The sequence below is a fragment of the Emydura macquarii genome, unplaced genomic scaffold, assembly GCF_026122565.2.
Source record: "Emydura macquarii macquarii isolate MOO-44397 ecotype Brisbane River unplaced genomic scaffold, CSIRO-AGI_Emac_v2 contig_2768, whole genome shotgun sequence".
Lineage (NCBI taxonomy): Eukaryota > Metazoa > Chordata > Testudines > Chelidae > Emydura > Emydura macquarii.
The window spans coordinates 39,566,511-39,638,599 of record NW_027132905.1 but is presented as its reverse complement, the minus strand read 5'-3'; the positions used below and the strand labels follow the sequence as shown (position 1 = coordinate 39,638,599).

At 42.6% G+C, this 72,089-nt stretch overlaps 1 long non-coding RNA gene across 1 annotated transcript; it reads left to right on the top strand.

Moving 5' to 3' along the window:
• Nucleotides 1–24,176: 24,176 nt before the first annotated feature.
• On the top strand, nucleotides 24,177–69,310 carry LOC137165453 (uncharacterized). Its single transcript, XR_010923371.1, has 3 exons — nucleotides 24,177–24,266; nucleotides 59,876–60,082; nucleotides 68,934–69,310. It is a non-coding gene; the product is annotated as an uncharacterized lncRNA (long non-coding RNA).
• The last annotated feature ends 2,779 nt before the right edge of the window (nucleotides 69,311–72,089 follow it).

Sequence of the window (72,089 nt, the reverse complement as noted above, 5' to 3'; positions counted from 1 at the left end):
ACAAAAAACTTTTTGTCAAAATTGTCGTTTCATTTTTGACAAATTGGCATTTTCCAATGGCAATGGAAATGCTGGAGAAACTCCAATGAGCTTCTTTTGGAAGCTTTGGGATAGGGATGGAGGAAGGCAGGCAGCTTGGCTCAGGACATTAAAGTCACATGCTATTGAACTTCCAATCTCTAAGCCGGTAGTTTGGGTCTATTGAGGTCAACAGCTACTAAATGTCCTTACCGTTTGGTGGCCTACATGAGAAGGCTTCCATCACCGTTTAATAGGGTCCTATAGAAATTGCACTAAATCTCTAGAATTTAATGAATAGAAAGTGATTTATTTATTTTATTTTTCTTAACTAGATATCAGTCTTTGCTACAGAATTGTATAGGGTTGTCTGAAAAAAATCTATAGAAAGTTTATAATTTTGGATTAAAATTATAAGGTTTTTCCAGGTGGAGAATGACTGAACATGGTGTCAGGAAATGGGAATTCCTAAGAGACATTGGTGAGGTTTCCAGCCCTGTATGTCAAATCCAAGAGTTTTTCACTATCTTCTGAGTTCAACCAAATTGAATTAAAATCTCCAGACTTTTGGAGAATTGCCAGGCGTCAGTTTGATATCTCCATGATGATTATTACAGTAGCACCAATGGAAGTGCGGGCCCATTGTGCCTGGTGCTATACGTACACATAGTAAGTCCCTTCCTCAAGCTGGGGTCTATCCACATAAGGTTTATCCAAATAGACGAGCTGGACAAAAGATGGGAGAAAGGAAACTATTACCTTTTTACCTGTTACCATTAACAATCCTACTGACCCATTTCCTGAGTGTCCAATCTGAAAATTCTCAGATGAATAGCAATAATCTTTGCATACCTGATAAATGCCCCTTTCAACATAAGGATTTCTTCCAAACTCTTTAATACCTCTTTAATGTGAAGTGCCATTTTTCTCCTCTGTAATCACTGTATTAAAGTTTAATATAAAATATTAATAAAACATACCATACCTAATGGCAGCTGGCAGAATACTCAGAACATGGCTGCCTTGCAAAAGATATTTGTGTGACCAAATCATAGTGTGTTTAACTGTTTCTGTGCAATCCACGGGTAGGGGATTCCTTGATGCCAAATAATGAGCTCTGCAATGCCGGTAACCTCTGCATTAAACCATGAGTGCACAAGCCGGTAACATATTGCCCATTTGTCTGTAGGGATTGTTCTTGTCTTAAAAAAAATGTTCCTCTTATTCCACTTAGTGAAACTCAGGTAAAGGAGATGACCAAAAAAATGACTGAAGTGAAGGTGTTGCTATTTTCTGCCCGGTGGATTTTTAAAATCTCCGTTTAAGGCCAAAGACAGAGTGGAATGAAGGGTGACTTGTGTCTCCCTGACCATTTGAAGAAAGATTGTGGGGAAGGCAGACTAAAGCACTATTTTCCTGGGTGGTTAATGTGACTAATTGCTGGCAAGTTTTGCCTTCCTGGAACGGACGGGGTGTCTGTGTGCCTGCTCACATGCATACATGTGTGTGCATCTCGCCTATTACAGGCCCAATGGGTGACATTAATGGACAGGACACCGGCAATACAAAACTTGTAGGAGGGAGGGAGTGGTGGACATCCCCTACCTTACCTGTGATTAGCACCGTCGTAATGTTAAGAAAGCCAAAAGCATTTTAAATATATAGGGCTGGGTTTCTGGAGCGGCCAGGCTGTGTTTGATGCAAGACCGACGAGGAGCAGGGGCAAAGCTGTCTTTAAGCTCCCTGCTTCTGGGGACTGCCCCCAAGGAAAGTTAGAGCAGCCGGCTGTCTGCCACAGCCCAGAGGGGCCTCCCCAACGGCTGGTGATTAATGGGTATTGTAGGGCATAGGGTCACCTGGCTACGTGCCCTTCTCCTTAGCCAGTTCTGCATAGGATATTCGTATGTCAGCCAGCTGTGGATTCTTCTGCCACAAGGAGAATACTTGTTAGGCTGAAGGCTGGCTTTATTTTCGAGTTCGTGCCACGAAACAGCAAAGAGAAGAGAGGAAGGATGGCCTTCTTGTGCTGTTGGGCACCCCACACCTCCTCTGTGACCTGAGGCATAACACTTAAACTCTCTGTGCTTCGGTTCTCCACTCTTCTGTCTCCACAGTGCTTCTCTTTCTCTCTCCATTTGTGTGTCTCACCTGGTTAGGTTTTAAGCTCTGAGGGGCGGGAATTGTCTCTTACCTTGTGTAGGCGCAGCATCAAGCACATAAGGGCCCTAATCTCATCTGAGGACTATACGTTCTGCAGGAAGATAAAATGCCCCAAAACCAAGAGAATAGCTTAAAAAAATCAAAAGATCCCCCCATGCTCATTTTGATTTACCTTCTGGACTTTGAATCTTTAAAATTCCAGTTTTCAAGCTTTGCTTTGCAACCATGAGGGTTGCAAAAACGTTTTTTTTAAAGGAAAGCTGAAAATCTCATGTAATCCCAGAACTCCTGCAACCGGAGCTTCTAGGGAAACCCCAAAGATTGTGAGGCTCTTAATAAAACCAGCAGAGCTGGCAACTAAAGTCCCAGTTCCACTGGAGGAAAAGGACATGGAAACCAAACATTTCTGTCCGGATTAGTTTTCTGTAGGCACCCTAGCGCCTTTGCTTCACTTCGTGTTAGTTTATTCTGAGGCTATAAAAAGAGCAGAAGGAGAGGCCCGCACAATCGACTATTTTATAGACTCGCTGGGGAAAATATTGTCACAGGGAAAGAAATCTGGGCAAGGAGGAGGGCAGGGAGAAGAGAGAGGAAAATAAAAACCCAGGCCTGGGACTGCATGAGGGAGAGGTGCCGTGGTGAGTGTAAAGGGTGACTTAGATACTAGAGGGATGGCATTGAGGAGCAGCAGGAGGAAGGAAAAAGGGGAGGGGGGCTGAGGGGAAAAGCAGGAGACATGGTAAGTTAAGTAAATTCACATTTATTTCTCCAAGAATTTGCTTCAAACGCTCTTCCTGCCCTCACTGAACATTCGCTATTTGGATGCCGTCCACTCAGGGGTGGAACAAAACCGCTCTGTGTTAAAGCACCAGTGGCCAAGGTGAACACCAGGTCACCAGCAGGCTGCTGCGTTCGGTGCCTGTGTGCTCTACCTGAGGCGCACTGTGTGGGGAGAGGGGTGAATCTATGGGCATTCAGCCCCCTCAAGCACTGCCTGACGCTCCACACTGGGCCTACAATTCAGTCCTGTAAACTAAACCCCAGTGCTAATTACTATCCATCTCTCAATCCGTCTCCAGTTCCAGGGAATCTGTTACTAGCAGCTACGTATGGCAGAGACTAGTCACCCTGGAATTATTGTGCTTTAAGATCCCTCCACAAGGTTTAATGCAAAATGGACAAGCTAACCCATTGCTCTGTAATTCTATATCCTCAAGGCCAGTCCGATGCAATCAGAAAGAGGATAATGCTGCAAGATAGGCCTCCATTTAAATTAGGCCTTAAATATCAGCACCAATGAAAGGGTTTTCAGCACCAGGGAAGACTAAATTATTTTTACCCTTAGCCTAACCTCTCCTTCCCTGCACGGCAGATAGCAGATATGCTCCAGCTTATTGAAATGACAACAAACCTATTGTCTGGAGGCAGTCTAAGTTAAAATGAACAATGAGAGACATTGTTGGAGATCTGTTACTGGAAGTTTTAAAATGTATGTTATGTTGTTATAGCAAAGAAATATGGCATCTGCAGTGTAACTGTGGCGATCTTAATGCAGTGTCTCTAGGAGCACCCTTTCCTCCCCACAAACACTACTCTACTATGTGTAGGCCTCTGTCCTCATTTACATGAATTCAATCTCTCTTTACTTGTAAAGGAATTGCACCTGTGACACAGGGCACAACAATCTCTGTCATATGTATCCATTAACAAGCAACACATAACTCAGTTTCCTATCCACACCATCCACCATTTTCAACGAAGTTGAGACAATCTGTAATCTCAACCTGGCTGAATATTTTTTGTGTAAATGTTTTATTCATCGTTTGGTAACACATTTCTGGTTTTCACAAAAAATGTTGATTCTGCATTTTTGAAAATTGAATGACTTTTTTACCAAAAAGGTTTACAAAAACTGAAATTCTGTCACTTCACAGTTGTGTTTTTTGTTGAAAAAGTGATACATTTTCATGAGCAATTTAGAACTAAATTAAATTTTCTGCATAAAATAATGGGCATTTTTCAATCACAGACATAAAGAGACGTGACTGCTAAATGCAACACAAGTATTTGAGATGGGAACGGAAGATACGATCTTTCCCTTCAAAAAGCACAAGTCTCCACTGCGTGAGCTAGAGGAGAATAGTTTGTAGATTAGCCATTATAGGGTATCAAAGTCAAACAACTGAGCAAACCTGGCCTTCCATCCAGTAGAAGGCAATAGTGCACATACCCAGCAATCAGTGTCTTATGGGCTTCCCAAATAGGCACTGCATCCCCTTAGGGATTTAGGTTTAACTGGCTTTCAGACCAATAGCAATAACAGTTGCTGCTGGATCAGTGGCTGTTAGCCCCTACAATATAACTGATGGATTAACTTTTTATTTTCTGGTAGTGTGCCATCCCTTTGTGCTCCCACTGGAAGCAGGGCCTGGAAATAAAATCTGGGGCCAAGTTTTGCCAACGTGACTAGTAATTTTTTTAGTAAAGAGGACTGATTTGCAGAAAATTCCTCACAGAAAATCAGGCCTCTTTATGTTGTCTGAAGTTGAGTACCCAAAAAGTCATCTTTGAAAACCTTTGCCCAGTATCTTACCAAATTCCAGTCTCTAAAGGTGAGGAAGTGTTTACATGGTGGGACACAGGAGTCGTTCCTCTCCCTCGGTCACTCTGTACTCTCTGCAAAGCTTTTGATGAGCCAGCCAGTTCTGACAAGTAACACAGTTCCCAACCAGGAGCAAAGCAGAGCTTACAGCTGGATGACGTTTTACACAGGTTTAGAAAGTCTTGCAAAGATGTTCTCCAATTCGTCGTCATTGCTCATAATATGTTCTACATATTACTGCACCGTTTTACAGTCAGTCAGACTAGTACAATTGCAGTGCAGCTGCTCACAGCAAGACCAAAGGTTATGGCACTGTGTACATAAGCAAGCTGTGAAAGTTACAGCCATCCAGCTCCTTTACCCTCTAGTGCTTTTAAAAGCCAACAGAAGCAGAAACAAATAGCGAGCATGCCTCTCGTTTCAGTCCTGGAAAAACACTGGAAAGCATGGAGCGAAAGGAGGGATTTTGTTTTTATAATTTGATTCCCATTGCTGAAGCTGCCGCCAAAGCCTTTGGATTCTGGAAAAAGTTCAGAAGTGCTGCTTTTTGGAAGTGAGGGTGTTTATTGGAAAATTACATCTTGCCCAATAAAAGCTGACAGTAGAAATACTCGGGTCTATTAAAAGTCACAGAAGACACTGGGGAGAGTTTATTTAATGATTGCTCCACTTTGAGTTTGGGAGCTCGATGCCTGACGTTGGCGGGTTGCATTGGGGCCTCCATCAAAGCGAGTGTCAGTGTTTGACTGGTGACCTCTCACATCCACTTGCATCATTAAACTAGAATGAGCTGTCACAATGGTCTCTGCCTCGTAACCAAGCACCAGAGGCCAAGAGAGCCCCATAGTCAGAAGAGCTGCCAGCTAGAGACCAGAATTCTAAACTGCAGTGGGGCTTGGAATCAAGAAGCACAAAGCTTGTGACAGTCTCTTTGTTTGGTGTTTGTACAGTGCCTAGCACCGTGGGGTCTTAGTCCATGACTGGTGCTCTTATGCCCTACGACAATACAAATAGGAAATAATGAACCTTGGGTACAGCAGACTAGCTTAAAAGGAGATTCCAGTTCATTCAGATCAGCTGTTGACCCTCTGAACTTTCCTAAAGCTCTTTGGAGTACGGAGAGAAAGTAAAATTGAGGGTGAGGAAGGGGGAAATCCTCCATCAAACAATAAAGGGCCTGATCCAAACCCATTGCCATTAATGGAAAGACTCCCAGTAGCGTCAACAAATTCTAAATCAGGCCCTTAATGTGCACACGTGGCTCTATATTTGTTAGGGAAGGTTGATCAAAGCACTGGGCCTTGCACTCAGAGGAGAAGGCGTGGGAGATTTGTGATGGACCTTGGTTCCTGGGTGAGTTTGTTCCACAATCCAAGGCCGGTCCCAGAGAAAGCTCTGACTCCTGAGGTGGTTTGGTTTATTGATTTTAATTACATACTGGAGGATAAAAGCTCCCCAGCAGCAGAAACTCCCATTTTTCAGGGCACAAGCCAACCACACACTGATGGGGTTAGAAAGGTATGTCCCACTGTGGGCTGGTAATTCTAGGGCCACCCTTTAGCAGGGTATCTGCACAGTAGGGAGCATGCTGTCATCTGGTAAATTTTCTAGCAGCAGAGAATGCCCCTAGCACACGAGGGCTGACTTCCTGCTCCTCAGTTTGTGCTCTGCACCACCCCTTATCATGGGCGGCTTGCACAGAGAAGCCCCCCAGAAGGGCTGTGTAAATCTCAAGGGTCATTACTGCAGTGTAGGTGTCGCCAGGCCAGTCCCAGGATATCAGAGACAAGGTAGGTGAGGCAATAGCTCTGACTGGTCTGAAGCAGAGCTGTGTGTGGCTCGAACGCTCGTCTCTCTCACCAACAGAAATTGGTCCAATAAAAGATATTACCTCTTCCACCTTGTTTCTCTAAGCGGACATGAGATTGGCTTCTCCCCTTCTTTCCCACAACGTGTATACCCATAAGCTGGGCAAAACAGTGATCCAGACCCTTTTAAAATCCATCACTGTATTTGCCTCCGTGGCTGGTATGAAAATCAGCTTAGCTTCACCGACTTACACCAGCTGAGATTCTGGCCCCGCGTGTGACAAATGGTCTGGTGGTGACGTCCCATGCTGCCCGAGGAGCACCAAATGGCCAGTTTACTGTAGTCAGCCATGCATAAGCCCATGTCTATGCTACAAGTGCCATGCTTGTTACGGAGCCGTAAGGGGTTGTTCTGTCACTGTGGTAAATCCACCCCCGCCAGAGGTGGTAGCTAGGTCATTGGAAGAAACCTTCCGTTCACCTCCCTGCATCTTCACTGGGAGCTAAGTCAAGCTAGCTGTGGCGCTCAGGGAGCGACATTTTGCACAGACCTTGAGCGATGTAGCTAGGTCAACCTAAGTTTTAGTGTAGATCAGGCCTCCATATTTAAAAAAAAAAAAAAAATCACACTGTCACAGCTGATTAGAGCAGTCCTGGTGTAAATCAGTTTTGGATTTAGCCTAACACAGTTTATAAAACACCCTTTCTTTCAATAAAATAAAGTTACACTGCTCTTGGCCTGGCAGTGCAGTGTGCGTTGCCATATTTGTCTTTGCAAAACAAAATAAACGTGACATTTACTGACAGCCTGTTGCAAATGTAGAAGGGCCTGATCCTAATCTTGCTTCCACAGCTGTCAATCTAGAGTCACTTCACTGACTGCTGCGGAGTTACGCGTCTTACACCTGACACAACTGAAATAAGAATCTAGCCCTATGGAAAGAGAGAAACCAGTATAAAAGGGCTGACCTGACATGTCTCTTAATTAGAAAACTTGAGCTGCTGGACCATATTTCTTTATGGGACAATATTTTGTCCCTTAAGCTCATCTCATGTCAATTGTTTCAGCAATTCATCTGCAAGAACTTCCGAGGGCAGATGTCAACTTTACGAGGGCTTCGGTGTTTAGTGCAGTTAATTTAGGGGTAGAATTACCAAGAGTTTTTACATGTGCAGAGTGGGCTCAGGTTGTGAGATTTATGCTACACTCAATCTCTAAATCTTTTGCTAAATCTCAAGCAAAATTCACTTAAAAAGCAGATAATTTTGGGGGGAGTTTGCCACCCAAATTAGGAGACACTTCTGTTCTCCAGCCAGTTCCAAAATGTGCCAAACTGCATCCTGGAACATCCAAAGAGACCTTGGCCTTTCTGGGTTCCCACCCACTGAAGAACAAATAAAATTCAAGTCAGGATCTCTGTTTTCCTCTTTGTAGCAGATTGTTCTGATACTGATCACATCCCTGGCTATTCTTGCCCCAGACGGGATAATGGGGATAATTACATCTGCACATAGTAGCTTGCACATACTCACCACCACAGGGTGATATTCCTTTGTCCATAAACAAGGCTGCAGTCTCACATACACACACACACCATCACATCGCAACATTTCCCTCCCCATGCACAAATCTTCCTATCCCTACACAAACATGTGTGCATGCTTCCTATCTCTTGATAGTGTTCCCCTTCCCATGAACAAGCCTGCGCATTCACACACATCGTCCTACTATAACTTGTCCCTTCTCATCCCCCTCCAACAATTTGCCCCTCCACACGGACATTCACAAGCAGACATCCCATCACTGGGCCCCTGGGTTTTCGGGGAAACTCTCAGCTGAGACAATGCTGGCTGCTTTCTCAGCATTATTCTGAAAACCCTTCAGATCTTGTGTTACTTTGGTGATAAACTGTCATAATAAACTCTTCAATAGTATGAAGATAGGTCATTCCTCATCATTGCAAGGCTCTGAAAAGATCATAAATCTGGAATAAAAGCCATTTGTTTGGTTTGGAGAATTCAAACCTTCACTGTTTGGAAGGATTCATTCCCCCATCCCCTTCCGTTAATCATTCTTCAAGTCCTCATAAATATCACAGACGGAGGGGGAAAAAGTTACCCATTCTTGTGCTGTAAAAAGTACAATGCCATGCTATGAGTTTTTACTTCTCAGCTAGCAGGTAAAAAGCTCCGCAACAAAAGTAGGATATATGATGCTAATGTTTTTGCCTTGGACATTTTCAAGGTGGAAGTGAATGTGATATGAATAGTTTAGTCAGATCAGTAAGAAAAGAGTTTCAAGCATGTATATATGGTAAGAAGCATGCATGTGTGTGTTCACATATCCAGGGAAAAAGAAACTAAGAGGTATTCCTTTTCTATAGCATAAAAATTAGTATTGCTAACACGATGTGTTCTAAAATCATAAATCAGCCCCCCCAAAATCATGAGACTGGCTTAACAATCTTGAGATTTAAAACAAAAACAATAAATGTTCAGTGCTTTTCATTGGCCTTCTGGTTATTGGCATATGGGGTTCAGATTTTCAAGCTTTTCTCTGCAACCATGAGGACTAGAACCTTTTTTTTTAAAATGAAGGCTGAGATTTATATGCAAATCTAGTGGTTCCAGGAGCAGGGATTTAAGAAAAGCACCAAATATTGGGAGCTAAAGATTGGTAATGCTGAAAAATGAATGCGTTGAAACATGTATGAAAGAAAGAGACATGCAGCATAAATATTATAAATATTATTTATTTAAAAATCACAGTGACAGAAGCATTCATTAGAGCAAAGAACCAGTAGCACTTAGCAGAGCCAGGCACCACACACGTGTAAGCCCTAGTGAGTGTGTAGGAGACCTGTACTACACAGTCACCAGAGGAGGCTGGATGTGATCCTCAGAGGGTACTAATCAGCTACAGACCCACTTACGGAATGGTCCTCAATCTTGCTGGATATATGAGGTATTGAACCAGGAACCTCCAGATCTGAAAACATAAGCAGCTACAGAACAAACTCTTCATAGCTCATGCTATAACAGACTGAAAACCTTTGCAGCCTTGGCACAGAGCAGGGCCTATAACATAAACTCACCAGTAGGTTACTCAAATTTACCACATACAGCTCTGCCAACGCACTGCAGTGCTGATCGGGTCAGACTCCTGCCTGTGCAATCACTTCCAGATAATCCTTGCGACCTAACCTGGAATTTGAACTTGACTCTCCAGGGGCTTACAACTCTGGGCGGTCATTCTATCCACATTCTAAGCTAGAATAGGGCAGATGCATTGTTATGAGAAAGTTTTGTGCTCAAGTCAAAATATCTGGGAGTTTTCAAGAGACTGGGTTAGAGATTCAATTGCATCATTATTTTGATTTGTTTTGATTTCCCAGCAGAATTCAAGAATTTTTACAAAATGCTTGTGGCGGGGGCAGAAGGGGGCAACTCGTATTATCTCAAATGTTGCAACCCATCCTATCCGGCAGGTTGGAAAGAAATGTGAATATCTGGACAGAGCTTTAGTTATGTCTCTCTCTGGAGGAAGACCCGCCTGCTCTTTACCTGACCCTGATCTCTGTTATCCCAATGCAAATTTGGAGTAGCTCCATTAAACTCAGCGCAATTACTTGGGGTTTACCTCCGGGGAACTGAGATCACACTCTGGCCTGGTGTGCTTGCTGTTATTTAATTGTGGCATCTTCTCTTCTGCCATGTCATAACAACCTTCCCTCATGTGAGATGTGGGGGGACTGCTTTGGGAACCCTTTCAGTGTTCCTGGTGCATATGGCCACCAGGGTTTGCTGATGAAGGAGGTAAGGGCACTCTCCTTCCTGCATCTTTTTATTCCATCCTCTTCTATTCAAGTTCTATCTGGCCCTCCTTACTGTGTATTAATTATGCGACTAGCATCTGTTTTTTCCTTTCTCTTTCCCTCCCTCTCCAGAGGGAGAAATTGTGTAGGGTGAGGATGATTAACAATTAGATATATTAGCTGGACACGATGCTGCATGTTTCTATTAGCAAAAAAATCCACTTGAGTGCCTGTGATTACAGACGTAGATCTTTGTGACGTAGACACCTGCTCACCCAAACCTGCTAGTCCCTTTTATACAGGTCACCAAACAGCCCTCGGCACATTTTGGCCACGCCTAGCCTGAGCTGCATGGGTTAGGTTGGTGATGACTATCTGTAGCTGTGGAGACCCAATGATCTCTATTGCGATTGCACCTGCCCTCCCCACATTTGTCTATTGTTATCAGCTAGCCCAATGTTCGTGAATACGGAATGTGATCTGCAGTGTGGCAAATGGAGGAAGAACCTCTTCTCCTTGGGTTTCTGCTGCCCTGTTTAAAATGGGGAAGGTGCTGCTGGTGGTGGAGGAAGTGCCATTTAGGAGAGTGGATTTAAGGGGAAATGAAATTTAGAGTGAATTCTGCTCCGCGGGGTTTTTTTGTTGTGGAGGTGCTGAATGGCCTTTCTCATGGCTGCGAGAGAGAAGTTCAAGTGAATGTATTCTGGGGAGCAGCCACTGTGATTGATTTATGCGCCTAGCTTTAAACCAGAAACTACATAAGCAAGCAATAAATCATGGTCTTGAAGGAACGCAGAGCTATTGCCTGGGACTCGGCAAGTGATGAGGAGGAAGTTTTAGGGGGAAAAAAAAAAGAAACCGAGAGAAAATTGTCTATTTTTTAATAAATTGCCTGGGCTTTGGAATTAGTGGGTTAGGGTTTGATTTGGGATTAGGAGCCGGCTTGGGAACCGGGGAGCGCTATCTTTGCCTTCATATAACCTCATTAACTCTGTAATGTTAAACACATTCTTCAGCAGGACTCCCCGGTTCTGTCTCTCTGTGGTCTGCCTTCCTCCCAGGGTAGCAGCACATCTCACAGGCATCTCTGTGAAACCTTCCCAGTAAACGTTAGCGATCCCTTCTTAGCTGTTATTGTCTCTGCCTGCAGATATCTACGCAGGTATACACTTAAGTCCAAGACAAACACTTCCTTGGCCCTCATTTATTGCTGATATAAACTCCTATAAAGCTCACCACTCTGCTAGCTATCATGCCCTCTATCGCCTTTTTGCAAAATGTAATCCATAAAATGCTTTCATGGTAACCTTATACATCGGCAACCAGTGATAACATCTCAAGGCCCCCGTGACAGACAGGAACTCGCAAGCATGGAGTTAATAATGCAAACTTTCAAAAAATGAAACTGGCAGAAAGAGACGAGAAGGAGAATAAAAGGGGCCGGTGTGGCTGTAATTGGGACCATGTGAGCTTCCTTAGAGAGGGATTAGGGGAAAGAGACAGGCCTCGCCCGCGAAGATTAGTTTCAATTAGACGGGCTGGAGGCGAAAGTCAGGACTTGGTGAAAGATTAAAACAAGAAGGGAGAAAGTTTCCATTGCTTTTGCTCCGGGCCTGCACAAGAGGTTTCAGTGAGATCATGCTAATTGAAGGCAAAGCTTGCTTGGAAGTTAGGAAGAACTCACATTAATTGATTCGATGCTGCAAGATATTTTTATTTTTTTTACCCACAGTGGTTTTATTTTATTTTCATCATTTTTTTTCCCAAAGAGGGGGAATCGTATCCAAAGCTCTGGAAGACTAAAATGAAGTAGAAGGGAGAACTCTGGTCAGCCATCCTTAGGCCAGTCAGTTGCTGACGCACTCCTTTCCATGGTCTCCTTTCAGCTTAGCATCAACTGTTTGAACTAAATTGATGGTGTCGTCGTTACTACCATACAGCTAAACTCCTTGTTTCACACATTAAAAAGTCTGTTCCCTTGACAGATTTGTTTTTCCCACAAGAAGATCTAATTTAAAGCTTTATTCAAAAGTGCTCTATAAAACTAGAGTAAGGGAGTCAACCAGGCTTGCATTTTCCAGCTGCAGGATGGGGGAAAGGAAGCTTATCCACATGCTCAGGATGGTAGGCATGGGGAGACAGATCTTCATTAAAGGGCTAAATGAAGAGACACATTAGTCTGTCCCGAATGGAACCTCTAGATGCTATTGTAATGACAAGAACAGTGAGAAAATTCCATTTCCCCTGTTTCAGTGATAAAGGAAGTAACGGCATCCTAAAAATTAGAGATGGAAAAGATGCATTAATTCATCGTGTCCGCACCCAGTGCAGGATTCATAGTCATAGGTTCCAAGGTCAGAAGAAACCACTGTGATCATCTAGTCTGACCTCCCATACAACACAGGTCAGAGAACTTCCTCAGGATAATTCCGAGGGCAGATCTTTTAGAAAAACATCCAATTTTGATTTTAAAATTGTCAGTGATGGAGAATGGTTAATTACACTCATTGTTAAAAATATATGCTTTATTTTCAGTCTGAATTTATCTAGCTTCAAACTTCCAGGTAGTGGATCGTATTACACCGTTGTCTGTTAGACCGAAGAGCCCATTATTAAAAAAGTGTTTCCCATGTAGGTACTTAGATTGTAATCACATCACACCTCAACTGTCTCTTCGTTAAAACTTGGGTCTATCACTATAAGGGATGTTTTCTAAACTTTTAATCATTCCTCTGGTTGTTCTCTGAATCCTTTCCAATTTTTCAACGTCCTTCTTGAACTGTGGGCACCAGAACTGGACACAGTATTCCAGCAGCGGTCGCACCAGTGCCAAATACAGAGGTAAAATAATTCCTCTGGTCTGACTTGAGAGTGCCCTGTTTATTCATCCAAGGATCTCATTAGACCGTTAAGCTACAGCTTCACACTAGGAGCCCCCAAATTTCCTTCAGAGTAACTTTTTCCCAGGGTACAGTCCCCATCCTGAAAGTATGGCCGACATTCTTTGTTCCTAGATGTATAGATTTCCATTTAGCTATATTATATTGCACCCAGTGTACCAAATGATTCAGGTCGCTCTGTATTAGTGGTCTGTCCTCTTTCATTATTTACCACTTTCCCAATTTTTGTGCCATCTGCAAACTCTATCAGTGATTATTTGTTTTCTTCCAGGTCATTGATAAAAATGTTAAATAGCATGGGGCCAAGAACCAATACCTGCAGGAGTCCACTAGAAACACATCCACTCAATGATTGTTCTTGAGTTAAAATTACAGTTAACCAGCTTTTAATTCATTTAATGTGTGTTAAGTTTATATCATTCTAGTTTTCTTGTGCTAAAACTCCTTGCAGAAGTCTAATTATATTACGTCAACACTATTACCTTTATCAACCATACTTGTAATCTCAAAAAAAAAGAAAAAAAGATTCCAAAGTATTTTGAATCAAGTTAGGATCTATTTTCGTAAATCTATGTTAATTGGCATTAATTATATTATCTTCCTTTATTTTTTTGTTAATAGAGACCCATAAAAATGGCTCTATTATCTTACCCGGGATTTTATGTTAGACTGTTGGCCTATAATTACCAGGTCATCCCATTTACCTTTTTTAAATATTGGTACAACATTAGCTTTCTTCCAGTCTTCTGGAACATCCCTACTGCTCCAAGGTTTATTAAAAATCAACATTAATAATCCAGCAAGCTCCTCAGCCAGCTTTTTTAAAACTCTTTGATGCAGGTTATCTGGACCTGCTGATTTATAATGTCTAACTTTAGCAGCTGCTGTTTGACATCCTCCTGAGGGACTAGTGGAATGGAAAGAGTGTTATCATATAATGAAACTACATCATCTGTTTCTTCCCACAAATACAGAACAGAAATATTTATTGAACATTTCTGCCTTTTCTGCATTATTATTGAATAATTCTACCATTTCCATCTATTAGTGGAATAATACCATTGTTAGGATTCTTTTTGTTCCTAATATACTTAAACTCCTTATTGTTCTTATTGTATTTAACTCTGCTGGCCGTAGATGTCACCTTGTGTCACTTTGCTTCCCTTATCAATTTTCTACAATTCTTAGCTTCTGATTTATATTCTTTACTATCAACGTTCTTTTTCTTCCATTTATTATATATCATTATTTTTATTTTTTATAGCTGCCTTCTCTTCCTCTCTAAACCAGGTGTTTGTTTTTTGTTTTTTGTTTGTTTCTTTTTTGAGCCAATACAGCCTTTTCCCTCAATTGTGGGATTGTGGGCATCTAAGTAAAGTGTTCTTAAACAATTTTTAATTATCATCCACATTTTTCTTATTAAATTCTTCCTCCCTGACCATTTGGCTCATAATTGTTTTCAGCTTTGTGAAATTGGCCCTTCTAAAGCACCAAATATATATATATTACTAGTTTGGTCTTTTTTCTGTTTGCACATTATAAATGTGATCAAGTCATGAATATTTGTATCTAAGCTGCCATTAATTTTTGGTTCTGTGATCAGTTCCTCTTTATCTGCCAAGACTAGGTCTAAAACAGAATTCCCCCATGTTGATTGCGGCACTCTTTGAGTTAGGAAATTGTCGCCTGTTATGTTAAGAAATTTCAAGGACGTCTTAGTACTGATAGCATGAGACTTCCAGCATTTCTCACTCAAACTGAAGTCCCTTGTAATTACACAGAATTTTTCCTACACATTATAGACGAGGTGCAAGGAGCTGGTCATCCTGATGCCTGGTGTGATCTGATGGTCTGCAGTAGACACTAACTAATATCCTGTCTTGTGCTTTATCTATTAGGACATTGATCTATAAGCATTAAAGATCATTTTCTTCTGAGTTACCAGTGACTCGGAAACAGGTAATGCCTTTTTTGACATATCGTGCCAGTTCCTCTCCCTTTTGGTGGATCTATGCAGTCTATTCTTCAGGGCTTTGTCCAGTTTTAAATTAAATGAACAATGAGGATTCCACTACTTCCTACTAGATCTCCATTTAGAATTTCTTGCGTCCTCCCCCCTCCAGATAATAATGCAAAATTATAGGGAAATTTACATCCAGTCTTTCTATATTAGATCAATATTTTTATTTTATTAAGTTTGCCTCATAGGGGCAAGGTATATCATCTTCTGCCAGATTTCTGTATCAGATTGTCGCTCTGTGGATTTTTATTTGATAAAGCTTCAGAATTACAATGCCTACTCAATTACAGTTAAATGCATTTTCACAGCCAACCAGAAAAACATTTGCACTAATCAAAAACATCACAGCAATAGGGATTCCCAAAGAGATTTTTGTTTTATAAGAATGATCTCTCCGTAGGAACATCAGAAAGGTGTTTACTGAACAGCCGTGAATATGATCTATTAAAATATGATAAAAATAATTCATTTTCTAACTACAGTGAATTCAGTCTCTTTTACAGATTAAAGTTGATCCAAAATTTAAACTAATATTGATAATTGGGAGCTCACTCCTGTCTACTTTAATGGTGTAATACTGGCTTTGCCGCCATCATATATCAGCATATATGCAGATTTTGTCTTTTCATTTTCTTGTTGCTGTTGTCTCTTTTCAAATACAATGGAATTAGATATTAGGGACCAATAACCTGCTATATAAAATCAAAATGCTTACTTATGCTATATCATTCAGCCACTAGATGTCTCTGGGTGCTGTACTGAGTTCCAGGTATGGTGTGATTCCTGGTAAATAAGGGAGATAAAGCTGGAACTCAAGCTGCTGGAAGACTGTTTGTTTGTTTCTATAGCTGGTAGCTGTTTACATTAATAAATTCCTCCTGTTTAAGGCAGACTATGATTCCACATGTCATGATATCCAGATGCTGCAATGACCCCTTTCAGCACAGGATCCGGAATGGTGCTAAGGTAGCTTAAAACCACCTTTCCAGTCCCCATCCTCGGCCATACCAAGTGCTCCCCAGCTGTAGCTGAGGATCCGGCCTTCATTTTTAGCATATTTCTCCAAATATGGAAATAACCTGTATAGGCATTTCTGTAACAAACATTTATAAACACTGGGCTGTGGGAGTCTGTAGCTCACTGCAAAAAAATAAAAATGAAATAAAATAACATCTACAAAGTTCTATATAAAAGTGGATTACTGTTTAAATTTAAATCCACCGAGCAGAACAAATTGACCTCATCTCTTACCTCTGTGTGGTACCTAGCTAAACATTTTTTTGTAATTACCATATTTCTTTAGCTGTAAAGTTTGATAGCATTCCAATTTCCCCTAGTTTTTCCCATCCCTGGTTTTCTTTTTTACCCCTTTCCTCTTTTTTTAATTTTATTTTGCTTTTTTCCATTTTTTTTTTTTTAAAATTGAGGCTTTTCTTGCCTGAAGTTGTTGCCCAGAGACCTGATAAATGGATGTTAGGAATGAATGTTTTCCAAAAAGTGAAGGAATAATTAAAAAGGTGGTCCCCTCCTCCCCCACTCCAGCTAATAGCACACAAACAGCAGTGTATGTTATTTTGGCTGGTTTCCACTATTCTAGGCAGGGTTCAGGAAATACATTGATTTATAGCATGGGCATCCAAAGGTAGCATGCTGCCTGTTTCCTTAAGGGTTGCCTATTGGTGACATTTAATAAGTCTGAGGCACGGTATTTCAAATTGGAAATGTTCATATTTTATTCAGCTAACTATGTTTATACTTGTAAATGGATTTAGGAATGAAACAAACTCCTTTCATTGGGCCTGTTGTTGTTATGACAAACTCAGAATATGTTCTTTGAGTTGAGTGAGTTCTTTACTAAGATAGAGCCAAATTCTGCTGTCCATACTCCCATGAGCAGACCCATTACGTTCAATGGGACTATTCACATGAATAGAGTGAGCGGGATTTGGGACCCCATCCTGCAAAGCTATTAAGCATGTACTTAACTCCCACTGATATCTTGGCCCCTCGTGATGTCAATTGTTCTTGTAGGGTCAATGGCTATGCAGTACCATACCAGACCACTGGCCGATGAAGTCTTGCAACCTGTCACCTGCAGATGTTTAGTATTCCAGTAGAACCTAGCCATTCCAGCTGAGATTGGTGCCCCGTTGGGCTAGGTGCAGCACAGACACAGACTGAAACACTCCCTGCCCTAGAGAGCTCACAAGGCAGAAAAAGGGTAGGCGAAAGGAAGTGCTGTTATGCCCATTTTACAGAAGAGGAAGTTAGCACACTGTAGTGGTCAATGCCTGATGTGTCAGGGGAAGGCCAAAACCGTTTCTTAGGTACAAAGTGCTTGCCACATGTCGTGGAACTGGCAAGACATTTGAGATATTTATCTGAAATAGTGGGGCACCAATATTAATTATAAAATTTGTCATGGCTCTTTGAATATGCCAAATACATACAGGTGCAAACCTTTGCTGACTTTATTAGGTATAATCCATCCATCAGTTTTAATAGCATGTTCATAGGAACACATGGAAACTATGGACATTCTCACTATCCGTATGAATGTCTAATCCTTTTTTGAATCCTCCTAAGCTCTTGGCCTTGATACTACATTGTGGCAGTGAGTTCCATAGGTTAATTATGCATTGTGTAAAACATGCACTCCCTTGTATCCATTTTAAATTTGTTGCCCTTTCAACAATGGACAATGACCACGCAGCAGGTGTAGAAGGGGGATGAGGAATTAAAGGGTTAATAAACAAACCATAGCTAAACAGCCCTCTAACAACAATAGATGTCAATGATTGTTAAACCTCAATAAAATATTGTTTAATCAACGTTCAGTGCCTATTTAGGAATCCTCCTTTAAAGTCTTATATTCATATCAGAGAGGCCTGAAACATGCTGGATAGAGTCACAGCATCAGATAGCAACAGAGCTGAATTTTAAAGCAAAGTACCTCATTTCCTGTCAGGATGGAGAACCTAGCAAGCCATGGCCCATTTTTTTAAACTAAAATTGAATGAGTTGAGGGGAATCTTTAAAGTTCTGCAGTGTTCAGATAACTTTTTTTCCCTACTTCTGGGGGTGCTGAAGCATCTCAAGGAAAGCTGTCAGTAGAGCGTTCCACTTCAACTGGTTCCTAGGACCAGCAGATTCCCAAGGAAGCCTTTTCCCATGAGCCAATCCTAGTTCAGCTTTGCAAATTTACAGCTGGAGCTGGTTGAAATTTTTCACCTGAACCTTTTTCCTTTAAAAAAAAAAACAAAAAACTTTTTTTTTTTTTTTTTTGAAAATGGAAATTTTTCATGGAAAAGATTTGTTTTTTTGATGAAAAATTGAAAATAAAAATTGTTTTGGTATTTTGAACCTTGAGTTGTTTTGTTTCTCGGTTGTCTTCCCCAGCGCCCTTTCCATTTTGTCACTGAAAGAAGTGCTGGTGGGGTAGGAGAAGAAAGAGGTGGTGGAAAGAGGAGAAAATTCAATCCCCAAAAGCTAAAAAATATCTGAAATATTTCTGGTTTTCAGTGTTGCAAGTCAAAAATATGTTTGGCTTTTCAGGTTCCTTGTCCAAAAATTGAAAATTTTTAATTTTTTCCCATGAAAAATGTAGAAAAATTGAAATTTTTTCAAAGTCTTTCATGGAACACGCTTATCTCATTTTGACTAGCTTTACTCCAAAGGTTTGTGAAAAGAATGAAAGTTTGTAAATAACTCATGAATTAAGCCTCATAACACGCTACGTAAAGACCTGAAGGAAGAGCTCTGCGTAGCTTGAAAGCTTGTTTCTTTCACCAACAGAATTTGGTCCTATAAAAGATATTACCTCACCCCACTTGTCTCTCTAACCCTCTAACTATTAAGAAAATTATTTCAGAAGACAAGCAAATGGAGGTTGGTTAATACATCTAAAGTCAGACAGGCAGGACCAAGAAGCCATGATTCCCAGTCCTATATTTTAACCATTAAGCCATACTTAGAAGATTATCTTAGTCTATTGTGATATTAGTTCTGTTAGTACGCTGCCTCTCAGCCAGTCTTCTTCCTTTATACTTTATTGATCCAGATGTCATAATCTAATTTGGACCAGTCCAAATGGGTGCCGTTGACAACTGCAGTATTCTGTCCCCTTACCTTAAATTTTTTGTAAGAAGTGTTCCACTGGATTCCAGGGTGCTGCTTACTGGTTTAGGCCCCAGTCCCATAAGTGACTCTGTGCAGGGAGGATCCCAATCAGTTGCACTGAATTAAGCCTGTCCTTAACACCTTACAAATGAACCTTGCAAATGGATATCAACAAATGGGCATTATATAAAGTTCAGATGACTTCCTCTGCTGCTCAGTGCATACCCTAGGCTCAAATCAGAGGTGGCAACTGCTGCTTTGCCGGCCTAAGTACTGCAAGTAGCAACAGATTAAAATATGAAGAAAGTTGTTGACAGCTGCCACTTTGCAATTTTAAATGCTGCATCATTAGGTTCATAAGTTAGCAGCATTTAAAAAAGTGACCCTGCTAGTTTATCATGATGGAACACAGCAGACAGTTGCCAGTTTAGCACTATATTTAATTCAAGCACTTTTCCATTGGGGACCTCTAAAATCTTTCCATAGGAAATGCTAGAATAAGTAGGACTTTAATTTAGACCCTTCTTTATGCGAGACAGGATAGTCTTTGTTGTGCTTGGAGAGAGTTCATCTTGACATCTACTTTTGAGGTGGCTTAATCCTGGCCATATAAAAAGCAGCATTGCAGAGAGGAGACAGATTGTTTAGTAGAGAGAAAAAGAGACACTTGGTTAAAATATAAATCACCCCTTGGTTTTTGGACTAAGACTTTCTGCAGTCTCCTGCAGTTAGCGAAGCCCTAATTCAAAGATACAGTTAGATCTTGGCTGACTCCTCAGACTCAGCCCTAACACATAAGATATTGGGCCTGCTGAGAGAAGGCTTGTGGGTTCATGTCTCAACTGGGGTGAGAAATTATTTACTTCAGTTGTAAACTCTTTGGAGTAAGGACTGTCTTTGTACATCACCTAGCACAATGGGGCCTGACCCTTAGGTTAGCATCTAGGTGCTACTGGAATACAATTTACAACTAATAATAATAACAACCTATCTACCACAATGCTATCATCTCAACTGGCGTTCTATATTGACTGAAAACTTGCTGCCTGTTATGAATGTGCCACAATAGGATAACATAAAGAGGAGTCGTTGTGAGCGGTAGGATGGGAGGTGTTATTGCCTAGTGGGTAGAGCACTAGACTGGCATCAGGATCCCCTGTGTTCTATGCCCAGCTCAGGTGATGCTGGGCACATCATTTCCTCTGCTCTCTGTGCCTCAGTTTCCCCATCTATAAAATTATGTTAATGACCCCATTTTTTGATCTACTGATGAAAATCACTATGTAACAGCAAACATAATTATTACTTATTATACAGGATGTAGCTGCTAGTCAGGACTCCTGGGTTCTATTCTCCATTCTGCCACTGACCTGATTAGTGACATTGGGCCAGACAACCTCTGAGTGTCCCAGTTTCCTGGACTGTAAAATCGGGATAATACTTACCATTGTAAAGTACTTTTAAGCCAATAGATAAAATCATTGAATGGGTTTACTTCTGTGAGCTGCTGAGTGCTTCCTGGGAGGTGCTCAGCACCTTATAGTCAGGTGAAAGTATTATTATTTATTAGGACAAATTACGAGGCCTTTAAGTTCTGACACAGACTCCCACTGAGAGCCAGCAGTAGTTTACCTGGTTCAAGAAATACTAAAGATTTTGGGATTTGGACCATTATTATACTATTTTAGTGTTTGAGACAAGTTTCTTGACTAGGGGACCACAACAGCCCAACCTGAGAGTCCAAATCTGCACACAGACATCGTGAAGTGTTGTTTTAGGAAGATAATTTTAGGCTCCCTCATTTGAAAAACGGGCTCATTAATAGCTTTTTTCCCCTTTGCAATGTTCCTTCTTCTATTGTGTCTTCTTTCCTTTAGCATTTAGTAAAAACGATCCCACAGCTCTAACTGAAACCAATGATTTTATCTCACAACAAACCGTTCTGATTCCTCATATATTTGCTTTGTCTCCAAATGGATTATGGAAACCAATAAAGGAAAATAGGGCCGAAGAATAAAAGAAACTGGGCTTGTATTTTAACATAGTCCTTGGGGAAATCTTACAACTTCTGCACAGTGAGTCCAGTCCTGCAGAACTAACCATTGATCTCTGGATTGAGGTCCAAAGAGGCACCATACTAACATTTTTATTTTCAAAGATTGGTGAAGAGTATAATAGGATAAGGAAAAACAATGAAATGCCAACACTAAGAAGCCTGATCCTGCAATAAGTATACAACTCATTGTAGGACTGGGGTGTTAGTCTATTGCAAAATAACTCAGTAATCCCTTTCCCTCTTCCACTCCCCCAAAGTTGTAGTCCCAGCTCTTGAGGGCAAGTAGGGAACAGCTGCTCACGATCTCTTCACAAGCGCTGGGTAGCTGGTAAACAAACTGTGCCCTCGCCCTGCCAGAAAACTATACAAAAATGTATTCATTTTCCCTGCCGATGAAGGGTAATGAAGAGCACGTGCATGCTGCAGTGAGAGAGAGAGAAAAAATGACAAATTAAATCATGTCTCGTTTGACGACCCTTTAAGTGTAACAGATCTGCACTTGTGCTGTCTGACAGGCGTGATTGATACAGCAGGGCACTCGTCAATTTTTAAACACACAGACCGAACAAAGAGTCACTTCATTCTGGCCCTTGTAGTTTACAGGCAGCCCAGCACTCTGCCTGGTAAGCACCCCTCATGCACTGGTGTTTTAGTTGGCAGTGCACTGAATCTCACTGTTTGGACAACTATATTTATTTTTATGATCCTTAAAATATTGTAACCCAGTCAACTCAACAGTCATTTAAGGTAATTTCTGGTCTGAACAGAATCTATTTTCTAAGCCACTTTACAACAACATATATTTGCAGTGGTTCAGATTTTGTCCAATTTTCTTTATTTCTGGGCTTTTGAAATTATTTTTAGCTATAAACAGACATATTACGTAAGCACGGCTGACATTTTAAAAACTACCTAAGGGGTTTAGATGCACAACTTCCATTACTTTCCATGGGGATTGTGTGTATCTAAATCTCCTAGTCTGTTTTGCCCATGCTAAAGAATGTTGTATGGCTGAGAATTTCAAAGCAATGTATTTTCCCTAATCTTGTTCTCAGAAATACCTGAACTGCTTTAGCTGAAACCTTTTAGAAAAATTCAGCCTGCAGCAGACATCCCAGCTTGCAAAAATTTCAGTCCACATGGTTAAAGTTTAGCAAAGTTATAAGTAACTGAAAACAGTGATTTATAGTGGGTGGTGTGAGGCAACCTTAATAATAGGCATTGCTGCCTGAGCCAACTATAATATAGCTAGGGTGGGGTTGTTAAATGGGCCCAAGGAGTTCACTGATTCCAAGGCCAGAAGGAACCATTGTGATGATCTAGTCTGATCTTCTGTATAACACAGGTTCTAGAACATCCCCAAAATAATTCCTAGACCAGATCTTTCAGAAAAACATCCAAACTTGATTTAAAAATTGTCATTGGTGGAGGATCCACCATGACCCTTGGTAAATTGTTCCAGTGGTTAATTATCCTCCGTGTCAAAAATGTACATATTTCTAGTATGAATTTGTCTAGCTTCAACTTCCAGCCATTGGATTATGTTATACCTTTTTCTGCTAGATTAAAGAGCTCATCTAGTTAGTTGAGGATCTCACACTGAATTTCAGTTGGGTCTGGTTGCCCGATTCCTTAGACTCTTTTGAAAATCCCAGCCATTTGTATTTACACACCTTTCTTCCTAAAGGATTGCACAACATTAAGCAAACTTTTAAACATGGGTGGAATAATCTACAGCTGATATGCAGCCATTTCTTGACAGATACTTAATATCAAAACTTCTTAAGGATTTAGAAGAGGAAGTGAAGAAGACTACTGGATCCAATTAAAACAGCAGGGAGAATGTATGTAGCTAGAAAAGCTTCACTGAAATTTGGCCAGCACAATCCTAGTCTTGTGGAAAGTGCCCAGAATCTTTAATGGTTTTAATCCTCAAGGACTTCCATTGGCTCCTAATGACTGCAGTTCCAGGGCACCGTGTCCCTGAGTCCCATGCTGTGTGATTTGTTCAGTAATGAATCAGAGAAGAACACCCTCCTGAATCACTAGCACCACTATCTATAAGTACCTAGGAGGTTACCCATCCAACTGCAACACTGCTTGCCCCTGCAGAGTTTGTCTGATCATAGCCCAATATGGCATAGCTACATACTATTGTATGTGAAATCCTAAACTTCTTTTCATTGCTTCTATTTCAGTCCAAATGCATGTTCCAAACTGTGCATATTGTACAGGACATTACATAAATTCATTTAAGGGCAGAAAACACTTTTTGCCTACATTGCTAAGATTTGTACTGTTGTTACTTTTATACTTTTCCTTTTATTTTGGCTGAATAGACACTCTCTATAAACCTTAGCACAGTGGAAGAATTGTGCGCCAGATACTGCTCTTCATATTGTGAGACAGCAGGGCCAGATGACAGTAAGAGGGTCTTACTATTTGTGATCTGGGAAGTGCCCGCCCACTGTTAGAGGCCCCTCCCCCAGCCTAAGGGGAGGAGTCACTGGACCCAGGACACAACTGATTTTGTGGAGTCTTAGAAGGGAGATATATAAGCCCTGGAATGGTCGAGGGCCCTGTTCCCTGCAGACTGAGCAGGGGTTACTACTGGTTAATTAGAAGCACTTGAGGCCAATTAAGACCCAGCTAGAGCTCTGATGAAAACCCCTGCTCCAGCCAGATGAAGGGAGAGGAAAGAGAGCTGGCAGTAGTGTGGGAGGAGTGTTGTGGTCAACCCGAGGAACCAGACTGGAGCCACAAGAAAGGTACAAGAGAACAGAGGGGGAAATAGCCCAGGGGAAAGAAGTGCAGCTGCAAGCTGTTTCAGGAGCGCATAGTTGCTATTCATAGGGCCCCTGAGCTGGGGTCTGGAATAGAGGGTGGGTGGGGTCCCTTCCCCCCCCACTGTTTGCTACAGAGGCATTGACTTGCCAGAGACAAGGGTAACAGGTGGTGCCCTGACCTACCACATGAGAGCAAAGCATAGGACCCACTATAGCAGACTGGGCAATTTGCCACAATGTCTAATCTCACTGAACTATCTATCTAGTTCTAAAATCCCCATTGCCATATTTATTAGATTGAAAGAGATTCATCACTCTGGGGCCATTCATAGATTTTAGCACCAGAAGGGAACGATTGATCTTCTAGTATGATCTCTCATACAGGCCAAAGAATTTCATCCAGTTACTTCTGTACTGAGTCAAAAAGCCTTGTTTCTTTTTCTTCTGCTACTTTTTTGGCATGGTTGTAATTTGATTTTTTTTCTATGACTTCTCAAGCAAAAAGGCAAGAACATATGAAAAATTCAGGCTATCACATCCAAGGCCTATTTCTATGGGAGGAAATAATGGCTCAGGACATTAACAAGCTGTTGGGGAGTCCACTACCTCTAATTCATGGGTTTGATGCCACCCCTGGGTTGTTGTAAAAGAAATAAATTATCATCTGATAGGTACCTGCTGGCCTACATGAAGTGAATCAGTGCTTTCTTGAGTTCCTGGTGGTCTACTTTCTATATCAAAGCACCACAAATGAAATCTTTTTTGGCAGTCTCAGAGGAGAGCCCCTATTTTGATTGGGGACATAAGTGGTGCAGGCTCTCTTATGAAATTTGGGGGGAGGGTGAATTTCACCCATTAGGGTTTCCAGCTGTGTTTGTATCCCCAGAACAGTGTCCTAGTCTGTTACCTCTAGAAGGGATAGATGCAGAACTCTATTTCTTTAGCCTTTTTTAACCTGACAGTTCCAATCAAGCTAATTCACCTGAAACAGACCAACCGTCCTTTTATTTATCTTAAACTATTTTACCAAGGTAACCCAATCCAGACCATCCCCATATCTTGTTTACAAGCGCGACCTTGGTGACAACATCTGTCCTGTGTAAAAATGTTCACCCCCCTCCCAAAAGAAACCCCCATAAAGACCTGAAAAATGCTATTCAAACAGCCACAGAGAAATGAGCTTCCAAAGTCATTGCCCACACACCCCAGGGAAGGGAAAAGTCAGAAGAGGTTTAAAAAAGATGCCCTTTGATTCCCTGCATCTGCACTTGAGAAGGGATTCTCAGAGCTGGGAATGAGGCTAAGGATGTGGTGAATGGAAGTTGTTGGCTGTGGTGCCCTTCGTGCTTCTTGGACTCTCAGGCCCTGATGGCATAACTAACGTTGAGATGTAAAAGCAGGCTGGGGGTAACACGCTGAGCTGTGGTGGTTTTTTGTCAGACAGAAGAAACCTGTCTCTTTATTTAATGCCATGTGCTCCTGGGCATAAGATTTTATTTGGTTAAATATTGACTGGAGTTCCATTAATAACTGGGACCGTTTCTCACAAAACCACATAGACTGATAATGGTTTTATTGCCTAGTTGGGTAGTGCTGGCCTCTTGGAATTGCACCCTACACCCATACACGCATTATATTTGACAATGGATGGTACATTCTATGACGTTGGCTTATAAAAGGACCTCAAGTTAGACACCACATTTGCATCCATATACGTTTGTGGATGCAAATAATAGCAGGTGCAGTTTTTGGAACTCAGATATGTAATCCCTTGGTTTGCTTGTGCAAGCAGGTAGTTCAAGAGTGCTCAAATGCCAAAGTGAGGGAGCACAGAATAAATGCCTGTCTATCTGCAAAAATACCTACAATATTTGCCATAGTAAATATACAGGGGTGGAAAATTATAGATGTGGCTATTCAAAACCAGACCCTTTGTTGAAGAAAAGGTAAAGCTGCCTTAAAAGCAAGATATCATGAAAGCTGCACATTACACAATGGGAGATTTATATTGCATGCCTATCACAGGTGCCGTAAAAAGCAGCATTTCAATATTCAGTAGGTCAGTCTTCTCTGCCAGTCAGTACTGAACTGATGCATTGGAGTGAAAGTTGTAAGGGGGAGTGGAGGGTGCAGTGGGTTGGCAGACTGGTGCCTTGGGTACTTATCCAAACAGAGTTTCTCAGTCTCGTGAAACTTAAGAAGAGCCACGCTGCATCAGACCAATGGTCCATCTAGCCCAGTATCCTGTTTTCCAGTAGTGGCCAATGCCTGGTGCTTCAGAGGGAATGAACAGAACAGGTCATCATCAAGTGATCCATCCCATCAACCCTTCCCTGCCTCTGGCAAACAGCAATCCCTGCCTATCCTGGCTAATAGCTATTGATGGACCTATCCTCCATGAACTTATCTAGTTCTTTTTTTAACTCTGTTATAATCTTGGCCTTCACAACATCCTCTGGCAAGGAGTTCCACAGGTTGAGTGTGCATTGTGTGAAGAAATACTTCCTTTAGTTCGTTTTAAATCTGCTGCCTATTAATTTTTATTTGGTGACCCCTAGTTTTTGTGTTATGAGAAGGAGTAAATAGCACTTCCTTATTTACTTTTTACACACCAGTCATGATTTTATAGACCTCTAACATAATCCCTCTTAGTTATCTTTTCTAAGTTCTCCTCATATGGAAGCTTTTCCATATCCTTAATCATTTTAGTTGCCCTTTTCTGTACCTTTTCCAATTCCAATATATCTTTTTTTAGATGTGTACAGATCTGGTCACCCCAGTATTCAAGATGTTAGCTTTTTTGACTGCTGCTGCACATTGAGTGGATGTTTTCAGAGAACTATCCACAGTGACTCCAAGATCTTTTTGAGTGCTAACAGCTAACGTAGACCCCATCATTTTATATGTATAGTTGGATTATGTTTTCCAATGTGCATCACTTTTCATTTATCAATATTCAATTTAATCTGCCATTTTGTTGCCCAGTCACCTAGTTTTGTGAGATGCCTTTGTAACTTCATAGTTTGCTGTTTACTTCATTTTCCAGGTCATTTCTGAATATGCTGAACAGCACTGGTCCCAGTACAGACCCCTGGGATACACCACTAATTACCTCTTTCCATTCTGAAAACTGACCATTTATTCCTAACCATCATTTCCTATCTTTTAACCAGTTACTGATCCAGGAGAAGACCTTCCTCTTTGTTCCATGAGCGCTTACTTTGCTTAATAGCCTTTGGCGAGGGACCTTGTCAAAGATTTTCTGAAAATCTAGAGAATTTGGATTTTTTTTAGTAATCCTTTGGAATAGATTTCACTGTCAGACTGGTGCAAAGCTGGCATGACTCTGCTTCAATGAATTAACTTATTCCATGCTTATGCTGGCGTAAATGTGGGCAGCATACGACTTGCTAGTGACAATACAATTATCCAAAGATCCAGATCACCATGTTACACTCATGAAGTCACTAAAATGACAATAGCAGAAGGAAATTTAGAAATATGGCTGCAATTTATGCTCAATTACTAGATGGAAGTTTGCTGTTACATTGTTGTCCCTAAAAATGGAGGAACGCTGAGCAGCTCTCATTCACATATTTCTGCAGTGGTTGATGGCTCCTCTTGATCCTCATTTATTCCGGAACTTTCTTGTGTTTCAGGAAGAGGTGGGGGCATGGTGAATTTATTTGTCACTTGAGCTAGCGATGACCAACAGAAGCAAAACCTGCGGAGTCCAACGTTATTTGCCGTTGTTTTATTTCACTGCTGTACCGTGTGAGTCCTCAAGTGAATTTCAAGCTGGTGAAATGCGCCTGACTGACAGCCTGCAGAATGAAGTCCTCTGTTTATCATAGAATAAGTTGCACAATGTGGGTAGCAGTAGCGCGTTTCCTCCACCTTTCCTTGCCTCAACTTTGCCCTGGAAAGAAAACCTCCTAGGGATCAAGAAGATGGCAGGCAGTGTGTGAGTTATTTAATCCTTGGCCTCCTTTAATTTTCATAGCCTCATCTTTGTGCTTCCAGGTAGAGCTGGTTGGAAAATGCCAATGACTTTTCCTTGAAAATTTTGGGGAACAAATGGTTATTTTTGACATTTCCAGTGCATATATATATATCTGTTTCTTGGTGGGAAAACTGAAACTCAAAACCAATGAAGACCATCTTTATTTCAATAACCAAAACCGAAAATATTTTTCCAAAATCCCAAAATATTTTGTCTCCTGTTTGTTTTGGTTTTTTTTCATCAAAAGGGCAGAAAATTGAGACCAAAATGAAAATTTTCCTTGTGGACAAAAAACTGCTTTTCATCGCAGAAATGTTTGGCTTAAAAAATGTTGAGCAGCTCAAATTGCAGGCTTTCTGGTTGCTGCTAGGACTGGAAGAGGGATTGCAGAAACACAGATAGAGACTGATCCAGTAATGTTCCCAATCCAGCCAACGTATGCCTGAAATAAAGCTCATGAGAACTATTGTCCACACTTGCCAATGTCCCCAAGAAACTTCTTCAGATGTACTATGCCTAGGTCTTGCTCTGTGCTTAAATGAGGCACATCTGCTCCTGGTGCTGCACTCTCATCTATGTGAAAGCAAAGATCAAAATGAGATACCAAGGTAAAAATAGATGGATATGAGTAGAGTGAGTGGGAACTTCTGAAAGGAGATTCTTAGATACTGGCTGCTTGGAATAAATCCAAACCCAGTTGTAGCAAAGAGAAACTGTGATTACTATAATGCAAACCAGTGTGTGTGTGGTATGTGATTGTCACTATGAAAAGTTTTTGCCAGCACGGTAGCTCAGACACTAGGGAATAATGCATTATACACTGATGTTTTCCAGGACACTGATTCCTAGGGGGTTCCGGTAGGTTGTTTCCATCACATGCTGTGAATTTCTGAACCTCAAAGCAGTAAAGTAAGCCGTAGTTTCCCATAGGGCATTATCTCAGCACTACAAGGTTAAGATCCTTCCATCCCTACTTCAGAGGAAAGCTTCCTCCTTCCTAAAGTCTTCATGTTTCACCTGCCATCATTGCTCTTTGTGTTTAAGGCAGCGGGTTCACATTTCAAACAATGGAAAGTATAATGGGAAAAGCAAACCCCGTTCTCTGTTACAATATAACCTTGACCTAAAAAAAAGGCTCACTCGTTACCTAAACCCTTTGCATGTTAAAAGAAAACACCCCACTAAGATTAAAATGCCTGAGAAAAGGAGGTACCTAAGCTGCAGCTGCCCCCCCCCCCCTTGGCTCAGAACCTGTCAGGTTTCACAAACTAAGCAGAGTGGGGGATGGTTGGAGCTTAGATGGGAAAAACCAGGTGCCATAGGAATTGTGTGGATGATTCAGTGAGTGGTTGTCTGCCCGGTCACCGCTGGGCTATTGATTCAGAGTGTTCTAGAGAAGGGTGCTACAAGTGACATCTATTAGGTATCAAGTAATATTAGAGGTACTGATGGCTTGTGGTCCTGAATGGTACCATGGAAACTTTCTGTGGAGCAGGGATGTTAACAGCTTCCTGCATAATTACCAGGGGGGTTTGGGGTAGGCAGTATGCAGTTTCAAGTTGATACAATAAACTTCCTTGCTTCCAAATCGGTTTGGTATGCGCCATTAAGCAGTTGCCACCTTCCACTCTAGAAGTGGCAGAATTTAAGTGTTGGGTGAATTGATCAACGTATTGATTGTAACACATATTGCTATTAGTGAGGACATAATAAAAGAAGAAGTCAACTAGGAGTCACCAAGTTTCTCCCGATCCTTAAGGCGAGATTACTCAGTTTGCTTTCTGACACTTCTAGAGCTTTCTTTATTTATGTATTCCTATGCTAGCCTTTAGGCAAGAATGCTTTCAGACAGGGTTTATTGTTTGCATAGCACAGGCTTCACTTCCGAAGTATATTATTTTTCAAATACATTTTCCTTGAAAATAATAAAACAACTTAACGGGGGGGGAAACTTCATGAAACTTTTGGAAGTCTTGTGAAACCTGGGGCTCAAAAATGGAAATCCACGTAGAAAGCCAGAACTCATCATGCTTGCCAGAGCCAAACAAAGCTTGAACCTCAAAAGTTTTAAGCTTCTTTTTAAATAGAGCAACCATCATTTCTGTGTGGATCCTAAATTCTGCAAACAAGTTTTTCCCATCCCCACGTTTTTGCCCTACTCCCACCTAAGTCAGATTCACCCTACGGGGACCTCTATGCTTCGAGGGAGGAGAATTTTGTTTCCTGAGCTTTAAGCAGCCTCTTGCCTCTCCTCAAGCACTATAGGTTAATTATTGAAACTAGCAGTTCTCAACCTGGGGTCTGTTGCTGTTCTCCCACTAGGAGATAGACTAGACTAGAACCCGTTGCTGTTCTCCCACTAGGAGATAGCTGGCAGTGGTTCCAGCTCCTCCTTCAGGAATCCTGTAGGTGCAGGTGGAAACAAGGGTGCAGAATCACACTAGCTGTGAATAAACAATTGCTGCTATTGCCATAGGGCTGACCACAAATGGGACTGGGATTCTAGGGGAGGAGGTGGTCTGTATGATTATGAATGCAAGGGGAGGTGGATCCACTAGATGACCTATTAGACTGTGGTCCATGCCATGGAATAGCTTGGGAACCACTGGTCCAAACAAATGCTGTGCACGTGACAAGCAAAATGGTCTCATTCTGCATAGGAAGAAAACGATCAGTTCTGTGTTGCTCAGCACAATGTGCGATAGGCCCCATCCTTGACTCATGATGCTACACGGAAAACCATTCGGAGCAGATTCTACCTGGTTTGTTAGAGACTTTCTGAACTGGATGGCCACTGGGAGAATCCATCAAACCATCAGCATGATTCAGGCTCTTCATTAGGCAAGAGCAAGCAACAGTGAACGTGTTCCTGACATTGAACAATTGCTACTGGCTATCGGGAGACATTCATGCATTAGCTGAGACCTTTCTCCTTCTGCAGATAGCTACACATTGGAAATTGTGTGTTTAATTGCACAGATCCCAAGCAAATTAAAATGAGGTAACCAAATCAGTGATTGGTCTGCCATCTTCCAGTGTCCTGACACTCCAAGAGCCCTGAGCTCGCGGTAGAGACACATCTGCTGCTTTCTATATTTACGGTATCGCCCGTGCTTGAGTTTAAACAGGCAAAAGCAATTCTAAAAAGTAGGTGATCTTCATATAGGCTTATGGGGCCAAACCTGCTCCTACTGGAGTGATCAGCAAAATATTCATTGACTTCAGTGGGGCATGATCAGACAGCTTCCAACAATCCTCCGCTCCCTCCCTTTCTAATCAGCCTTTTTAGGAGAACCATTTATGTTAGACTGGGAACCCCTGGGGGCAGGGATCTTACTTGGTGCCAGTGTGAATAAAGAGCTCTAGCTGCCTTGGTGAATCCGGATAGTATGGTGATGAGGGTCACCTAAGTAGAAGGATAACTAGATAGATGGTTCTGTACGGGAACAGTTAGATGCCATTCACTGTCACCGAAATTTCATTTGAGAAAAAAATGTATTAACTTCAGCAGTGCAAAAAACAAGTGAACAAAATGCCCTAGCTGGCCAGATGTGGCAGGTGGACAAATGGAACCATTTATAACCTTTAATTAGAATATCTATCTGTATTGTCCATCTCATCTACTGCTCCATTCAGTGGTATCAACCTATGATATCTTGAACTTCTCTGGGATAAATTCTCATGGGGAATGGACGTGCATGTAAGTGAGAGAGAGCTGGCTTGTTTATTATTTTGCAAAAGATTGTGATGCTTCTGTTGCCCATGATTTATCTGGGACCCTGGTTTCCAAGAAAAGAGGCCTGTTATCGGTTAGGAATCCTCCCCATTTATCACTGGTTCTCTAAGGAAAGCAAAAATGCGCCGAACGTGCAGGAGCCCCCCAGGTTAATTCAGTTTGGGCCTGTTTCTAAAGTCTCTCTCTCTCTTCTCGTCTCAGGAAAGCAGTCTCTGTGCTAGCACTTCCCCTCGGGAAGAGGTGCCTGGGACTCCAGCCTAGCCATACATCTCTGTCAAAATCTCTATGAATAAATTAACCTTTTAAAAGATTAGTGCACCCTAATACCGCAGGGTTTAAAAAAAAAAAAAAACCAGAACAAATGCTAATAGTGCCTTGACAGACCTCGCCAGGTTTTGTTCTGTGGATCATCAACACAGAGTTATGTTGGGGAATGCTTTAAAGGCATAGCTATGCAAATATGGACCAGTTGGCCTAATTCTTTCTGTGCCCGGGTTGAGGAGGACTTGAATGCAAATTCAAACAAGTCATTGTGGGTGGGTAACCTTCATTACCACTAATAATAATAATAATAATAATAAATAAATAATAATCCTGCCTTCACCTTCTATAGCACATTTAATCCAAGGAGCCACTGGTACTTCACCCATATTATTAATTAACCAAGAGAAATTGACTAACTTCAGGCAACCAACTTTGAAGAATTTGGCCACTATATTTCACAACCAGCAGCTGAAATATTTGCCCCCCCCCTCAATTTATTTCTGAAACAATGGAACACAGTGAAGCTCCAATGTATTTCTTAATCAGCAGTTCAACTGGCCCCTGCCCCACTTCTTTTGCCTCTTTAGCCAAGTCCCTATTTCCGTAGGACAGATCAAGGAGAGGTCAGGCATCTTTTGCACTAGTCTCTTGCTGTTGAATGGCTGGAATTGATCTGATCTTTTCCAGACATTCACTGGGGGCCGTTTCAAAGATGATGGGAAGGGGTGTTTTGATTTTTGATCCTTTTGAGATGAATTATGGGGAGGAAGCTGTCTGCTATTGGAGGAATTAGTCAAATTCCTTGTCAGATGTGCAGTCCCATTAAAAATGCATTATCTGTTTTCAAAGCTTAAGTATGGTGTCGGTTGAGAGTCTTTAAAATATTATTGTAAACTTTCACTGAGAAAAAGGATCTCTGAGTCTTTCATGAAGGCTAATCCCATTTCAACTACTTAAACCATCCCCTCCTGGGGTGGCCTTCCCAAGCAATATCAAGCAGGAGCAGACGTTAAAAGTATCTCATGAAACTATTCAGTGAAACTCACACTGGAAGGTGTATGGATTTGTTTTAAGGCATTGTTAGCAAAGCTTGACTCCTTGAATTCAGTTGATATGTTGTGATAATGATTTTGCTTCCACATGCTTCTAAAAATCACCCTTTGTGTTTGTGTGTGATATTTAGGGCCTTATGTTCACAAACCCTTATGGACCAAGCCTCCAAAATGTGTTTGCACCTGCTTGAGTGTGCAAATCCCACAGATGAAAATGCAAAGGGAGGATGGGTTGTCCTTGAGCCTGTGTGTGCATTTTGCAATTTTATATGCTCATTTTAGAAACAACCCTGGAATATTTTGTGCAAATGGAAAACACTAAGAACTCCTTTTATTTATAAAATGTCTTGGTGTCTCATATTTCCTAATTTTTTTTATTATTATTCTCCATATGCAAATCAAATTTGCATGAAAATCTCACCTGTTCCTCATCTGTTCTTCACTTTAAGTCATAATCACAGAATCATCCAAACTATTCAGGGAAAAGACTTGATAGGTCATTCACTCATCCCCTGGCTGGTATAATATTATTCCCTGCATTGAATGTCTAGAGCTTTGTTCAGTTGAGCTTTTAATGTTTTAAACAATGGTGTTTCCATCACTTCCCATTCACAGTCCAACATTCTCATCCTTAAGAAGTTTCTCATGAAATGCAGCTTAGCCCTTTCTTTTTGTTATCCCTTGTGTATGACACCAGACATCATTATCAAGGCAACCCTGTTTTGATGTCACAAGTGATAAAATGTCATATTTAGGGTTGAAAGTTCTAGCTGAGGTAGGGTCACTTTTCTGCTATCCAAGCCAGGTTATTCATCAGTACAATACGAATATAACTCTCTAGTCCAGTCTATATTGTTCTTATAACACGTCATCTCCATAATATCTGAGCCCCTTGTAGTCAGTCTGTGTAATCAATCTGTATATGTTTAATAATGAAGAAAGTGGGGTGGCCACATCTTTGAAGAGAGGAGAAAGCCTTTGGCTGGCAAGGGACTCCTGCTAGGTCCATGCCAGCACTGGGGGGCATGTTTCTTTTCCATGATAGGAATTGGCAGAAAGTAAGCAAATTCCCCCAGTCTGGCTGAACATCCTGGCACGATCCAGTAACCTTATTTCCCAACTGGTTCTCTGGCAGGTCTGTTGGTTTCTATAACAACTTGAGCAGGGATTAAAGTCAGCCGGAGTTGTCCGGAGGGGAGCTCTGGTAAATATTTTCAACCCTCCTGGAGTTTTTATAGCATGTTGGGCGGGGGCTCTGGGAAATACTCTATAAGAATTTAAGCCCTGAACTCAAGCCCCTCTGCATCACAGTAGGCAAATAAAGCATAGCACAGTTCCTCTGTTATCTCTTGAGATACCAATAACGTTATGGATTCAAATCCCTGCTAGGCAGCTTTGCCAATCCACCTGTTAAAATATTTTTCAAACAACAATGTATTAAAATAGCTATAAAAGTGCTAAACATTTTAGGTAATATGTTATGTTTGAAACCTTTTAGATGTGCTTTGATTTTATTTTTAACTACAGCTGAACTCCCAAGAGATCTCTTGGTGGCTTGAAAACAAACATGGCAAGTGAAATAAAGTGCATAGGAAGGAGAAAACAAGCCACAGCCTGACTTTTAACTGATCCATATAAACATTCAGTCTGATGTTTTACAAACCAGTGCTTAAGACAGCCCCTGTTCAGCTCAATAAATCAAGTGAGACTAACAAAGATTTTTCACACCCCTCTCCATTTTTGGGTGATTGGCTGGGTCTGGAACTGCCAAAATAGTGAGAGATGGGTTGTCCTGGGTGAGATTGCCAGCTACATTTTGCAGAACACAAGAAATCTGTAAGGTTTGGATAAATTTTGTACAAGCATCTAGAATGAAACCCTGGCCCCACTGGAGTCAATAGAAATGCTGCTATTGACTTCAGTGGAGCCAGGATTTCACTTTATATAAAATTAGGATGAGAGCAGTCAAGTCACCCTGAAACCTGCTCATGACCCCATCACAGTCCCCATGTTGCAAAGACATGCAGTAGAATATTCGTGGAAAAGATTAGAAAAGGAAGATGACCACAGCTGACTCAAATTCATTCCAGTCTTTATCTGAAGGAACATTAACAGGTAATGTTTGGAGATATTTGCTGAGCTCCCATTGTCAGACATCTACCAAATGCCATCCTGGGACAATGGAACATTGGGCAATAAAATGGGCAATAAACCCTCCTCTGCTTTTTATTCTATACCTTATTCATATCTCAGTGTTTTCCTTCTGTGATGGTTGCATCACTTTTGCTCCAGTGCGCCTGCCATGTGGCAATCCTTTGCTAAGACACTGTTGAAATCACTGGAATATGAAGAGGTGCCTGTCTTATACCTAGCTGCACAATAAGTCTGATCTACCTGAATACACAGAGTTACTTCTGCAAAACAGTACATGCACTCAGCCTACACCTACATGTACACAGAAGTCCAACATTTGAATTCTACCTGGAGAGATGTATGTAGAGCAGGTCAAAATTTTTCAAGTGAAACTTTTTCCCTCCAAAAATATGGTTTGTTGAAACTGAAATTTCCAGTTCCGCAAACATTTTGCATTCGCCCATGAGAAACATCAAAATGAACATTTTTATTTTGCATTGACACTTAGAAACGAAATGGCCATTTTTATTTTGTTTCATCTTAAAATGCCATTTTGTTTTGAAATGTCTGTTCAAAATGAAAACTGCCATTTCACCTCAGTTCCCAGCTTCCTGGGGGAAAATTGAAATTTTTCCACTGAAAAAAATTGAAATGAGGATTTCTCATTAGAATTTTGGGGGTGGGGGGGAAGAGAGTTTGGTTGACTGCTCAGCTCTACTGGTATGGTGCACAGCACAGCAGGTGCAGTCCCATGTACTTGGACCTTCCTGGTATATTCAGAAGCACAGTAGCTATGTTCTACCTAGACAGACCAGGTGGATTCAACAGCCTTCAAAGGCTTAATAATGCCAGAGAACCAAGCAAATAAAATATACTTGGTATCATTGTTCTTTTTACAGCAACAGTGCCACACTTTCACCATTTCTCCTAGTGTTAGAGAACTCTCCTATTACAATATGAAAAATAGACCTTGAAATATTAAAAGGAAAAATACAAGGGAAAGAGACTTAACAGCCCACCGGTATTATGATGGTATTACAGCTCAGCTGTATATTCACAAAGACAGGTGCATTCAGAATTAACCTAATGAAAGCACCTAAGATTTCTTCCCCCCGCCCATTCTCATCAAAGGAAGCACACGTGGTCCTCTGCCTTTACGTCTTAAGCAGTCCCATGGGCTAGCTTATGTACCATATGATGAAGTTGCAGGGTAACTTGGTTTAGGCTGTTCTGGATTAAAGGGAGTTGTGGCTGCCTTGTTTTTGACATTTCCTTGCTATTGTGGGTTGATGTCAGCATGTTAATGTTGTTTTAACAAAGTTGTATGTGTTTACCATACATAGCAGGGCCTACAGAAAGCCCCTTGCAATACTGTTCCTACTGTGAGCGAGTGATTCCTTCAAGCCTGAACTAATTTAAGAAAGTATTGGCCATCTGATTTCAATATTTGCAAGCAGAGCAAATTCGTGAGTGGATTGTTGGCTAGTTTCACAGCAAGGGGCACCTGCAAGCGATCAACGTGGCTCATACGACTAGGTGTCAGTGCACAATGGGAACAACAACAAGAGTCGAGAGTATGTGGGGATCACTCCGCCAGTGGAGAGAAGTTAACGGGGAAAGGAAAGAAAATATCATGGTGAAATGTTTTCATTGCTTGGATAGTCAGCAATCAAGGACTGTTCAGAGCCATGGAAGAAACAGGGCTGGAGATCGAATGTGAGAAGGCAGGTATGGAGTAAGGTGCAGTATTCCCAGAGCTGGCGTCACTCCTGTTATGCCAGCCTGCAACCAACCAGATGGCTCAGAGGTGTAAAGTGTGCCAGGAGGGAAGCTGGTGGTGGCATAAACGGTTCACATTCTCCTTTTGTCAGAGAGAAGGGGAGGACTGTTATATAGAATCACAGTCCATTTTAAACTGGAGACACTTATTAAAGAAAGCATCTGTAACCTATAGGCCTGAACATACAGGCTTCTGCACAGCTTGAGTTCCAACTTTTTCTATGTTAACCCCTTCTGTGGAACTCAGAGACATCTAGTGGCTGAATAATATATTGCAAGCAAACACGTGGTTGCCAAAACCAGTGTGCCTCCGTATTTGGGCAGGGCTGGCTGGGAAAGGGCCTAGCCAAAGAGAATACTGATTCAATACCTCCCCCAAAGTGGGTTTCACCATTGGCGTTTCCAGTGAGAACTAAAGTTGCTACTTCCTTGTTGGAACTGAGCAAGGACAATGGTCACAACACTGCTTTCCATCCCCTGAGGGCGATGGCCTTTGCTGGCACAAAGAAGTACATCTTGCACACCTCTCTGTGCCTTCTTCAGTGAATCTGGCTGCTAGCCTGATATGGAAATCTGATGAATACGGATCACATTATATAAAGGGAATATTGAGACAAGGGAGCCATGCATGATTGCCTATGCATGTGTGAGAGTGAGCGAGATGGAGGAATAGGGGGGATTCAATTTGTGAAAAGAAGGAGCAAAACAAAGGGGAGAGTGACAGTCCCTTATAGAAAAGTTCTGCAGAATTTAATAGGAATGAATCCATCAGTGTTCTACAGAAATGTAATAGGATTCAATAGAAATCACCCTAAATGCCTATAAAACTTAACAAAGAATGCAAGCCTTTTTAGAGCTGTTTTGAACCATCTAATACAGCAGGGTTATAATTTCCTATTATATTCTACATGGTGGTTCAAAATAACTTATGGAGAAGTTATATACGTCTTGCTGTACTCTTCCCATTGTGTGCTGGCCTCCGACACATACCGCCTCAGGGTATCTTTGAGGCAAATCACGTAGGCTGTGCAGTGACACTTTCGCAGGCTCAGAAATGTAAAAACTATCATATAAGTTTAGGATAAACACTGAAATTATCTGAACCACAGCAAAAACCCCCCTTTGGGTCCAGATTCCTGCATCACTCATTCATAGGGCCGCTGTATCCCTGCCACACTCTTCGTAGCACATATGTTATGTCACTATTTGCCTTTTACTTCTTAACTTTGTTTTTACTTTGCTCAGCTGCTCCTGATTTTACAGAATAGAGGTACCCCAATTCGGGTCAGTGGCAGGCGTTAAGTGCTATTGGTCAACGTATGTTTGCGTTATTAATATGTTATTAATATGCTCTTCTACACATCTGAAATAACACTGATTTTTCTTTCCCCTCTCCAAATAAGAAAATGAGCCCAAATTCTGTTTTGCCAGTTGCTGCCTCCTATCACTTTCAATGGCCTCTTCCCGGGAGGTAAGAAAACAACCCTGTGTACTTTTCACCAGCGGTATTCTGTTGTTTTGGCTTTTCTGTCAATGACTGGTTTCAGGCGAATCTATCAGCACGCCTTGCCAAAGACCAGGTTTTGGATGTTTGCTTTGGGAACATTTTGTGGTTGGATGGCTGTGCTCCATTCCACATGTAAATATGGGCAAAGACTCACATTCAACAGTCCTAAACCTTTGGACCCAGGTCAAAGAAGCTATCCCCTCTCTTTAATACGTCAAAATTTTGCATCAAGCAAAAGGGCTATTTAGTAGCAAGAATGCCCGAGTCTTGCCAAGCCTATGATTTGATTTGATTTTTTTCAGAAATGCCGAGCACAAAGACTGAACCTTTATTTAGGAGGAGATGTAGGAAGGCAAAGCTGACTTGAATCTTGGACTGTCCAATTTGGAACGATGGCTTAAGGAATGGTGTCTTTTTTCCCTCAGCTTGCACTTGTACTTGAGGCCAGCTTCCACCCTGTTACATGTGTCTAAATCACTGTTAATGCCACAGCTTCAATAGAACCACACTGGTGTTACTGAGACTGGAGTTTGGCCCCTGGACTATTTAAGGCCTGGTCTTTCTTCTCTTAGTCAAAGGATTGAAAAGATGACTTGACTTGCACTGGTCGGCAGGGCCCAGTGCCCAAGAATGGGATCCGCCGTGTGCTCAGCTCTGTTGGAAATGAAGTCCCGCCTGACTAAGGCTGGCTAAATTGTGCCCTGAGCGTGAAACTCAGAGAGCCCGCAAGAAGCCTGTACGTTGCTCAAATCCTAAATGGGGCTAAAGTGAATTTCACCTTGTATTAAGCTGTTTGTATTACCCACCTCTGTACACTGTAGGCGTCACCACCTGGAACAGATAGTTGGTCCATCCATTTTGCCTTGTTTTCCAAAACACGTCTGGTAAGCGTTACCATGCACCGTCAGACAGGAAGGTGTGCTGCGGAAATTGATTTTCTCTGCAGAATTGACTTTGCTATGCCACAGGACGAGGCCTTATAAAAAGGGGCTTACCCCTGCAAACACTTACTCACACAAATCCTCCTCACTCATATGAGTAGCCTCGTTGCCTGCAGAGTTACCGCTTAGGGGGATGTGGGTTTGCAGGCAAATTGAAACTGGTTCAACAATCCTATTCAGACCCAGGTATCTGCTGAAAAGGGATCTGCTGCCATTTCTCTCTGCAGAGCAGTTTGCAAGCCCGCATGGTGAGAAGTCTCTTGTTCCATGTAGACAGCGTGAAAGGCATTAGGACATAAAGAAGTCTCATTATGACCGACAGCCCTAGGACCAGCGGCACAGGGGCCATTTTACAACAGTCAGGAAAAAGACCTTCATTTGGAACCAAACTCAGCCCGGCTCTTAGTGGGAGCGAAGCAAGAGGGTTTGTTCTTGCTCCCGGCGTGGCTGCATTTGTACCCCCGTGTGTGATGGAAGCTCTGGCCTCAGTGTGCGGGAGCTGCTTTATCTTACACCCGCCTGGTCTTTAATGTTTCTGTTGCAGACCCCATTGGGTCACCCTCCTTCTGCATACCCATTGCCAAATCAATGCGCCACACTGCTTAGCCACTTACACGCATTCATGATCATCTGACACCCATTGTGTGTCTCATGACACAGTTTACATCATTGCTGAATTTGGCCCAGGAAACTTTCATAACAGCTGCACCTTCTTACTCCAGGGGCTGCATTTAACTCTCTACCACTGAGGTACCTTCCAGCAAAAAGCTCAGAAATGGCAGGTTTAACCACTAGACCTGCTGTTCAGCATTCCAGAGTGCTGAGCTGAGTAAGGTGGGGGCAGCATTGCTTGCTGGACAAAGTTTCTAAACCACAAAGAAAAGCTGAAGCCTTCTAAAATTGAAGAGTTTGAATGAAATGGTCAAGTGGCCCTTCACTGTCTGCTAGGAGCGACCAGACTCTGAGTGTGACTGAAAACAGCCCGGGGAGTTCTCATTTTATACCTTGGGTCACCTTTCTCTGGAGTTGCAGGTTCTCATTCACAGTGAACTGACAGAATTTCTGCTCCTTGAGCAAGGAAGACACTAGCACAAGCAAATGCTGTCCTGAAGCACACTGATATTTATAGTTCAAATCCCTCCATATATCAGTATGCAAGCTCCAGGCAGCCCCCGGGCACTCAGAGACATGGAGATGTGGTGCCTGATGTTGCACAGCGAGCTTTTTCTGCTGTACACGGTGCCCATTGTCTTTTCTCCCTGGACAGGCCTGACTAGGTCTCTGCACAGACATTCCTGACAGTGCAATGGATGCTAGCCGTGTGGCTTTCTCTAAGTGACTAAAGGGATCTCTGGAGCAAATGTGCTTTAGTGTGTGTGCATGTGTCTCATTTCCTTTCGGAGAGACAGGAAGCACATGTGTCTACCTAGGCCTTATCTAAGCAGCTAGCTTGATGCTAAACTTTCCCTTCCATTATCATTAGTCCTTCAAGGGAAACTTCTTCCAGGATTTTCTGACTCGCATCCTGGAAACTTCTTTTTTCAGTGCGTTGGCTCTTGATGGAGATTTTTTTTCTTCCTTCATACTTGGACGTGCTGGATGCATAAGACAAATATGTTTAAATAACCCAATCTGCTCCTTCTGTCAGGCAATGTCTGGATTCTCTCTGAAGGACTCTGTGGTGCATGTCTGACATCTTGGATCACTGGGCTGACACTGTGTCAACGGGAGAGGTAGAATTTGGCGCATTCTTTGCTGCCCAATGGAGTGGAGGGAAGGAGGGAGGGGGAAGGCACACACCCTGCACCAGGGATTAAGAAGAGGGAGGTATAGGAGCCATGTATGCATGCTCTGTGCCTGCTGTTGGTTCTCCCATGCCAGGGGTATCCATTGGTGGCCCTTCTGGGGAGGAGAGAGGGATAGGGGATTGGCCCCAGAATGTCTTTCCAGTGCACTGTCCCATTAACATCATGCAGGTCCACAAAGCAAAATGAAAGAGTAACAAAATCTATTTAATAAACCTCTAGGGTAAATGAAACCAGTGCCTGGCTATGAATCAGCACCTCTAGCTTTATTCATAGCAGCCCCTCTCACCAGAGGTGGTTCTGTCAGCCATCTCTTTCCTTAGGTGTTTGTCATTTGACTGTGAAAAATTGGCTCTGTGCTCAGCTAAGAAGGGTTTGGGGTTTTTAAACTGGGGTAAAGACCACAGCAGCATCTCCTGTTGCAGAATATGAGAGAAGGGGAAAACCAGATGATAGATGTGAGCGCATGGGCCATGAAGAGGGAGAAAAGGGGAATGGGTTAGCAGATTACCTCCTGAAGAAGAATGAAGAGGAGAAGGGTGGGAATGGACTTGGAGGATGCAATATGCCAATCATCTACTCCCTGAAGACTTCCGAAGGGGAAAGTAGTAGATGGCCACCGTTCCCTTCCCAAGACATCTAGAGTCAAGAGGGAAATCTGTTAAGAAAAGAGCTTTTATGGAGAGATGTTATGTCTCTGGCTGGCTCCATTGCTCTTAGAGGGTTGGGTTTGTATTTGCCGCAGAAGGTTTACAAAGCCCGATTCTCTGAACAAACCACTGAGAGTCACGGTTTCAATGATGTTTTCAGTCCCACCCTGGAAAAGTGTCTGACTTTGGAATTGATAGTTATCTATGCAGTGTCCTCTTTCCTGTTCTTTCTCACTCACATATGTGCACAAAGTGATCATCCTGAGAGCACCATCTCCAAGATCATAGAACAAGCTGTAGGATATTGCTGTGTTCTTAAAGAATGCAACGTATCACAAACTATTGAGTTATTCCTATTATTCAAATTATGGAAAAACATAAACTAGTTTCTTTGTGCATGGAGTAGTGCGCTCTAGTGGTGGTGTGCAAACAGAATGAATATTGTTCTATAGATTTGAGTTATTAAACAATTGCCATTTTATTCTGGGTTGTTTCATGGACATGTGATGTCACTTTCTGTAAATTTCTTTTTCTTGAAATGATTGACTTGGCTCTGAAACATGCAAATATTCATATTTTTAACACGATCTTTTAAATCAGGATTCCAGATTTTGGAAATGCCAAAGCTTTCTCTTAAAACAGGACCATTAATTTTTTTCACAGAAAACTGCAGAATTATACACATTTTTCCAAAAAACTGATTGCTTGTACAAATTCTAAATGAAAAACAAAACCTCTCGTTTGAGATTGTCTAATTTGGCTGTGAATATTTAGCAGAGCTTATGGCATTTCTTTCTATCCTGACTGCCTGTTTAATTTGTCACTGTCTTCATTTTTCATTAGCTTTAAGTGGCGTGAAATGGAGATGCGCAACTCAGTTGAGCAATGTACATTGCTGGGGTCCAGAACTGGAAGCTTCTAGGACCATTGCTTAGTTAAGAATTATGTAAGGGGGTTTTAAGCCAATTTTTTCAAAATTAGGAGTCTACAGTTATGCTGCTGAAGGGTGGAATTTTCAGAAGTGCTTAAGTAACTTAGGAGAACAAGTGAGCACATTGAAAGTCAACGGACTTGAGCTCCTAAGTCACTTACACGTCTTTGAAAAATTTCACTTTCAGGCCTGGTCTGTGCTTAACATTTAGGTTGACATAGCTATGGTGCTTGGGGGTGTGAAAAAAACCACATCCCTGATGAGCATTGCAGCTGTGCTGACCTATCTCCTGGTATAGATGCAGCGAGGTCGCCTGAAGGATGCTTCCATCACTCGGGGAGGTGGTCTTCCTACAGTAATAGAGAACCTCATCCATTGCTATGGGCTGTGCCTATACCAGGGAGTTACGCTGGCACAGCTATGGCACTGTCGCTGTGCCGCTATAGTCTCCCTAGTGTAGACGTGGCTTTGATTCATATTTAGGCACCCCCAAAAGTTACCTGGTTTTAAAAGCATTCCACTCACTGAGCAGCTCCTAATGACTTTGATGGGAGCTGCTGGGTGCTCAGCACTTATGGAAATCAGATAATTTATTTAGGAGCCCAACTTTAGACGTGTATGTTTTGGCCTTGAAACAGAGGGATGATTGCTACATATGCTTTTATCTTGACAGTATTATTACAGCCTTTGCCAGTAGGTGGGGTTCCAACCCTATCAAAGAAACCATGGAAACGTCGTCTTGCTTATATGTGCTTGCTGTTCCTGCACATCCATACACAGGCTGGCCACATCTGGAAATGTTTGATTTGATATAGTGTCGTTTTACATTGCAGAAATGAGCGTAAGCGGTTTTTTAACCCACCAAGTGAGAAATGTGATCTGGGTTTTACTACCGACCCTTTAAATAAAAAACAGATCGCTTATTAAACCATTATCTATCAAGGATATGGAGAGAGTTAGAAAAATCTCAGGATCAGAATCAAATTGAAATTGACACGTTTCTGTCTACTGTCTGATACTAACAGTGTGTTTCATTCTTGGGGGAGGGCCAGAGGTTGGGCTCGGGTAGCTGCATAAATGCAGTCTTGAAATCACCTCACAAGGGGGAAAACAAACTCAGAATTTAACCAGAGCTATAGGATAAAGAAACACCGCTCACATCCTATCCTTGTATCTGTGTTTGCTTTGACCATTTCCATTTAAGTACGAGGCATCGCCCATAGGAAGTCCCTGAAATGTATTATCATGTGCTGCTTGTTATCCAGATTTATCCAGATCCTCTCTTGTGAGCTCTTGTGAGTGGTAATAGATCAGAGGATACCAACTCCATTCCTGTGCTTCGTTTCTTGGAAGAGCTAACGTATGGACGGTTGCATCTACTATGCATGCATAAGAAAGCCTATGGAGCAAATTCCTTGCTGGTATAAATAGGCATGACTCCACTGAATCCCCCCTCTCTTATGCTAGTGGGGACTTTGGACCTATGTGCCTGTACTTGAAGAGGCATCCAGCTGATTTGGGGCATTACAGAAACCAGTTTAAGGGATGCTTATTAGCTGCTACAATTAATTCCCGGATCCCTTCACCCTCTGTGCCCAGTTCCTGATGTGGGCAGACGCCCATTGACTTTAATGCAATTGCTCATGTGAGAAAGGCCAGAAGAATTTGGCTTGGTGTGAATTATGGCAGTAGGCATCTGAAATGAAACCAAGATCAGATTTGAAATGGATTTTTGCCATCATGTTGCATTTAAAAGCTCATGTTACTTTGGTGGTATTATATAGCATCACACTTGACCAAATTGATGTGTCATAAGCTGCCTAATGTAACTATATACTGCATGAATGCGACAGAATGCCTCAGAAAAGTGATATTTCATGCTTTTGCGCTAACATTTGGGCAATGATTAAATCCACTAGAAGTGGGTATGTCCAATTGTTCGTTTGGATTGGCAAATAATTCATTACCCACATTATCTTTGTTTGAAATGTCACTGCTTGGGGTAAATCATTAAGGCCCTACTTTAAATCCCAACACAGATCTTCAGGCCAAATTCTCTCCCTCTCTTACACGCACACTGAAGTGAATGGAAGCTGCCCACAGGCAGAGTCAAAACGTAGCTTCTGGTGTGGGCTGGAATAATTGTTTCTCTTCGTAAGTGGGCATTAGCAATGAGTGGACCGGAACCGTCTCAGAGAGGTGGTTCCAAACACTGGTAGCTTTACTGAACCACTTTTGGTTTTCAGATCTCACCCGGGCAGGCAATTAGGTGGGAATGCAGCAAAAGGCACTGTGGCTTTGAGTAGTAAGCTGGAAGTCAGGATCCCCTGAGTTCTAATCCTAGCTTTGCCATGACTCAGTGTGAGGTTTTGGGAAAAATCATGTCCCCTCCCCGGGCCTCAGTTTCCCCAGCTGCACAGTTGCAGACAGTTAATGCTATCTCACAAAGGTGTTGTCAGAATTAACAAACCAGCTCTTAAAAAGAGTTGAGAAGGCACAGGGTCTGAATCTGCTCTCATGTACATTGATCTAACACCAGTGGAGTACTCCTAGTTCACACCAGCAGAATCAGGCCTGCGACATACTGTGTCAATGCAAAGTGTTGTGATCAGGGCTTGAAAAACCCACTCTCCTGCTTGCCCAGGACAGGTAGAAATTTCATCCAGGTGAGTGGGCCGGGTGGGGCCAGGGAACTGTTAGCCCCTTTCCCAATAGTTGGAGAGCAGAGATTGAGGAGCCATTGCTCTTCTGCAGAGGGGCAGCGAGGAGCAGGAAACAAAGTGGCATGGGCACCACTTCTCCTTTAAAAAGGGATGGGAAGGAAGGAAGGAGCAAAGTAGCTGGAGATGCCTCTGGCTTTTTCCTGTGGAGCAGTGGAGTGTTCCATAGGTGTGAGGAGGATGAAAGTCTCCAGTACATTCCAGAGCTCTGCAAAGAGGTAACAGGCCCTATTGATGTATGGCGGAGGAGGGGAGAAGGTGGCTACACAATTAATGGGGGAGGGAGAACCTGGAGTTGCTTAGTGGGCTTGGAGAAGAATCTAGAATTCATTAAGGGGCGTGAGAAGAAGAGCATAATTCAATCATGGAGAGGGGCTAGGGCAGAGCAGAGTCCAAATGGACTGGTGGGGGCAGAGAGCCCTGTGTTTGTGTATTGGGGGGAAGCCTGGCACGTCTCAATGGGGGGAGGGTTGTTTAATTGGCAGGGGGACCAAGATGTGCCTTGCTGGGGGTTCGGAAATGATTAACTGATGAGGGGGCAGATTTGATTTGTTGGGGGAGTGGAGACGTGGCTCAGTGCATTCCATAGGCGTGGTGTGGTGGGGTGTGGGGCAATGCAGGGACCTTTCACCCAGGCTTTTGTAGCCTTACACCCCTAGTGAAGGAAGTTTTCCAAGCCCTGATTATCATCTCTTTGGTGGCTTCCGGTGGGTTGGAAACACCGTAAGAACTGAGTTTCTGCAGCGCTCCGGAAAACAGGGACAAAACCCATAAACAGCCTCATAGGTGAGGAGAGAGAGTTTGCCCAGCTCCCTCTGCATCTTGCTATCACCAGGCCAGTGCCTTAGCCACAGGGTCCGTCCTATTTCTAGTCCTGAACAAAAGTCCAAACCAGTTCCCGTCCCAGTCAATGGGATTCTTTCTACTGTGGGCCCAGACCCAAGTGATTGCCAGCCTTCATGCCGTAGGGTGCTGGTGCCACTCAACGAGAGAGGGCATCCTGCTTGCAGCTGAAATGGAATGCAACCGATAAGCCACTTGCAGAGGTTGCCCAGCAGAGAGAGAGACTCATTTTAAGCTTTTGCCTCCCTGCATGCCAAACACATCAGTAGGACTTCAGTACAAAAACCAACCGGAAGCTATCTGCTAGGCTGGCAAGAGGAAAATCTGTTCCCCAGCACCAGCTCACTGTGTGACATGCAACATTTCAAAGCACAAATTGACCTTTCTTGGAAGTGATAACTGAAATAACATTTCACCATTTAAAATTAGAGACACCTCAACAACTACAACAAGTGTTGTGAGTTTCCCTCTTATCAAGTCGGAGGGGGATTTCTGATCTCTTCTGTGTCGAATTCTTGATTGGCTGTCACCATTCTTGATATGCCCTGTTGCCTGCAGTGGATTGGCCAGGGGCAGATTTATATCCTCCTGTCACAGCCAATAGAAATAAGGTGTTTCTTGAGTCACTGTTTAGTTACAGTGACAGAACCCTGATTGGGTGAAGCCTTGTGATTTATGGGTTTTTGCTGAGGAGTAACTGAGTTTTATCAGAACATAATGATGTGGTACTAATGCTCATTGCGAGTCAACATGGCTGACCAGTTTTAAAAGGTCAGCTTTTGACCTTGTCTGCATTTAAGTAGATCTTATTGTACTGTAGGTAGGCTGGGGTTACGTATTCACAGAAAACAAAAGCCCACATTGTATCTTTCTCTCCTCCCCCCTGCCTCCTCCATTTTGTTTTAAAGGTCTGCAGGAAATATTTTTTCTTTTCAGGTTGATGTATGTGCTGCTGTTCCTAGTGCATTAATGTGATTGCATTTTGGATATGATGGCCCCTTAGACATTCCAGATGGAATGCTGGTTTCTATTTTTCAGTTCAAGGGGAACTTAGACTGGGTGTGGTAGGAGAAATGTCTTGAAGAAAAAGATGGCAGCCTGAAATGCACTGAAAGACTTCTCCAGGCCCTTGATCTCTTACTTGTGCAATTTTAGGGGTCTCGCTACTCATGGAAAATACCCTTAAATACAATTGTGAGATGTATACATGCAGAGAGAGGTGGAATTAGACACTCGAATTGCTGCTTTTAATAATGGCCTAATCCAAAGCTCACTGAAGTAAATGGTAGCTGTGCAAAGTGAACTTCTCTGTGCTATCAAAATATGCCTTCTCCCCTTCAGTTCTGTCACCAGGCAGCACTATGATCTTGTTGCCAGGAAGGTTATGGTGTTGCATTCATTGCAAATAAAACAAAAGCTGGGCCAGTTAATAGCACTTCCTTTTCTAAACCAGAGATCACACTGTCAGAGCAGTCATCCTCTTCGATCCTCATTTAAAATGTTATTACATTTTCTATTACAAGCATGTGGTTGAGTAAATAATTGAGATCCCAGAAGATCCTTTGTGAAGGGTTAACATACAACTTGATTGTGCTGAGCATTGAATTTCAATGGGATATTGGTGTCTTTCTCCCTTAGGCTCCTTTGCAAATCTCACTCTAAATCTTTCACTAGATACCACTGAGGTTATTGACCCAGATGTTTACAGCTGTATTGGTAATGTTACCAAGTTCATGGGCAATACACTGTTTCTACAGCTGGTTTGTAAGCCATTGTGCTGTCAAGTAGTTTCAAAAGATCATATATGCATATAAATCTCAACGTAGCAAATATACACCAGTACTAATTTGCAGGATATTGACACCGTACAAATAGTGTAACATACTAATTTTATGAGTCATTTTTGTATCACAAAAAGAAAAGGAAAAAAAAGACACCTTTCCTGTGAGGATAAGTTTGGAAGAAATAACATTGTAATTCATGTACTGTACATACATAACATTTTACAGCTATTATTTAATGCCTTTTACACTTCAACTCCAATTTGCCCATGGATCTTGTTTGCTCTTTATGTTTCTGCTTGGATTTTACATTCAGGGTCTGACATCTCTCTTGTACCCTTTGCCATGTCCAGGTAACGAGCTGTTTCACATCTGGTGTCAATTAGGAGAAAGTCCATGACTGCTGTTGATTCTTTGAAAGGTGTGATTCTGAGGACCAGATTCTGATCTGGCTATTGTAAAACCAAAGCAGCTCCATTAGCATCAGTGGAGTTATTCTTGTTATTTCTTATTTGTATCTTTCTTGATTTAGATTGCTGATTTATAACCAACAAAACCTGGCCGTAAATGTCTCTCTCTTCTAGTTATCTTTCCTATGGGGGACTGATTATATTACACGCTGCCTGGTTGTGTATTATTTGTAGTTCCATTGTGAGCACCGTGGATGAAATTATTTCTCGGTGCAACTTCTAATCTGGCCATTTTGATACTCGTGAGTGAATGTCTGTTAGTAACTTACGGAGTGGACATTTACCATTTTTGTCCATTTGAGTTGATTTTTAATGCACTGCCTATTTCTTTTAATCATCACATTTGTCAAAAGTGAAATTAAAAAGATGAAAAAGGAGTGCTGTACAGTGGTTAGAGCACGGCATCTTGGAGTCAGCATATTATATTCCTACCTCTACCCTTGGGATGACCTGAGGCAAATAATAAAAGCTCTCTGTTCTTCCTTTTACTCAGTGGTAAAATGGGTATAATAATACATCCATGGTTCAGAAAACATTATGAGAATTCATGTTTTTAAAGCAACTTGATAGCCACCAATGAAGGGTTTATTTTTTAATAATATTCTTATGCTTATATTGCAAATGTTAACAGATTGTTTGTTTGTTTGTTTGTTGTGAAGAACAAGGTATTTCCAGATGGAAAAGTGTCTGAAGGATATTTAAAAATAAGAATTTCCTGTTGAAACATTAACAGGTTTGTCACTGTGTTAGTCTAGGAACTACATAACCACTACAAAGATGAGAGGTTAGCGATTCACCATGGATTTGATGGGGCCATTCTGGATATTGAATACAGATGATCCTGAAGTCTTTTAAATTTTCTTGCCTGATATTTAACTTCAGCTGGTCATTGGCCAGTAAAAGGTGATAGACATAGCAGCATGAGCCTTGATTATTTAGGACTAAACCAGTGGTTCCCAACCTTTTTGGCTCAAGGGTCCCAAATATCATTTTTACAACCCTGAAGGGCCACCAGTTTATTAACTCATCACAAATGTATTGACGTATACACCGTTAAGGACTACAAATCACGACATATTTCAAGTAAACATTTTGATGCTACTGTGCTCATTTTTACATTCACAATTTTACACCTACAAATTACTTACAGTATTTCAAATACTCACACACAAAGCACTAGTGCAGAGGAGTGACTGTCACTACACACTGAAGCACATGACCTGGCAGCTAAGTCAGGGTGGGTGACAAATCGGAAGACACTGATTTTTAGAGTCCTGCTCTTCCTCAAGCAATCTGGCACCAGCAGGGACCCAGGCAGAGTGCTTGGCTCTCTGCTGGAGCCGAGGGAGGGGAGCGCTGATCTCCCCTCCCTCTGGCTCCAGCAGGAACCCCAGGGCCTATGGACCCTGGCAGAGCGCTTTGCCGTGCTCCCTGCTACAGCCAGGGTGAGCGGAGCACTGATCTCCCGTCCCCCTGCACCGGTCTTGTAGCCCCGTGGCAACGCATTCTGCCTGGGTCCTTACACAGCGGCTCCCTTCTGCAGCCAGCGGGAGGAAAGCGGAGGGCCACTTTGAAAGGCCCTGCGGGCCACTTTTGGCCCCCGGGCCACAGGTTGGGAACCCCTGGATTAAACTGACTGGCATAGATAACACCCTTTAGTTATGTAGAGAGCTTGCAATGCTGCAGTGGAAAAGACCCCTCTTTCTGTCTGGCACTCATGCTGTTTCTTGCAGCGCAGTTTAGAGGTCTTTAACCACAGGTGTGAAGGCGATAGCCAATCTCCACCTGGCTCCTTTCAATCCATCAGAGATGCTGGGAACCAGGAGGGGACACTCATGTCAGAAGCCCTAGCGAAAGAAACCCAAAACAACCTAGAAGGAACTGGACATTTGAGAAAAAGGGAGACAGCTGAAATAATGTTCTCATGTTTGGGAATCCCCTCTCTGTGCATTGTAGCTCATGTCATCTGGATAGTCAGAGCAGTGCTGGGCAAACTGGTTCTGAATATATAATCAGCCTGAAAAGTTGCCCAGAATTCCAATCTGTTTCAGTCATGACTGACAAAGAGGGAAATACTAAGTTAGATCAGGTTCAGATAAACTCAAAAACCTCAGTGGCTTATTTAAAGTTCCTTCCAGAATGCTTGGCCTGGAAAGTAGTCTGGAAATCTGGTGAGAACAGGTTTTTTCCTGGTTTTGACTTTGTCTGAAATACCATGGGAACAGCCTTATTCATGGTACTTTATTACATCCACTTCCTATCTCAACTGGAACAAGGAAATGAGGGGACCCAAGAAGATTTGAAACAAACAAAATTACCAAATTTTTTGGTCCATCAACATTTTTTTTGGTTTGCGTTTTGGGCAAAAAGGTTCATTGTAGTTTCTATTTCAGCCAAACTGGTTAACAATAAAAGATCAGACTCTGAAAACTGATGTAGGCAATTTCCCAATTAATTAGCTTGAGGTAGGACTGTAAAAGCTGAGTACATATGTCTAGTTTTGGCCCATTCATAATAATAATTAGCATTTATATGGTGCATTTCATCGTCAGTATGAAAGCTCTCTGTAAATGTGCCCGAGTTTCATTATTGTCATTTCACAGATGGGGAAATAGAGGCAAAGAGACTTGCCCAAGGTCACACTGTGAGTCAGTGACAGAGCTGGGAACAGAGTGCAGCTTGTCTGATTCCCAGTCTTATTCCCTATCCAGCGGATCCTACTGTCTTTGGCTCATACACCTGTAAATGAGACGTAAGTCCTTCCCTGGTTTTTCAGTGTGAGTTCATGACCTACACATTGTCTGATTGTACAGAAGCTTTGTTTCATTTACATGAGTTGCAAGCATCATACACAAAACTGATTATTCTAATTAAAATAATGGATGTTTTCTACAGAATAAATTATCTGCCGGTGGCTCAGACTAGAACTGGGGAGTTATTGAAGAGTTCCTTACCATGACAACTGAAAAAATAAGAGAGCAAAAGTCAAACAAAATAGCTTGACACATAATTATCTCTGTAATGACTTTAGGAGAGGATGTTTATACTATTCTTACAACTTATTTCTTCCAAAGGAGAGGCCAGTCCAGAGTAGAGTTATATTTTGATGGCATATCTACTATTACTATATGGCCATTTCACTGAAAGCTAAACTGGCAAATTAGCATGAAGGCTTCATTTGTCATCAGCACTGTCTGATTTGGAATGGCAGGTTCATCAAATGTTGCGGGATTAGAGGCAATGGATCTTTTGCTTCTATCTCTTGGAAATCACACGGATCATGGAGTGGAGATTTTAAATGTAGTCTTATGATGTAGATTCCCCAGGGACTGGAACTTTTACAAACAGCAGAGAGGGTTATGGTAAACTGCATATCCGACTACATCTGAACAAAAACTAGATGTCAGGTAAATTGCTGCAGTGCATGGTGAAAAGCGAGACAGATTCCTGCTAAACTCTAATTGGAAAATGCTCTGCGTTCTGGTAAATCAGAGAAGAAGGCATTTTTCCCCCCTCAAGCTTCTGCATGATGCACAGTAGCCCGGAAATCTCCGTTCCACTCTTCTCCAGGGACATTAGGTGCAGTGTAGTATCTCTATGTGTACTAGACTGTTACATATATCGACAGCAGGAGAATACTGTGCTCCTTGCACTGCAACTGTGTGAAGTATCTCTATGGGGAATCCAGTCTCCGCACTGAGAAACCAGGGCTTGTTTTTTTTCATAGACGTGTTGGTGCTTTTACTATTATACATCCATGGCGTGGTCCCCCTGCTTTGAAAATTATATTTCTGTGCAGTGAGGAGCGTAGTGAGCCTCTCCCCTGCTGTCCTCCATGCCTTGGTGTCAGAAGCCACATTGATATCTATGTCAGGTGCAAAACCAGAGGGATCAAAGAACAGGGGGGGAAAGGAATGAAAGGAACCCATAGTTCTGTCAGTTTAGGGAGAAAATTACCCTGTGTACCAAAGAGTGAGGATTTGTTCCAGCGGTTAGAGCTGGAGACTAAATGTCAGGAATCCTGGGTTCTCTTCCCAGCTCTCTCCCTAATTTGTTGCGTGATCTTCAGCACAGAGAAGTTAGGTAACTTGCCAAACTTGTCCCATCTATAAAATGGGACAATAATAATGACCTGTCTGATAGAGGTGGCTGAGAGAAATGTATTGGTTTATTTTGGATACCAGGGGAGAGAAATGGGCCTGCTGGGTTTGCTGCCTCAAAAATTCTTAACCTATAGAAACACCCCACTTGAGTATCAAATTCAGATCCATTTCCAAGGTGAAGAAGTAAATGGAAACAGAGTCTCTTTGCTCATTCGTAGCACCGCCATCTTTGATTCTAAGTTAAGATGGTGATGCTGCGTATAAGGTGAAGTTCTTTAGTTTTTAACTTGGTACCAACCTCTCTCTCTGTCTCTCTTGCTCTCTGAAATGTTGGAAGTTCTAGGGTTAACTTTGACAAGGGAACCTTAGTTGAAAGCAATCCCTACAGAGAAGGAAGTCTCAGCATGTGTTGTAAGCAATCCAGGGCAGGGACTGTGATGGATATGTTTGTAGCTAGCATGACAGGGCACTGATTCAGACAGTGGGTTCTACTGTAGGAGAAATATTAAATAATAATAATAGCAAAATGCAAGAAACCTTCCTAAAGGAAACATATTGCAGCCCTCTGTTAGTGAACAAGGATACAACAAAACTCTGCTGTTTAGAGTGACAGAAGGAAAGTTCTGCAAAGTGAAATGTGAAAACTGAACATTTTAAAATCTAGTGAATCTCTGCTTACAGAAGGGAATTCTGCTCTTGGAGCCACCTGGCAGATCTTGGGCTGAAATTCTGCTCTTATCCTGCATGAATGGGCAGAGGAGACTCTCAGTATTAAGATCTGCTTTTTGGAAATGGTCCTGATCTTTCTGCTGACTGAGTCAATGGCAAAAGCTTCCCCAGGGCCAAATTCTGCCCTCACTAACATGACAGGCAACCCAACAAAGTCAGGGGGTTCTACGTCAGGGCAGCATTTGTCCCATTTTAGAAGTGCAACCATACAAACCTTGTCGATAGGGTGAGGGGGCAGGGGGAATGAGGAGTGAAAATTGCATGAATCATGCAGCGGTGTTGAGGATAATGCCAGAGCAAGGGAAGACGGGATGCGGGATGACTTCAGTGGGATAGGTTTGGCACAACAGTGGTGCATGGACTCTTTGAAGCACTTCAGCTCTGCACAGGCATGAATTCCTCCTCTGGGAGCAAATGTTTTCCGTGGTGAAGTTGTTCTGTGACCTCAGGAGAGTTCCACTTGTATATTGCATTTTGTTTGCTTTTATTCTCAAGGCTTTCTCCCAGGAAGTCCTGAGCTTTCCCTGCACATTCTTTGCACACCTTATTGTTTGTATTAGCGACATTGTGTTTCAGTAGGCAAGTGCTGAGTTTCGCATGCTGCAAAGGACCAACATTTTCCAGTTTATATTTTTGCATTCCAGCCCTGATCCTATCTGCTAATATCATATTGTATTTTGGCTTCACTCCCTGACAGTTTGATGTCCCAACTTTTCATTGTTAGCACAGGGAATCGCAAGCTAGTAGGCAGTGATAGCCAGCAGGTCTGGGACTGATTACAAACAGAAATCCCAGATAAGATCATAAATTTAACCCATCCCTGTGATGTGATCGTATCAGGATTCAAGTGCGTCTAAAAAGTTGTTTCCGATTTTCAGCCCTTTCATATGGTTTCCATACATCCCAGCTGTGAGCGAGGCACGCTCGTGGTGAACTCTAATCTGGGCCAGCCTGGCTCAGGAGAAGTCCTCATTTCTGTTATTATTGTATTATAAAAATGGATAGAAATGATTCAGACAAGATGGACATTTCAAGGGGGATCATTTCAAACACTGGTGAGATAAGACTGACTTGATCATAAGAAAACAGTTTCTTTCCCCGTTCGGTTCCTGAGTTCAGTTGCATTTAAACAAATTCATCCGCCGGTTTAACCCCATCAAAGTCAAAGGAGTTGTATCCAGGGTGAAACTGGTCCTAGATGCTTATACTATTTGCAAAAAAGAGAAGAGCAATCTAATTGAAGCAGGGGTGGGTGAGTTCCTGGAAAAGCAGAATATGTAGCATTTAACTTTCCCTCAATTCCAAATGCATCTTCCTTACATCAGAAGAGATTTTTGTTTCCTCTTATAATGGTTTTCTGCACTATCCTTTTCCTTTTTTATATATCTGCAGTACGTCTGAGCTGGCCCTTTCCCCTCACTACAAATGACCATTGGGTTCCAGCCCCTTTGCCTTCAAACCAGATTGAGGTTTACACCTTCAGCAGTGCAGGAGTCATTGCTCCCTCATCTATCCCCTGCGCCCTATGGTATCAGGTGATTTAATGTTACTATTCCTTTAACAGACTCGTCGCTGTTCTGGCTACACAGTAGTTGTCTCCTGTGTGACTGTGCCTGGGAAAATCTATTACGGGGATGTCATTAATCTGAGGCTGCCGCCTCTGGCACTTTCTGACTCTTCTATTTAATGGGCCTCTGCTTCCTGAGCTCAGGAGACATGCTGTTTTCCTCTCTTGATCAGCTTTGTTTAATTATCAAAATATTTGATGCAGAAAATTGACATTAGTTGTGAAGGTTTCTGCCTTCCTCCCTCTCGCGCCCTCCCTCCCTGCCTTGTAATGACATTGAGATCTTCCCTGTGTACCACCTTCACCTTAAAATAGCAAATCACTTGTACAATCATTGTCCGGGCACAAGCGGCATTAGCGAGCCACAGGTAACCCCTTGGTATAGAGGGTGCTGGGCCTCATCCCAGTGTGAAGACAAACCGCTGCACAGCAGGAATTCCCAGCCATAGCTTCATATTGCATCGTATCCCCATAGCTGAAAATGCAGTCTGGGAACTGAGCTGCCATTTTCAGTGAGTTTGCATGGAGTAGATTTGCCAGCCTGGGCTTTGTTTGGACTGCCACAAACCTGAGCTGAGCGCCAGCGTCCTTTTCCTTGGGCGGGCTTATAAATCAACAGAATATGCAAAAAGGCTCAAAATAATACAAACTGTTTGGGAGCGGAGACCTTTCTCTGCAGCTGGGAAGAGAGGACACCAGTGCTTCCCTAACCCCCTGTCTCTTCGGCTTGCTGTCCTTGCGGGAAACCTTATATCTAGTTTCCTGCAGGTCACATGCTAGTCACGTTGGCTGGGACAGCAGCTGTGAGTTTTCAAGGGCCATAACAGGCACATTGGGACATGGGCATGCACCCTAAGCGTATCAAAAGGATCAAGAGGTGACTTGATTGTGGTGTATAAATGCCTTCACCGGGAGAAAATACTGGGCAATAAAGGGCTCTTTAGTTTAGCAGAGAGAGGCAGAGTCAGGACCAATGGCTGGCAGTTTAATCCACACAAATTCATATTAGAAATAGAGCATATGTTTTTAACAGTGAGGGTGATTAACTACCGGAAGAAGTAGTGGAGTCTTGATCTCTGGATGTCTTCAGATCAAGACTGGGTGCCTTGCTGGAAGAGCGGCTTTTGCCAACCACTAGTTATCGGGCTCAGTCTGGGGACAACCAGATGAAATTCTCTGGCCTGTTTTGTGCAGGAAGTCAGACTAGATGATCTTGTGATGCCTCCTGGCCTTAAGATCTATGACTCTCTGAAAACCCCCAAGACTCAGTCCCTGTTGCAGAGCGTACCTAGCTTTAAATGACTCTGATCCCTTATTTTCATAGGCCACCTTTCCTGGTCTCAGTATCTCTGCCTGGTAGATTGCCACCTGTATAGATCTGGTTTCTGTGACCAGCATGTGGTGCCCAGCAAGCTAGAAGGGAAACCACTGAGATTTAGAGTTACTGAGACACAAGAGGGAAACTCTTCATGTAATGTTGAAAATGGCCATTGTTAACATGCTTTCTTTATACCCATGCTTTATTTGCTGCATTAGACCTACTACCTCTCAATAATCTTTGATAGAATGTATGTAACCTGTTGCTTAAACCGGCCTCTGTACCATGACTAGAAGATCGTTAATGTAACACCAATTTTTTAAAAAAAGGCTACACAGGTGATATCAGCAATCACAAACTAACTTCAGTACCAGGCAAATTGGTTGAAACTATAGTAAAGAATAGAATTATCAGACACATAGATGAACATGATACATTGGGGAAGAGTTAACATGGCTTTTGTAAAGGGAAATCACGCCGCAGCAATCTATTAGAATTCTTTGAGGGAGTCAACAAGCATGTGGACAAGTGTGATCCAGTGGATATAGTCTACTTGGACTTTCAGAAAATCTTTGACAAGGTCCCTCACCAAAAGCTCTTAAGCAAAGTAAGTAGTCATGGGATAAGAGGAAAGGTTTTCTCATGGGTCAGTACCTGTTAAAAATTAGAAAACGAGGGGTAGGAATAAATTATCAGTTTTCACAGTGGAGAGAGGCAAATAGTGGGGTCCCCCTACAATCTGTACAGGGACCAGTGGTATTCAATATATTCATAAATGATCTGGAAAAAGAGGGCAAACAGTGAGGTGGCAAAGTTTGCAGATGTTACAAAATTACCCAAGATTGTTAAATCCAAAGCTGACTGAAGAGTTACAAAGGGATCTCACAAAACTGGGTGACTGGGCAACAAAATGGCAGATGAAATTCAGTGTTGATAAGTGCTAAGTAATGCACACTGGAAAACATAATCTCAACTATGCATACAAAATGATGGGGTCTAAATTAGCTGTTACCACTCAAGAAAGAGATTTGAGTCATTAGATAGTTCTCTGAAAACAGCAGCAGTCAAAAAAGCTAACAGACTGTTGGGAACCACTAGGAAAGGGATGGATAATAAGACTGAAAACATCATAATGCTGCTACATAAATCCATAGTACGCCCACACCTTGAATACCACATGCAGTTCTGGTCACCCCATCTCAAAAAAGATATATTAGAATTGGAAAAAGTACTAGCTGGCAACCGGTCACAAGCGGAGTTCCCCAGGGGTCGGTCCTGGGGCCGGTTTTGTTCAACATCTTTATTAATGATCTGGAGGATGGGGTAGATTGCACCCTCAGCAAGTTTGCGGACGACACTAAGCTGGGGGGAGTGGTAGATACCCTGCAAGGTAGGGATAGGATACAGAGTGACCTAAACAAACTGGAGGATTGGGCCAAAAGAAATCTAATGAGGTTCAACAAAGAAAAGTGCAGAGTCCTCCACTTAGGAAGAAAGAATCCCATGCACAGCTATAGACTGGGGACCGACGAGCTGGGCAGCAGCTCTGCAGAAAAGGACCTGGGGGTAACAGTGGATAAAAAGCTGGATATGAGTCAGCAGTGTGCCCTGGTTGTCAAGAAGGCCAATGGCATATTGGGCTGCATTAGGAGGGGCATTGCTAGCAGGTCACGGGAAGTGATTATTCCCCTCTATTCGGCATTGGTGAGGCCGCATTTAGAATATTGTGTCCAGTTTTGGGCCCCCCAATACAAAAAGGATGTGGACAAGTTGGAGAGAGTCCAGCGGAGGGCAACAAAAATGATTAGGGGGCTGGAGCACAGGACTTATGAGGAGAGGCTGAGGGAACTGGACTTGTTTAGTCTGCAAAAGAGAAGAGTGAGGGGGGATTTGATAGCGGCCTTTAACTACCTGAAAGGGGGTTCTAGGGAGGATGGGGCTAGGCTGTTCTCGGTGGTGGCAGATGACAGAACAAGGAGCAACGGTCTCAAGTTGCAGGGAGGGAGGTCTAGGTTGGACATTAGGAAAAAGTTTTTTACTAGGAGGGTGGTGAAGCACTGGAATGGGTTACCTAGGGAGGTGGTGGAATCTCCATCCTTAGAGGTTTTTAAGCTGCGGCTTGACAAAGCCCTGGTTGGGATGATATAGCAGAGGTTAGTCCTGCTTTGAGCAGGGGGTTGGACTAGATGACCTCCTGAGGTCCCTTCCAACTCTAATATTCTATGATTCTATGATTCTATGATACATAAAAGTACAAAAATTATTAGGCTTCTGTACAAGGAGAGATTAAAAAGACTGGTACTGTTCATCTTGATCAATAGAGGGTTAAGGGGGATATGATAGAGGACTACAAAATCATGAATGGTGTGGAGGAAGTAAATAAGGCAGTATTATTTATCCCTTTACATGGCACAAGAACCAGGAGTCATCCAATGAAATTAAGAGACAGCAGGTTTAAAACAAACAAAAGGAAGTAGTTTTTCACAATGTGCACAGTCAACCTGTGGAACTCATTGCTGGGGGATATTGTGAAGGTCAAAATTATAACTAGGTTCAAAAAAGAATGCAATAAGTTCATGGAAGATAGGTCCATCAATGGCTTTTAGCCAAGATGGTCAGGAATGCAAAACCATGCTCTGGGTGTCCCTAAACCTCTGACTGTCAGAAACTGGGACTGGACAACAGGGAATGGATCACTGGATAATTTCCCTGTTCTGTTCATTCCCTCTGAAGTGTCTGGCACCGGTCACTGTCAGAGACAGGCTACTGGGCTAGATGGACTGTCTGTCTGATGCAGTATAGCCGTTCTTATGTTCTCAAATACGCCTTGGATACGGCCCAAGAATGTAACATGTTGCACATTTCATGCAATGTGGAAAGCCCAATGAGATACAATCCTGTTGCTGCTCATCTGAACCCAACTGCTCTATCTAACTACAGGGAGAGGGTGGACAGACAGAGATGCACCTCTGCTCCAGTGGGTGACTGACTCCTCATCCCACTCAGGTGATACAGTTTATCTGCCAAGCGAGCTGCTCAGACATTGGCTGCTGATTGGTTGCTCACTGCCCAGTCACTATTTGGTTATACAGCAAGGATTAATATGGAGAGCTTGGCGGGGGAAGGGGGAAAGAGGGAGGGAGTTTTTAAAGCCAGGAATACAAATTCTCCTCACTAGCAGGCCTGCACATTTCTGGCCCCTTCTTAGCATATGCAAACATGATATTTAAATATGTTAATGAAGTCTGTATACCCACAGGTTCTTTACATAAAAGGAGAAGATGTTCAGTGAGTGGCTGAGGATAGCTGGCAAGGCAGAATGGCAGCATATGCTGGCAGGAGGACAGGAGGTGCAGCTGAGAATGGGGCAGGGGCCAGGGAAGACAGCAGTGATGGCTGGTACATGGAGGAGCCCGGGAGAGAGAGACCCTAAATGTACAGATGCAGAAAGAGAAGTCCCCACTAGGTAGGTTACCCCTGTAATGGGTGCCAAGTCTGGAGCACTTCTGCCACTTTCCTGAACAAGCTGAAGTACTAACTAGACCCATTTTTAAAATTCCCTGAGTGTCCAAGACTGCCCTGAGGCTGTATGGAGCATGCAACAGTGCAGGCTTTTGTAAGTGTTGTGCATACTGTGGAAAAAGAGGTAGGGCTTGGATCTCCTCTGCTTTATACCACTGATGTAGCTTCATTTAATTAATTGAAGTTACTCCTGACTTATACTGGTGTAAGTGAAGGCAGATTCAAGTCCACATGATGCAAATCCATATGTGCATTCCTTCTGGGGACATGAGTAATCTCCATGATGGTGGAGGCATAATTCCCTTGCCTGCTCAAGGGATGTCCACCACAAATACGCAGATCATTCACCTGACCCCATCCTTTCCATGGCTTCTGTCATGGATTGGCCTCTCAGTGGGTTCTGGGTGCAACCAGAATTTTAGCCCAAGGACTCAGACTTTTCCCTAATCTCCCACACTTTCTCAAATAAAGGCAAACTATTTGGTGTTTCAAGAAAAGTTGGGCATGTTATTTCGGCAGATTTTCTTATTTTGAATTATTTTTTGTATATAATTAGAAACAAATAAGTCACGTTTGTGGATTCTCTTCTTGTTTGCATGCTCTCCAACTGTGGGCTTCACATCAGGAGTAACTCTGGTTAAATGAGTGAAGGTATATATCTGGAGTAGCTCTATCGAATGCAACCATATACATATCCCATGTGTATAGCAAGCATGTTGTAAGTGAGATCAGAATCAGACCCCCTATAAATATCTCTGGATTATCCCCCCTCTGCTGCCTATCTGGTACCTGGAGTTCATTACATCACAGACTGGGCAATATGGACAGAGAGATCTCTAGCTCCTTTCAGACAACAAATGCAAATAGTAATAATAAAGATAAAACTCGCCAAGGTGCAAAATGAGTTTTCAGATTCATAAGCACAAACCACCAGGAGTTAAATCCTCTTGGTTCCTTCCTAGAGTGCCCCAGGCAATAGTTTTCATATATATTTCTCTGTGGTCAGAAGCCAGAGCAGTCCAATGCTATCTAGGACCTTGACTTTTTTCCCTGACAGCTACAATTATTACAGCCCGGGGGACTCATTTTCTCAGTCTGGCCACCCGCTGACCTAGCCTGCAACCAGAATATACTTTAAAACAAACAGCAAGGCCCGCTTTCTTATTCTCATCCCCCTTTCCGCTCCCCCAGCTGTGGAATATTTTTACACTCCACCCTTACAAAGGGACATTAGCCAGTGCAGCTGAAGGCACGATTGCATTATCAGCACCATCCCCTCCTCCCCCATCCTCCCAAGATAAATTTTTTATGTTGTTATTTTCTTCCCTTTTGTATTTGGCACTCGATATTTACGTGATAAACTGCAGAGCTGCTACTAAATGGGCCCTGGTACAACTTAATAAATATATAACAACATCCAGACTGCACTGTATTGCTTCTTCCATGTCCTCGTCTATTAAGGATTTTCCTTGATAATATATACTAAATAAGGCTTATGTTCTAGTTACGTTTGGGCAGGAAAAATACCTTTTTTGTGCAGAATTATTTGTACATTAAACTAGATGCTATTAACTAAACAAGATTAACAAGGGGGTGGGAAGAGGTCTTTCCTTGTCTGTCTGTCTAATGTGCCTACACGAACATGTTTGTCCAGCATTAGAGACAATTCACAACCAACAACTTATTTGTTGAATGTTGTCCCTTTTTCTAAGCAAGAAATCTTCATGAGCAACATCTTGATTTCTCTTAAATTAAGCTTTCACAGTTAAACACATGCTTAAGAGTTCTGCTGAAATGCAGCCTGAGTCGGAAAATAAGCTCTGAGTCTACCAAGACTCAAAGGCAGTGCTTCTGGCCTTTTTAATCAAAGATCCCAAAGGGAGAGACAGCATAAAACAGTAGAGACAGAAGCTTAAACTGAAATGCAGTCTTTTCCTTTAATGTACATGAAGTTTTCTGCGACCTCCATGTCATTGTTCAACATTTCTTATGTTAACAGTTTGCAGGCATAAACAGGAAGAGAACAACAGGCTTGTCCAGTAGAAAGGTCACTGAGGTGTAACATACTAAGGGTGCTTACTTTGCCTGATGGATGAATATATTTTCCATTACTCCTTATAAAATATTTTGCCAATAATATTTTTTATGAGGAAACTTATTTAAACTTGAGTTGCTAATCACTCACTGTATCAACATATTCTTTTTAAGTTCAATGCATCCTGATTCACTTTCATTAAATATTCTCAGCTGTGCAAAAATTATGGCAACTCACCACCAAAACAGTATCTCTGAGGAACACTAGGGTTATGTGCCAATGAGATTTCGTGTGTATCAAATCAGATCTAGAATGCAACAAATATAAGCCAGCCCATTGATTCCCTTGTCATTCGCTGCCAAGCTGGAAAAAAATATGTTACTTGTTTAAACATTGGCATGCGTCCATCCAATTCTGAGGACTGTAGTAAATGTAGAAATTGTTAGCACCATCCAGTTATGGAAAATGTGGAACCGAGCAGGGTCCTGAATTTTATATACTGAATGGTGATGATGTACAAAAATTATTATTTTATTGCTTTCAGTCAAGTTCAAAGTTTGCAAATGGATCATATGAAGGGAAAATTATTTATGCAGAGTATGGGTCTCTGAATTTTTAGCTTTAGAGTCATCATACTCAAAGGATGCTGAAAATGAATAGGTATTGCATTAGACCCTCTGCTTCCACAACTCTTTTGATTCCAATGAGGTTATGCCAGCAGAGAATTTGGACCAAGGTATTTGATTTTTTAAAATAAACTCTCCTGTTGCTAAAACTAATATTTCTTGAGGATTTTTTATTTTTATTTTTTGTTTTTTTGTATAGAAGAACATTTAGAAATGCTTAAGAGACTCTGCATTTTAGCTCTATGGTTGGAAATTCTTTTTTTCTTTTAAGTGATATTGTAGCTTCATTAAACAAGCATCTATAGCAAAATATTTTTATCTTTACCTATGTTTTATCATGTGTCTTAAGCAAAGCAAAGCAAAACATATACTTAGATGAAGATGTTAGTCTATTTATCTGTTTTAATTTGTATATGGCCCCCCGTACTGGATCACCTCACATTAATTAATGTTTTATCCTGCAACATTCCAGTGAGGTACAGAAGTATTATCCCCACTTTCCCCAGGGGAAACTGGTGCATGAGGTGACTGGTCCAAGACCACATAAGATGTCTGAGGCTGAGGTGGGAACTGAATTCAGATCTTTTTAGTCTCAGTCCACTAGATCTGAAAACATTGGTATGTTGAATATAGGTTAGAAACTTCCTTTGATGACACATGGTTCTTGGATGCATGTTCCAAGACTGTCCCAATGGTCCGTTGAACACCTGTTCTGTGTGGGAAGTACATGCCATCACAATTCCAGCTTGCAGAAAGGAGAGTTTCTGCTCTAGACTCATTTAGAGTCTTTGAAAAGATGCCTGAGGCTTTGGTTGGTTGTTTTGAGATAGTTTAATGATCTGAATATTGTGTTTGGTATGTTATATGACCAACTGCACCAGCCCCCAATCCATAATTTAGCTGTGGATCTGCCCATCTTTGGTGGGCTGCTGTGTTTTCACACTGACATTGGAGGTACTGGCTAGAAAGGGGTGGTTCTTCTGGGAAGGATGCTTCAGCATTGACCAATCAGCTTTGGCCAGTGGTATGATACCATTTCTGCACAAGAAGAACTGTATGTTTTGTAGTGATAGCAAATATCTGCGGGGAATCACAGTATCAGCGGAGTCAGGATGGAAATGACTTATTAGAGCTTGACATCTAAGATTCATCCAGTGTAGGATTATTCCCCATACCACACTTATGCCTGTTTTGCAGAAGCTAACTGTAAATCTCCAAGATTTGGAGATTTTACAGTTTGAGAGATTATGCCACACTTGGAATTTACCATGTTGGAACCAGCTCTGCTCAAAATACTCACAACCCTGCACTATATGTTTGGGGCAGGACTTGAGGTTCTCTGGGCCAGGCCAGATCATGTGTAGGGTGGGCGCAGGCACAAAGACAAAGGCGCACGCGTGCGCGCACACAAAATTAGGAATAGTTCTAGTCATCAGTGCGCTTTCTGTTCTTTTTCCCGGCTGCTTTGATTTTCTCCCCTGGAGTCTTGCCCAGCTGAGTCCTAATTGCTGAAATGATCGGCATAAAATGCCATCAGCTAAAATAAAGTGAGGCGAACTCCCACAAGCTGCAAGAATTTGCACCACGAAGGCACCGCTACCAAGAGTTTTGCTCTGTAGTAACCTCAGCCAAAGGCGGAGAAGACGCCTCCAAAACCTTGCAGGATTCTTCAAAATGCACCACAGGGGGACCCGACACTTGTTACCTTGTGCCACCGCCTTTCCTCACCGCCCAGAAGAAAAAGCATGCGGGAATCTGCAAAGCAGTTACCCTGCACCTTTCGCAGGCGGGAAGGTTTCAAATGACACATGCAAGACAACTGCAAGGTCGCCCTTTGATGTCCTTCCTCGCCCTCGTGGGAAGGGGCAAGGTCTCTCCCCCTAACCTTGCTGACCCTCGCGAGGTAGGTATTGTCCTGACCCCTGGACAGGTGCCCAGTTCGCCCCCGAGAGCTGATCAGCTGGGCAGCCTATGAACGCGTGGCTGCCTGCCAGCCATGGGTGGGTTGGGAACGGTCTCCGCCACACTGCAGGGGCTGCATGGAGCCAGTGTGAATGCGCTGGGCAGACGTGACTGAAGGGAGGACGTGGCCTTCACCGGAACCGGCCGGGGTTTAAGTCCGGCTGCTGGGGTAGGCTCACGAGGTCAATGCATCACCCGCAGGGCTCTTCAAAACCAGGAGCGCAGCCCGGGGCGCGCGCAGCGTTTGGAAATGAAGCGCGCGCCTCTGGGCGCTTTGCGCCGGGGCCCAACCCCGGAGAGGGGAACCCGGCGCCTCCCGCGGTGGAAGGCAACGCGCCGTCCGGGCCGCTTGCGAGCTGCGGCGCACCCTGCTCGCTGCGCCGCGCTTCTGGCGGCCGTGGGTTTTGTTACGGTACAATCTGACACGCGGCTCCCCGCTGCCGCCGAGAGGGGCCCATTATCGCAATTAATGTTTCCCAGCAAACATGGCACTGATGGTATTCATGGGACTCCAGCCCTATTACCATTTGCATGGTGACTAGCACAAGAGTTATGGCGACGCGTGTTCGCTGCAGCAAAATTTGCCCTGGGGCTTCCCCCCCCCCTCCCACCTTCTTCTTCTTTTTATTTTGCTTATGACAACGTTCCCTTTTTTCCTCCCTCCTTCTGTTTTGATTTCTACTTAAAGTTTTATGGCTCCGTCCCCTCCAGGGGGCTATTATCTTGTATGCTAATAGGGCTATGCATATTCTATTAGCGTTGTCAGTGTGAGATAAGAGGCACATTCTGTAAGGAGCACTCAGAGGGTAATAATCACAGCAAGGGGTCTCGGTGTTACTACATAATCAGTCATCTTCACATTTCAGTGGAGCCTGTTTATGCACTTCTTCAGCTGCGCAGCTCAGACACCGAAAATGGCTAAATGTTTAGGGAAACAGCTGCAGAGGAACAGACCTGGCTTGGAGATTGACTTGATAAAGGGGCCTTCTCTCCCTCCTTGCTTCCAAATGCAAGATGCCTGCAAACTGTATAAGTTGGACCATAAGTTAGAAGGCAGCTAGCAGCTGGAAATCAGGCGCTGATCCATATTTCAAGTAATGGAAATCAGTGTCTAGGAACCGATGTAGGTTGGGTACATTTCCTCCTAGATCTCTCTCTTTCTCTCTCTCTCACACACACACACACAGTTCAGATCACTAGATAAACTGACAATTTTTACATCGTCGTATTGACTCTCTGGCTGTCAGAAGTTAATAGGCCCATCCGCTGGCAATGGTGGGGAAAAGACGTTTGCATGGCAAGTGAAATGCATGGCAGCAGCCCTTCCTCACTTGTTTTTGCCAATGAAACTCCCATCGTCCGATCTCTGCACGTGGATGGCTACCTGGCCCACGAGCTGATGTTGCGTAAATGAACAGTTAAGTGAACAATCTTGACTTCTTCAGCCACTGCTGAGGCTAAGAGCCTGGGTTTCTTGGTTTGGGAAGTGACAGCCCTTTTCCCCAAGGTGCTCCTGCTGTCCTCAGGTTCACTCACAGACAATCCCACTGAAGTCAACGTTGTCAAAATTGTCCATCCACGCCTGGTGCAGTCAGTCACCACACGCTGGTGCAGTCAGCCACCCTACCTCTGAAAAAGTGCTCACTAACTTTTGGATTTGCCCCTCTCCCAAATACACGGCAAGGTGCGTGGCAATTTATATCTTCAGGCCTTCCCGCTCTGCGCCTATGGTCCTCCATTCCACGATTTTGAAGGTAGAAGGGAGCTTTGGGAAAAGCTTCCACAACCACTAGGCTTTTCAGTGGAACTTCTGTGATCAGGGCAGGACCCTTACATGCGGGGGGGCGAAGAGGGGAAGGGTACACTTTACCGGGGAGCCTGGCCCAGGCTGCAACCCCCATTACCATGAGGAAAAACATTTTCATGGCTCATGAGATTCTATGTGTGTGGGAGGGGGCCCGTGTTACAAGTTTGTACCGGGCCCGAGAAAATTATGCTTGAACCAGGGGTGAGATGCAGGCCCAGGCCCTGGTATGTTAATTTGAACAATGTGTGATTGGCTTTTTAATAGGGCCTTAGAATAAATTTCCTGAAGGCACCTCGTCCTCAATAGTGGGGCCTGTCAGGTGTAGTTCAGAAATCAGGTTCACAGTGAGGTACCACCGGGAAATGGGCATCACCAGTAATGGAGGGCCTGGTTCTGCCACCTTTACTCAGGCTGACCAATACATATCTACACAGGCAGATCCATTGATTCCTATGGGACAGCTTGTCTAACAAGTTACATCTCCCCAGGCGAGAGAGTCAAGCCCTTATTTGTGAAATTCCTAGGAAAGGGGAAGCCATACAAAGGACCCAGAGTTGTGGAACATGTTGCAATAACATTTGGCAAATGATTATGCAAACGGGAAAACATGTTGTTGAGGAAGGCAAGTATACACCATGGTTAGGGAATTATCAAACATTTAGAGAGAGGAATAAACAGTTTTTGCAGGGTGAGCAGGAAATTTTTATAGTTTCCTCCCTACAAACAAAGAAGCAGCCGTTGTGTCGCGGTGAATGTATTTTAAACAGCCTTAAGTCGCTTCCCAGTCAGCACAGAAATCTAAATTTCTACAGGTAAAAGTGCATGGTTAAATGATTTAAATGGGATCATTATTGGGAAGCAGAAGATATTTGCTGATTATAGTTGAGCAACCGTAATGAGGGTGTAGGAGCCATGTTTTCAATCAGGCCTATAGTACTTAAGATTACAAGTTAATATCAGCAGTCTCTACTTTAACAATATTTATCCTTGACATTTTCAGACATGCCTCACACCAAATGTATTCAGCTCCATCTCCTGAGGGTCTTGAGATTAAAACCCCTGCTTTCTCACCTTGTGATCTGGCATTAATAGCTGATAGAAAAATCACATACATGACTGACATCTTCCTAGAAATGTGAGCCTGTGGAATTAATGAATGTAATGCTGGAAAGCAAGGGTCAGTTCGGAAATAGGATTTCTGTTGCCAGCCATCCACTCCTGGACTGGACAATCAGGGGTTGTTGTTTTTTCTTTAGCACTGAGTAAAATTAATTTGGAGAAGAAAGCTGTCTGGAAATATGCAACTACTCCTGTGCCAGCGTCGGAGGTTGATGGACATGGTTGCTAGTGGAAATCCGGCTGATGTCTTCTTTCCTACCCCTATGGAGCAAAAAACTATTCCTCACAACTACTACAGCCCCGTCTGTTCTTATGTCTTTGCATTGTTGTTAGCAAAGTCGTTATCAAATCTAGGGGTCTGAATGGCTCAAAGGTCTGATGATGGGCCATGGAGCCTGTCACCTCTAGGTTAATGATAACAATACAGATCAAGATGTTAGTGACCAAAAAGTGATGGTTGCTCTGCAGCTTGAATGAAATGTTGTGGGAGGCCAAGGGCTGAAGACTTTGTCACTCTAGCGAGGGTTCCTTCTATGTCATATGGAAGAAGCATCTATCTATCTATCAGGTATCTAGCCCATCACCAGAGTACCAGATCTTTCACCGTTGTTGCCCATGTTATACTTTTTATGTGTCTCCTGTCTCCAGTTCTGTCAATGTTGCTTTTTGTGGTGCCTCCTGAAATTATAAGACTTGCTGATAGTCTTATGCAGAGATGAACCAAGAATCAAAGCACAATAGTTTTCACTAGCAATGACTTCCATTGCTAGAAGTACTCTTTCAGTGACCTGAATGAGAAATGGTGCTTTTTTCTCCAAATGAAATTTTCCTCGAAAAATCGCTTTCTCAATTTTCTGGTTTTTCAATGAAAAATAAAAAAATTGGAAAAATATTGGGTTTTAGGGTTAGTTTTTGCTTTTCTCTCCATTCCCTCTGTCCTTTTCCAGTGGAAAAATGGAAAAAGAAAGAAATAGAGGATGTGGGGAAAAGGAACCGTGAAAGAAAGAGGTTTCGGGTTTTTTTTTAAAAAAGAGAACACCAAAACTGAAAAATTTGTGAGGTTCTTTTTTTGGTTAAAAAGTGGAATATACACACAGAAAATATATTTTTTTCCAACTTTTCAAAAAAATAATACTTACCATTTTTCAACCAGCTCTGTCATCTAGATAGCTGCACTGTCTCTCTATCTCCAATGCACTTACTATTGTAGTCTCTGGATATACTGATGCTATTTTGATGTTGACAGGTGACATCAACCTTCTCCTGATCTTCTCAGCCAAGATAGAAGACAAACTGTAATTAACCTGGAATGCACAAAGCAAGAGGAATAAAATAAACTCCCGTTTATTTTCTTCCAGTTTTCATCTGAACTAAATCTAATTAAAAAGAAATAATCTGGGTAATTCACAAAATCCTAACAAAAATTACAACATGGCCCATAATCACTTTATAGCATGCAATCAATTCCAGGCTGTGTATAATAAAGTCATTCTCTCCCCTCACTAAAAGCACTCACCAAATCGTACCTTAATACCACAGCACAGTGCCTGCAATTGTGAGAGAACAGGATCATTCCTTCCCTTCTCTATTAAGTCTATTTATCTGTGTAGCCACTTGCCAGAAACCCCCTTTTTTTAATACCACTGCTGTGTTTGCTGATGTAATGCATTGCGATAATAAACAATCCTGGGCTCAGGGTGCCACTTATAGCTCAGTCTCGTTAAAAATTAATCTGAAGTTTGTCTAGACTGTGGCCACAAACTCCTGGTAACTTCTTGCACCATAAGGACAAGAACCCTATAGCATTTGCATTCTCCTTATACAGGCAAAGGAAAAGTTGCTTGGCTGGGTGTTTTATTGCAGGCTTTCTTAAGGTCCCAGGAAGGAAAAAATCTTTCTTTTTAGTTCCAGTTGGCCCTGTAGTTAAGCCCCAAGCCTAAAATAAATGTTTATAATGCATCAAAAATAGACCGTTAATAGCAATTTTTAAAAATGTTTGTCCCAGACACTTAATTATAATAATTTTTCTTTGGCCACGCTTAAATTATAAGCATGTAGCGGGGAAGATAGTTCCTTTCCTTTCTGCATCCTCCCCAGATGTATGCCGCGAGTCACTTTATTTTAAACAGGAGATGAACATCCCATTCCTGTATCCCTTAAGCTGGAGTCCTGGGTCTCAATGTGTTTCAAGGAAAGTCTGGGTTTAGTCAAAAAATAAGTTGAAGTCAGCTAAAAACAATAGTTCTGAGTAACCATAATTAAAAATAATAAAAATTGAGTCATATCTTCTTCTTCCTTTTTAGATGAAAGTGTCAGAAAAGCAGCAGAAAACCAGATACAATTTTATCTAGTTGTCTAATTGGTTCTGTAAGTTTTGTCCGTCACCAGAGTAGCTGACCACCTTTTGTGAGAAGTGAACACAAAACAAACTTGCAAGCCCCACTGTGCAGACTGTGATAGCTTGAAAATGGTGGGGGGAGGGGAGGGGTGGCCTGACATGGATTGGGACTGCATTCATGAGTGCCAAGGCTGAGTTGTAGAAATTTGCAATAGAAACTAGGACGGTAACAGCCAATGAACCCAAACCAGTCCAGCTCTGAAAGTCAGGCTGTTGCAAGATAACGAGGGACCCACATTCCCTTTAATTCCTGAGAGTCAACCCATTTTGATCAGTGGAGCACATGAACATTGCACGGAGAGAAATATGGAAGCAATTACTTTAAGAGCCGTGTTTTGGGCAATTCCCAAAGAGACATCAGACCCTATATTTATGAAGCCTATTGCATCGGGCCCTAATGAAGCAATTAAGCAAAGGGTCCTCTGCCTTTGATCTAAATGTGGTAATTTTTACAAAAACATCGCCGAGTGATAGATACCCATAACTCAGAGTCCTTAATTGTACTTAATTTGTTTGGAATACGAATGTGCATTTAATTAAGCCAGGGCTTTGCCCACATGTTTCAAGAAGGGCTGTCAAGGAAAATTAAGGCCCCAGTTTGCTTTCAAAGGTACTGGTTTTTATCAGGCCAGGACAGCGATCTTCGAACAGAAGGTTACAGATAATTAGGCAGAGACCTCAAGCCAAGAAAAATGTAGAGACACTGTACAGCTGAGAAAGAAGAAGGAAAAATATCCTTGATGAAGAAACATAAGAATTGGCTGCTCACATAGCTAGGTCATGCATGGCTAGGATTTGGTAAATGTAACCTGTTGGCTAGAATGTGTTCTGCATTCCTAAACTCTGCGAATATGGCTGGAACCCGGATGCTGGGTTTAATGGCGTAAGCGATGGAAGAGCATGCCATGCCACAGAGCCGTTCAGCGGGCAGAGCAGAGGGATGAGAAAGCAGAGCTGGCCCACTGCAGTCTGTTTGTTTCTTCAGATTTGTACGAATCCAAAACAACGAGCAAGTGAAAGAAAATGTTGTTAATTCCAGGCCCAGTGCTACCCCCCTTACCAAACAGCACTTTCCTATGGGAGGCGTCCGATGGATTCTGGTGGGAATATTCACCCAAGGCAAATAGTTGTCCAACCTGCCCTATGGGGTGGCTTGGAGCTGCCTGGAGAACAAACTGCAACTCAGAACCACACTTCCTCCCCTCCTTGGTCTCTCAGGGGGAGTTAGTTACTTCACCCCTTTCTGTGGAGCTGTGCACCCAGCTGGCTGTTCCTGGACAACAGGTTTGGGGCCAAAAGCTGGGCAAGCCAGGGTGCAGTCTCCTTCCTACCCGCTTGCTCCCAGCGCGGAGAATCTAGGCCCTGATCTGGGGTTGTCTTGCATGACACTCATGCATTTGGCTGCTCTGTCACTGCTGGTGCATCCCCATGTGAAATGTCACAGGGGAGAGAGAGATGAGGGGAAAGAGAGCGAGTTGGCCAACGGGAGGATGGTGCACTGGGGTGTGAGCCAGGAGATCGTGCCTTCTTGTCCCACCTTTCCTACTGTACTAATGTTGCACTGCTCGGCATTTCACACCTTTCACGACGGGCCAAGACCAAGGGCCAAGGCCAATTCATGACGGGCCAATCAACCTTTCAGGGAAGCTGTGTTGTCTAGTGGGGACAGCAAGGGGCTGTCTGGAGAGCCCCGTCTTCTCACTAGCAAACTGTGTTACCTCTGCAGATCACTTAATTTCTTGGTCTCAGCTTCGCTCTATGTAAACTGGGGACGAAAATATGTTCCCCCCTTCCTAAATTACTTTGAGATCCTGAAGTGTAAGGCACTTTATATCAGTGAAAGGGTTAATGTTGGTGCTTATCACCATGGTTATCAGCCAGGGTCTCACTGAACTCGGTAACACTGCAGGGGTGGCCAGAAGTATAACAGGGTTAAAAAGAGACAGAGATAGGATAAGGTAAGGGACAAGAGAACTTAGGTAAGTTCATGGAAGATAGGTCCCT